Here is a 72,089-nt window from a genome sequence, read left to right as displayed (position 1 = left end):
GCATTTGTCAGTGTCTATTAAATTTTTTTTTTCATTTGGGTGCTCTATCACACAGCAATTCCACTTCCCTTCAAAAATGTTCGTGGAAGTACATGAGGAATTCTGTCTAAGGATCTTCACTGAAGCATAGAGATCATGGGTTACAACTTTAATATTCACCAACCAGGGAATGGCCAGAAACAGGGAACCAGAGCACATTCATGGTGTGAAGTGTGGAGCCGTGGTGTAAAGCAAGAAACTGCTTAGAGGCATGAGAAGAGGATCTGGATAGATTGTGATGGGAAACTTATGTCAAGAGAGCATCCATATCTGTGATTCCGTTTATCGCAGAAAGCAGGAGAGGCCCATGTTCCCCACGTATAGGTACATGTGTGTTAAAGTGGAGAGGGAGAAATTGATAAGGGCCAATAATCTCAGTTACTGGCAGGGTGGGTCAAAGCAGTAGGAAGTAGCAATTGTTCCTCGGGGGCTTTGCGGTCTTTTCTGAGTACCATCTTTTAAAAACAATAATGTATTTATGCATTCCTTTTGTGGTTGTGGTGAATATAAAATAAAGCCATTGGGGATGGAGAGGTGTCAGTGGTTAAGTGCATTGGCTGCTTTCCCAGAGGACCCAGGTCAGATTCCCAGCATCCACACTGGGGTTCACAACTGTCTGTCACTTCAGTCCCAGGGGATCTGAAATCCCTTTTCTGGTTTCCAGGAACACTGCATGTATTTATTTTATTGGTGCACAGTCATACATGCAAACAAAAGACTCACATACATAAAAATAATAAATAATTAAAATAATCAAAACTATTTTAAAATGAAGTCCTTTTAGTTCTTTCCAATTGGAAAATGGTAGCACACAGTAGCCAAGGAAGCAGTGCAGACTCAGGTCACTCTTGGTTCTCATCCCAACATGGTCACTGAATGGCTTATGGCCTTAAGTGATTGTTATAGAGCTTGTGCATGTCTCTTGACCTTCACCCATCAAATTAAGTTACTCAAGTAATAAAACCTCTGAAAATATGAAATGATGGATAAAGCCCTATACCCCTTGCTCAGAACACATTGATCAATAATTATTGGCATCACTGATTCCTTAAGTCCTTTGAGGAAGTGTGCTTTGAAATCCAGCGTGGCAGAAAGCTGTTGGGGAGGGTGGAGCATCAGCACAGCTCTGAGAGTTCTAACAGAAGGATAATGAGAGATTATGCCCATAGCACCAAAGACAAGTGCACAATGTGTCTACACACACACACACACACACACACACACACACACACACACATGCTCATACACTCATTCCACAAGAGATGACACAGATGGTCAGATGTTTGCCAGGCAATTTGAGTAGGAGATAAGGCTATACACTTGGTTTTTGAGATCGGAGGACACATGGGTCAGGAAGCTAGGTTTCACAGCAGACTATCTAGTTCTGCCCTAGTTTGGCAGAATGCAGGAGTCCTCTTAGCCCTGAAATCAGGAGAGCCACTTCCTGGGAGAACAGATCCCTAGAAAGAATCATTTGGAGGGAGACGGGAGAAAATTTCCATGAAGCCTTCACTTGGTTGACTCTGGGCACCAGCAGGGTAGAGTAGGTAGGTAGAACATTGGGAACAATAAGAAGGACCAGGAAGGTCAAGTTGGAAAGTAAGGACTAAACTTTCCAGCCATGCTCCCTCTTATCCAAGCACAGATACAAATATCCAACATGCTATTAAAGACACAGGGCCCTGGAGTATTGTACAGCCCGATACATCCATCGAAATCCCCATCACTGACTCTGAGAAGGCAGATACCAAATCTTTCCCCTAAAGCTTATGCCAGGGACTTTCCTTGGCTCCCAACAAGAGCCTGCAAACTCAAGTCCTAAGTGTAGCTTTGAGAGCTGAATCCTATGTATCCTGATTAAATATTGACAGTAGCTCTCCAAGCATCATATAGAGTCAATGAAAACCCAGTCCCCAAAAAGCTTCATGAATAAAATTTATCCCCATATCACAACCATCGATGCTGTCACAGGCAAACTTAGCATATACTGCTCTGAGACCTATAAGATCTAAATCCACACTCCTCAACAAAATCACCTTACATCTGAGGTATACGGTGAAAAGATAATATCACCTGTGGAACTTAATCCATTACTCAGGTTGTTAACTTGTGGGTTAGGGAGAGAGCTTGGGAAGGCTCCTTGGTGCCTGAATCCTCCAACAATTACATGCCTTCTGGACCAGAGGTCATAGGGCCTGCACACGTGCAAGGACGACCAAGAGTCCCAGACCTCAGAGAAAGAATGAGTCTAAAGTGACATTTCAACACCAAAGAGCTCATGCCTTTCAGGCTCTTCTGTGTCCTTATAGACTCCAGCCTCTTCATGTCTTTTTCCAGGAAACACAATAGGCCCTTGATCAAGATTCCAGTCCATCTTCATTTCCACCAAAGAAACAGGTTTGAAATGTTTTCTTCTCCCTGCAGATGGGGAAGAGATGGCTACTGTCCTAGGTAGCCAGAGAGGGATAATATTGGGCATAAAAAAGATTAAATGGGAGGCAAGGGGACTGAAGAGACAAAGGGGTGTGGGTTAACCAAAATGAAGGGTGTTTGAAAAGTCATATGGAAATCCACTCTTATAACCCAGTTAAAGTACATGAGAGATATTGAAATGGCATAGTCTACATGACTAAATAATGCTACTCTTACAAGCAATGGGTCACTAAACAAAACTCCCAGAGCCAGGAATGCCAGATATGGGATGCCTTCTGTAGGAATTGTGATCAGAAAGGTCCCTCAAACAATACAGACTAATCAGTCTTCTTCATTATACACCCAAACAAGAGAATATGGCCCTAAGGCTGAAGACATCACACATCTCTGAGAAAACAATTTGGAACTGGCCTGTAGACTTTTACTCCAATTCTTTAAAGTTCTGGGAGGATCTATGCAGGTTTCTAGAGGATCAAGAAGCATCAATGGTCTTATCTAGCTGTGAACCTTGTGAACTATGAAATCAACGAGCTAGGCAAGATGTGCCCACCTGAGTAACACTTGTACAGCTGTTATAGGGACAACCAAATGCTCTCTGTTTGGACTAAGAACTGTTCCATAGGGTAGAATCCATGCCTGTACTGTAAACCAGTTAATAATCCCTGTCTGGACAGGTCAAAGCCCAACATGGAACTTCTTACTGCTGTTTAGCTAAACTGAAAAGGAATTGATGTGCCATCTTACTGTCCTCTTCTACCCATAAACAGAAGCTACTCCCAGCCTTAGAGAAGTCTCTATTTGCAGTGAATGGAGAGACTCATAGTTGCTCAAGATGCCAAGATGAATGACAGGCGAGGGTTCAGCCCTATACAAGGCATTTCTACCACACCCTCTGAGGTTCAGGGAACATTGCAGAGAAGAAAATGAGGGGAATATAAAAGCTGGAAGACAAGTAGAGAGGCAGAGACATGTCAGCCTCTGAGAAAAGCATAGGTATTGCAATCATAAATTCACAATGGCCGCGGATACTGGGTCTTCGGAAGACTGTTCCTGTCAATAATCAGTCATGGATCCATGAAAGAATTGTAGGGTCCAACAATTTACTGATGAAATATTGGTTGAGGAGTCTGGGAGAGGGTCCTCCAACAAGACCACATCTTCTGACAGTGCCACTCCCTGGACCTCATAGGGCCCATTTTCATTCAAACCACCAAGAGTGCTAAGTTTCATGTACTGACTGAGTTCACTGAGATGCTGGATTTAGAAGTGAGGTTGGTTCCTTCCCCATTTCAGACCCAAGTATGCTCCTGTCACAGTGTTCCCTAAGGACCCTTGTCTTGGGATGGGCTGTCTACTGCTAACTCTGACAGGGAAGAGAATACCAAATCACCACAAGAGTAAAGACTCTGTGCCCTTGTGCTAGAAAGTAAACCACTTCCAACAGGGGGATAACTATTTATCCCCTGCTATAACAATGCCCATGGAGACTTTTTCAAACTTCCCTAGTCAGTTTCTGTTTCATACTGTGAGCACCCAATCTGATGATGTAAGTTCTTCCTGCTGCTATTTCTGCCTTATTTGGAAGCCTCATCCAAGGAGACACCTGCTCTCTTAGAGACTCTCGTAGCTTGGAACTCCACCTTGCTGTCTTCACAGTGTTTCCCCAGTTAGTTTCTGCTGTTTATTTGTAACCCTCCATGTCTTTGGTTGGCTTTCTGCTGTTAGCTATTCTTTTGGTTGGAATTCTCACTCGCAGGAAAACTGCTTTGCCAAGGATCCTTCTCTCTATTAAGAAATCTAACTGTCTCTCTATGACTTCCTCTGTCAATTTCTGCTGGATATTTAGAGCATCACTTAATCTACATACCTATTTTTCTGTCTACTTACCTATCTTCCTATTTATTTATTTATTTTTTACTTTGGCTTTCATTATACTTAATAAACTCACTCATTCAAAATCACCGAATGTGTGATTCGGTGATTTTGGCCGGTTTTGTGTGTCATCTTGACACAGGCTGGAGTTATCACCGAGAAAGGAGTTTCAGTTGGGGAAATGCCTCCATAAAATCCAGCTGTAGGGCATTTTCTCAATTAGTGATCAAGGGGGAAAGGCCCCTTGTGAGTGGGACCATCTCTGGGCTGGTAGTCTGGGGTTCTATAAGAGAGCAGGCTGAGCAAGCCAGGGGAAGCAAGCCAGTAAGGAACATCCCTCTGTGAACAGGGTGTGTTACAGGATCTACTGAGATGACCACTCCATGGTATGGCTTAGGGGAAGGCTTTTACAGTAGATAAGAGAGACAAACTAGCAAGTCCACCAAATGGTACAAAACAAGGTGTGACTTGCTCTCTCTATGACTGTGTAGCTCATGGTCATGGCCAGTTTAGGCCAGAGATGGGGTTTTGAGGATGCGTCGGGGTGAAATAGCTCATATCTGTTGAATGTTTACAGCAGAGCTTCACCCATAGTAACCACTATACAAGGGTTTATTAAATAATGAGATGCTTTCTGAGATCATGGAAGATGGCCTTGTATATTTATGCTGTTAGGAACCTCAAAAAAAGCAATAAAATGAAGTGAGTCTGAAGAGTACCTTAGACTTTTATAGATCACTCAACTCCTGACTCAACTCCTGATACCGTCTGCTAAGAAAAAATAGGAGTCATCTCCAAGATGAGATTCATGGTAGATAAAATAACTGTAAGGACTTTGGGGGCCTTTGGGGAAGAAAGAAAAAGGTATTCTCCTAAAAGACGCCTGGGACATACCTCAGCTGTTAATACAGCTAGAGTTGATTTCCATTTGGATTTCAGGAACTGTACCCTCCAGGAGGTAGGTATGCAAATTATTTGTTCCCAGACTTCAGAAACTACCAAGCCAGGCAAGTTGGAAATTGCTGAACTATTTAACTTTTTCTATCTATCTACAAAACAAAAGTTGATATTGCAGGGTCATACAGAGATTTCCTACAGCCTGAAAGCCAGTGAGAAGAAAGGGGGAATTGAGGGATCCGCTGGTTGTCCCTGCCCTGAAGGCTTTAGAAGCTAATGTCTACCCTATGTTCTGAAGGGGTTGGTGAATTTCATATAGTTCATTCTTAGGGCTCTCAAGAAAGGGAGTGACCTGTTCCGAGAACCTTGGGAGTTCATTCATTTACTCTGATTGACCAAATGGTTGAGGAGTGTTTTGGGAAGGTCGTCTTTGAACTGGGCATTGGAGATGAATAACCATGGAGCAAGGCTATGTCAAAAATGCAGGGGCAGGAAGTTATTTTAAAGAACACCAAGTAGTTGAAGTAAAGATCAGAAGGTTGAGCTCAGTGACAACCAAAGGCACCATACAGTTTTGTTAGAAAGAAAATAAGGTAACAAAAAATAGGACTATTTAATAAAATCACAAGTTCACGTCTAGGCATCATAAAACTCAGCATCTAGACAAGAAAACAGAAAATAAACAAGAACTACTTTTCAGTTCCTCACTAAATCCCCTTTCTGGTGGACACTGAACATTTAAGAGCAAGAGATGAGATTTAGACAAATAAAAATGCAATTGCTAATTCATAAAAATCAGCAGCTTTCCTATATGATAAATGACAGACTGGGAAAGACATCAGGGGAACAGCATCTTTCACAATAGCCTCAAATCAAATAATATAGAATATCTTGGGGTGACTCTAACCAATCCAATGAAAGACTTGTACACCAAAAACTCTAAGTCTTTGAAGAAAGAAATTAAATAAGATATCAAAAGATGTATTGATATGGTGAAAATGGCTATCCTACTGTAATGGCTATTCCTGATTGTCAACTTGACTATATCTGGAATGAATTACAATCCAAAAATGGAGGGTACACCTGTGATCCAGATGTTGAGGCTAGAAGACACAGGCTTCTGACCCAGATCTTGACATGGAGATATTGGGGAATAGTGGCTATGAAAAGCTTAGGCCCAGGCAAGGTAGAGCATGCCTTTAATCCCAGGAAACTAAGGCTAGCAGATCTCTGAGTTCAAGGACAGCCTGGGACAAAGCAAGCTCCAGATCCAGGCGCTGTAGTACACACCTTTAATCTGGGCTACACCTTCTGCTGGAGGCCTACATAAGGACATTGGAAGAAGGAAGGCTCACTCTTCTTCCTCTGCTAGCAATTACTTGTCATCACATCTGTTGGAACCTACTTCTTTAGGATTCCAGTTTATACGAAAGGCCAGCTGAAACAACTAGTCTCATGGGACTGAGCAACTACTATATTCTTAGATTTCCCATTCACAGCTGCCCATTATTGGGTTAGTCAGATTACAGACTGTAAGTCATTACAATAAATCTCCTTAATATATAAAGACATTCCATAAGTTCTGTGATTCTAGAGAACCCTGACTAATACACCTACCAAAAGCAATCTACAGATTTAATGCAATCCCCAGCAAAATTCCAACATAATTCTTTATAGAAATTGAAAGAACAATTTTCAGCTTAATGTGGAAGCATAAAAAAATCCAGGATAGCTCAATCAGTTCTAAATAGTAAAAGAAGATTCTCAAGACACCACCACCCCAATCTCAAATGGTATTACAATACTACTATTTAGTAGTAGTAGTAGTAGTAGTAGTAGTAGTAGTAATAGTAGTACCATAGTAATAGAAGTACCATGATATTGGTCCCAAACCAACATGTTGGTCAATGGAATTGAACTGAAGTCCCAGTCATTAAGTCCACACACATATGTACACCTGATTTTTAATAAAGTAGCCAGAAACACAAACTGGAAAAAAAAGACAGCATCTTTAGCAAATGGTATGGTTCAAAACTCTGGTCCACTTATATCAAAGACTTCAACATAAGACAAGATGCACTGAATCTAATAGAATAGAAAGTAGGAAACAGTCTTGAATTCATTCACACTTTCTGAATAGAAGACCAACAACACAGGAACTAAGAACAACAATTAATCAGACCTTGGGAAACTGAAAGCAAAGGGAACCATCATTTAGACAAAACAGTGAGCTGTAAGATGGGGAAATATTTTAGCATCTGATAGAGGGCTAATATCTAATATATATAAAGAATTCAAGAACCTTGACATCAAGAGAACAAACAACCTAATTAAAGAATGGTATATGGATCTAAATAGAGAATTCTCAAAGAGGAAATACAAATGGCTGAGGAATACTTAAAGAAATGTTCAACATCCTTAGTAATCAGGGAAATGCAAATCAAAACTACTTTGAGATTTTATCTTACACCGGTCTAAATAGCCAAGATCAATAAAACAAATGACAGTTCATGCTGGAGAGGATGCAGAGAAAGGAGAACATTCATCCATTGCTGGTAGGGGTGCCAACTTGTATAGCCTCTATGAAAATCAGTGTAGCAGTTCCTCAGGACACTGGGAATAGATCTACCTCAAGGTCCAGCTGTACCACTCTTGAGCATATATACTCAAAAGATGCTTCAGCCTACTACAGAGACACTTGTTCAACCATGTTCATTGCTGTTCTATTCTTAAGTAGCCAGAAATTAGAAACAGACTAAATGCCCAGAAGTGGGTGAGTAGATAAAGAAAATGTGGTACATTTACACAATAGAGTATTACTCATCTGTTAAAAAGTGAAATCATGGAATTCACAGGTAAATGGACAAAGCAAGGAAAATTCATCCTGAGTGAAGTAACCCAGACCCAGAAAGACAAATATGGTGTGTATTTGCTTAAATGTGGATGTTAAATCTTCAATAAGCAAGCTAAAATGTATGTAATGATAGAGGCTAGTTATAAAGTAAGGGGTGAGTAGGACAGGATGAATCTGCCTGGGAAGAGTGGAAATAAAATATTTAATTATGTATGGTTGGGGTGCAGAAAAAAGAGGATCAAACGAAGATGTGGAAGAAAGAGGGGTAAGGTGTGTAGCCCTAAATTACTGATGCTAACTCTCTGTGGTTAATTGTCCTGCTTCTTGGAAGCCTCACCAAAGAGACTCCAATGCTGTGAGTGTACAGCTGGGTTTTGTGCTGAGTCCCCCTGCAGCATAGCTCAGGGCTCCTACCCCATCCCTGGCCGCTCCAAGGGAACCCAGCCTGGTATTAGAATGACACTGCCCATAAAACCCCACTTAATGAAAACACCCCAAAGAGCCAGATCATAAAAGACACTCTTTATTTTTTTTTTTGCTATATTTTTATTTATTTATTTATTTATTTATTTATTTATTTATTTATTATTATTTTCTTTATTTACATTTCAAATGCTATCCCGAAAGTTTCCCATACCCCTCCCCCCACCTCTGTTCCCCTACCCACCCACTCCCACTACTTGGCCCAGGCCTTGCCTTGTGCTAGGTCATATNGAGTTTGGAAGACCAAGGAGCCTCTATTCCCACTGATGGCCGATTAGGTCATCTTCTGCTACAAATGCAGCTAGAAACACAAACCCAGGGGGTACTGGTTAGTTCCTGTTGTTGTTCCACCTACAGGGTTGCAGCCCCCTTCAGGTACTTGGGTACTTTCTCTAGTTCCTCCATTGGGGACCCTGTGTTCCATCCAGTAGCTGGCTGTGATCATCCATTTCGGTGTTTACCAGGCACTGGCATAGCCTCACAAGAGGCCACAATATCAGGGTCCCTTCAGCAGTATCTTGCCGGCATGAGCATTAGTATCTAGGCTTGGTGGCCGATGATGGGATGGACTCCCGAATGGGGTCCTCTCTGGATAGTCCATCCTTTCATCTTAGCTCCAAACTTTGTCGCTGTACCTATAATTTTTCATGGGGGTTATGTTCCTTATTCTAAGGAGGAATGAAGTATCCACAAATGTTCATCCTTCTTGATTTTCTTCTGTTTTCCATAATGTGTCTTGGATATTCCAAGTTTCTGGGCTAATATCTGCTTATCAGTGAGTACATATCTAGTGACTTCTTTTGTGATTGGGTTACCTCACTAAGGATGATATCCTCCAAATACATCCATTTGCCCAAGAATTTCATAAATTCATTGTTTTTTATGGCTGAGTAGTACTCCATTGTGTAAATGTACCACAGTTTCTGTATCCATTCCTCTATTGAGGGACATCTGGGTTCTTTCCAGCTTCTGGCTATTATAAATAAGGCTGCTATAAACATAGTGGAGCATGTGTCCTTATTACCAGTTGGAAGATCTTCTGGGTATATGCCCAGAAGAGGTATAGCAGGATCCTCCGGTAGTACTATGTCTAATTTTCTGAGGAACCGCCAGACTGATTTCCAGAGTGGTTGAACAAGCTTGCAATCCCACCAGCAATGGAGGAGTGTTCCTATTTCTCCACAACCTCGCCAGCATCTGTTGTCACCTGAATCTTTAATCTTGGCCATTCTGACTGGTGTGAGATGGAATCTCAGGGTTGTTTTGATTTGCATTTCCCTGATGGCTAAGGATGTTGAACATTTTTTCAGGTGTTTCTCAACCATTCGATATTCCTCAGTTGAGAGTTCTTTATTTAGCTCTGTACCCCATTTTTTAATGGGATTTTTTGAGTTTTTGGAGTCCAGTTTCTTGAGCTCTTTGTATATATTGGATATAAGACCTCTATCAGATTTAGGATTGGTAAAAATCCTTTCCCAATCTGTTGGTGGCCTTTGTGTCTTGTTGACAGTGAAAAGACACTCTTTAATCCCCCTCCCAACTTCAGTCCCGTCCCGCCAAATGGCATCGTATTTGAGTTACAATGCCCCCATTCTTCTCATTTATATTTTTTAGAGAACTTTTAAATGAATACTGGATTTTTATCATTTACCCCTTTCTGTCCTTCTGCCAACTCCTCAGAATTCATGGCCTCATCTTCAATTATTATTACACACACACACACACACACACACACACACACACACACACACACGCTCTTCTGAGACACCAAGACCATTCAGTGTTGCTCTTGAGGGCTGATGACTGTGTATTAGATAAACACCTGTAGAGATGGTCCCTGGAGAAGACTGGTCCTCCCTATTTCTGCAACCATTAATTGCTGGTAGCTCATCTAGGAAAGGGTATGCCAACATATTGGATAACTTAAAAGAAACTGTCAAATGTCTATGTGCGTGTGCCTGTGCGTGCATGTGCATGCGTGTATGTGTGTGTGTGTGTACTGTTTTTTCAGGACAGAGTTTCTTCTTTATAGTCTTGGCTGTCCTGCAACTCACTCTGTAGATCAGGCTGGCCTCAAACTCAGAGATCTGCCTGCCTTTGCCTCCTGAGTGCAGATCAAAGGCATGTGTTACCACAGCCCAGCAGAAAAAATCTGTTTTTAACTTTCCAGGGGATAAAAAGGGAAGTTGTGGTGTTTTGAATGGGAATTTCCCTACCACCTCCTGTAGGCTCATAAATCGGAGTACTTGGTCCTCACCTGGTGGGATTGTTTGGGAAGGATTAGGAGGTGTGGCCGTGATGGAGGAGGTTTGGCACTGGGGCCAAGCTTTGAGGTTTCAAAAGACTTATGCCATCCCCAGTTACAAACATGGATACACTGCACACATGTGTACACAGACTGAAAAAGGATGTTTGGATGTAAAATCTACAAGTCTTCAAGACTAGTGGACACTAGCAAAAATAGAAACTTACCCACCAATTTCAAAATAAAGTATTTGCATGGAACTGAGGGAAAGGATTTTTTTAATGTTGTTTTCCTTAGTTACCTAGCATAGCCAATGATGCACTGTTTTTATTTGGATATTAATATCATCCTATAGCATCATTTACAGTTATAGCATCAACTGAGCTCTATTTCATAACAACACTGTGTATACCATCAATACATATAATGATAAATGGTTAAATTATGATACATTTAAAGGGATTGAATGAAAGAATAAAACTTCTCCCACAGTACCCAAAGTTGAAGAACTGACAAACAGGTTTAAGGACACCGGCTAATGAATGCTTCTCTCCAAACATGCAGAGAAATCATTTGGGCAGTATCATGTGTCTGTGTTTCACTGAGAAAGATGCCAGAGCAATCTGTTTACAAGCATCCACATCAGTGTTTAGAAACAGCTGACAGAGAACCTCCCAAATTAACCCCAGTTCAACAGGGATTCACTGAGATCCTTGCAGATTAAGTAAATAATGTTTGTTTGTTTGTTGTTTGTTTGTTTGTTTTAAAGCTAGGTTTTCTGGTGTCAAAAATCTCATGTTTGGTAACAGAGGTTGAGGAGATGACTCGTCAGCCAGCACTTCCTGTGCAAGGCTGAGAACCCCAGTTCAGATCCCCAGCACCCTCAGAAAAAGCCAAGTCAAGCCTCATGCATCTATAATCCTAGCACTGAAGAGGCAGAGATAAGAGGACAGCTTTCCCCACCTAGAGCAGCAGATCAGTTTGCAAGATCAGTCCTACTGCAAGCTTCTTCCTCTAAAGACTCCCTACTGCGAGATAAGCGGGATTCATAGATGAGAAATAAAACACTTCGGCCCAGGAAAGTCATCTAATAAATCTTTATTGAAAACGTTGCATATGAGAAAAAAGGCTGGGGAGGAAATCTGATTGGACGCCTGCAGCCAAGACTTGAGGTCTCAAGATAAGAAAAGAAAAAGACACCAATTCAATCCCAGCCACCGGCTTTCTTTGCTGTTCTGTTTTCCCAGTGTTAACTCCTCTGTGATTGCCACCTCTGCATCTCAAACTCCCAAGGAGCTGGGACATCTTCCATAGTGTTTTTAAATGCAACAAGGTCTTAATTAAATAGGCTGAGGCTTCCCTCTCCCTCTCTTGTTCCTGGTAACCACCAACAGAAGTGTAAACCTATCATTCAGATCTAGCATTTAATCTAATTATTAAAGAGGAATAAGAAATTCAAGATGAGTATACTGGGATTTCAGGTAGATAATGAGACGTCTGAATCAAAATAAACACAAAGCAGAAAAAAAAAAGACAATTAGCTCTAAGTTTTCATTGAAAACGGAAAGAAAGGGGGTGGGATATCAAAGAAACTGTCATTTTCTAGAACATCTATTGGTTCTACATGGATTCTACAGCCTAAAGCTTGTGTGTATGTAAGGATGGTATCATTAGTAAACAGTGGGCCAGTTCCCAAAGACACATCCACTTCAGGAGCAGAGAGCACTCCCAATACAGCAAAACACTCAACAGCAAATGTTATGCTAATCAAGCAAAAACTGCAATAAAACTGAAAATGAAGGCTAGTGGGCCTGCTGACCAGGACTTCAGAACCCCAGAGACAGACGGTGAGTGTGCACAAGAATCCATGGCAACGTGTCAGGATGGCCCTGGGTGAGTCACAACAGGAAGTAAAAGCCCTAAGGAAGGACTAAGTTCGAGCCTCCTCGCTGATAGGCTTCACTTGTTTCTTTTCCTGTTGCTATGGCAATACGCTGACAAAAGTATTTTAAGTGCTGGCATCATGTTAGCGGGCCTGCAGAGAGGCAGAAATAAGCAGACTCGTCATTTATCCTCCGTACCATATCCAGCTTTCCTCCTAATCGCTGACAAGAAGAACAGCTAAACCACATTAAAGTGGTACTTTTTTTTCAAACCTGTTAGGTCACTCCTCCGCCTCCCCCTCCTCACTCCCTCTCTAACCACAGACACACATGTGTGTCCTGCTGCTCCTCAGCCCCATCTCCCAACACTCACTCACTGTCCCTACCCACCCTGATGGTCCTGTCCCATCCCCCTGTAACCAGACCAGAAACATCCACTTAGATAGTACATCTGGCCAAGGCTGAGAACAGCACACAAAACAAAACTGGGGTACATTTCAGAATGGCAGGACGGATGGATCATAGAGTAGATCTGTAAAGCTACTGCTACCAGGAAACAGGGGGCACCTGAGAGAAGGGTGCTTCCCTAATGATGTGCCACCAAAGGAAAACCCCGAGCTGCAGACTTGGTGACATTCCGTATAAAGCGGTGTTCATCGCATCGCTATCATTTGCCGCTTCAGAGGAAGAAAACTGGAAGGAGAAATAAGAAAGAAGCAAGATGGTAGTGGGGAGAGGAAGGAAGCGGAGGGAAGGAAGAGGGGAGAAAAGAAGTGATACAATTTAGCTTTAGGAAGAAAGGGAGCCTATGAGTTAGCTACTTCAAACAGATAGAAGTCTGGGCTCTATTGAGCACTTTTTAAATCTCAGTTTCAGGTGAAACGGCTGTTAGATGATGCAAGCCAGCCCTAAAAGCCCTCCACAGAGAGGGTGTGGTTGAGCTCGTATGTGTTGCTTTCCTCTTCCTCCAGAAGTAGCTTGTCAATGGTCAGGGAGCTGATGGCCCTCCTGGGGTCATCCATGTCCTGAAGGACTGGCTCTGGGATAGAGATGGGGAGCTGGACAAACTGGGGCCCAGACAGGGTTGGGGCAGGAGGTTGATACTGCAGACTGGAGGTGGGCAGTGTGGAAAGGGGCTGAGGCCACGGGAAATAGGTGAGGGGCGCCTGGTGCTCGGGGCCCTCCAGCTGGGGCCCCACCGCGGGTGCAGCCGTGCTTCGTGGCTGTGATGAAAAACACAGAAACAATGGTTAGAAGAACTGGGGTGCCCACCTGCATCCTTGCCCCCATCATGACCAATTATACCCCACCTTCCCTTACTGGTGTTATACTTAATGGGGCTCCACCTCCTCCTGCTCAGTCTCCTAGAAGAGAAAGCCTGACACATTTCAGCTGTGTCCCCCCTCCCCCCTTCTAACTGTATGCTTCAGCTACTTCCCAACTTGGAAGCTTCACTTTTTCATGAAAGAGGATACAGAAAATAATGTCATACCCCTGAATAAACTAAAGGCCTTATAGGTTTCACTGAATATAAAATATATTACAATTGCAAAAAAACAAAAAAACAAAAAGAAAAAACCTTAAACTATGCAAAATATATGCTTGATATATAGTGAGCCTGTCTCATAGCCTTGTAGCTGTTTCTTGAAGGTGACTACTATCAAGTCCAGACAGAAAGGTGACACAGACCCCTGTGGTGGTTTGAATAGGCATAGTCCCACAGACTCATGTGTTTGAATGCTTGGCCCATAGGGTGTAGCACTATTAGGAAATGCGACCTTGTTGTAGTATATATTGGAGGAAGTGTATAACCATGGGGGTGGACTTTGAGGTCTCCTTATGCTCAAACTATACCCAGTGGGGTACACAGTCCCCTTCTGTAGAACTTTTCAGCTCCTTCTCCAGCACATCTGCCTACATGCCACCATGCTTCCCATCAAGATGATAATGGACTAAACCTCTGAAACTGTATGCTCTCCCCAATTAAATATTTTCCTTTTTAAGAGTTTGCCACACTCATGGTGCCTCTTCACAGCAGTGAAATCCTAACTAAGACAGAAGTAGTTACCAGGGACTGAGGTATTGGTCTAATAGACCTGGCCATATTTTTGTTTGGAAGGATGTGGATTCTTGGACTCTAGATTAGAGAAGCAGTTAGATGCTTTAAGGGGCACTTAATGGGCCATACTAGTAAGAACATGAAGGACAGGGGTGCTGAGGGTTATGAGAACTGTGGGAGGCTGGCTTAAGAGGTTTCAGAGGAGAAGAATTTTAATGTTTTGCCTAGACTCCTTCTTGTGATATTTTGGTGAGGAATGTGGCTGCTTGTTGCCCTTGTCTGAAGAGTCTGCCCGAGGCTAAAGTGAAGAGCGTTAGATTAATTGCACTGGAAAAGAAAATCTCAAAACAATATAGTATAGACTCTGTGTGGTTCACTCTTATGAAGAATGTTTTGATGAAAAGGAGCAAGCTAAGCGAGAAAAAAATACAAAATGTATGTGTCAAGGATAAAGAGGGCACCAGGAAGTGAGATGGAGCTAAACCCTCTGTTGACAGAAATAAACAGATTCAAGATGTTAAATGGAATTGAGGGAGTGCTGACCTCAGGGCAAGGTCCCACATAGCTAAGCTTCTATCTTGTGAAAAGAAATTACAGTTTAGGTCCAGGTGTGATGGTGGCTCATGCCTTTAATCCTGGAACTCGGGAAATAGAGATGTGCACATCTCTAAGTTCTACAGTGCAGGTTCCATGACAGCCAAGCTTAGGCAGTAAAGGAAATCATCACTGGAAACAGAAAACTGGTGAAGATGTAATTGAACAAGGGGCCCATGTTCCAACCCCAGCAAGTAGCAGAACTTGGCATCTGTAGTTCTGGCTTTAGAGTTAAGAATAGATAAAAGAGGTTATAGAATCCCCATCTGAGACTAAGAAAAGTTGCTAAGGCCAGGTGTGTGACTGGGGCATCCCTGCATGGAAGCCTAGAAAGGCCATGTATGAAGCTATGAAGGTGAAGCCTGTTCTGCCTTGGAGACCTCAAGATATTAGAGATGCAAGAGCTGTGGGAAACTTGCTGAGGAAAACTGCTAACAGGAAATGGAACCAGCCCAAGATAAAGATGTGTGTTGCAGTCAACAAAGCTGAAAGGAGTTGGAGATCTGCAGAATGCTTTGATGTCAGACATGGAGATTGTAGAGTTTGGAGTTTGCCCAGTTATTTTTTTGGTCTTAATTTGGTCCAGGATTTCTTCACTATGCTCCCTTTTGCAATAGTAGTATATATCCTGTGTATATGTTGGAAGTATGTGATCTGTTTTTTTTTTAATTCATCTTTTATTTTATAGGGGATTATAGTTAAGAGATTGCGTGAATCTCAGAAGACATTTTGAACTGAACTTTTAGAAATGGTTGAGACTGTGATAGATTATGAGGATTTGTAAAGTTATACTAAGTGCATTTTGCATTATAGCTACAAACCTATGGGGGCTAGAGAGTGGAATGTGGAGATTTAAATAGGTATGACATCCATAGATTCATGTGTTTGAATGCTTGGCACACAGGGTTTGCACTATTAGGAGGTGTGGCCTTGCTGGAGTAAGTATGACCTTGTTGGAGAAAGTGTGTCACTGTGGGGGTGGGCTTTGAGGTCTCCAATGCTCACGTTATACCCAGTATGGTTCACAGTCTCCTTCTGCTGGCTATGAATCAAAATGTAGACATTCTTGGATCCTTCAGTACCATGTCTACCTGCATGCTGACATGCTTCATACCATGACGATGACGATAACAAACTGAACCTCTGAAACTGTAAGCCAGCTCCGATTGAATGTTTTCTTTTATAACAGTTGCCATGCTCATAGTGTCTCTTCACAGCAACGAGATGCTAATTAAAACAATTCCCAAGCAGTTTTGGCATCGTTAGGTCCCCATGGGTTAATATAGCTCCCTCAGCTCTTGCCTTTCTAGTACTGACCCGTCCAGGAAGCCCAGCATTCCTGTGGCATAGGAGTACTGTTGTATGTGCAATTGTGGCCTTATTCTGATCTTGTTTGGTATCTGACCCTGTTCAACCCTCTCTGTCTCTGAGCCACTCCCTGTGGTAGAGGGCTATTCTCTCAAGTACTCTACAAACCATACATTGCATTCAAATATCAGCTACTCAAACAAACCTCAAGCCAGCGAGGCAGGGCCTATGTTCTTATTATCTTTCCACAGCAAGCCAATGGAAAAGGAAGTTCTTTGCATGGGCAGAAGAAAGACAGCTCCAAACCCCACTTTCCATCCCCATCCTCCCCTGTCATCTCCACAGCTGCCACTGCATCTTAAGAATAAGCCACTAGAGTCATTTAGAGAAGAATTTTCATCAGCCTCCTGGAGAGTTTGTCACAACATGAATCCCCATCCCAGAGATTTGGAGTAGGGCCTGGGATTCGGCAAGTGCAGTCAGACCTCTGAGGATGCTAACATGGCTGGTATGGGGATCACAGTTTGAGAAGCAAGGCTTCCTGAAGTTTCTCTATTTGAACAATGTAGCTGGGGACTCCCAACATGCAGGCTGGTTTCCTACTGCATAAATGGTTTCTTCTCTTTCGGGGTGAGCCTCTGCTCCCCAGCATGGCTTCCTGAAAGCAGACAGGACCTGGTAGAACCTTACTATCATTATTTTAAAAATCCACCTTTGACTTGACTCCTCTACCTACACAGGTCAACGGCAACGGCTGGTTCCTTGCCAAGGGATAGAATTGCAGATCTTATCTTTGCTGCTCAGAAGTGCTGAGCCAGTAGCTTTGATGAGTTAATTTACAAAATGACAAAACAAATCATTTCTTAATAAATACAGTTTGTTGGATACACAGAACCTTTCAGAGTGGAAGGTGCAGATGATAGAAGAGGGTAAATAATGAACAGAATCTTCAGTAGTAAGAATGCTGTGAACCACCACATCCTCCACCCCAGGTCCCCCACTATGGAAATGAGTTGCCTAGGGAAGGTGTTCAATTAACTCCTTCCTACTCACTGGCATCAAGGTCCACCCCCCAAATCACTTTGTTGGGTATCCAGGTGGGCATGACAGGAGGCTTTGCCAGGAAAATGCTTTGAAGCAGAGAACTAGAGTGACACTGGACCTTGATGGTAAACAGAGGGGACATGGGGATCTCAGGCAAGGGTTCTGAGACCACTAGGGAGGTCCCAGCTGTACTGCCCAGAACCCCAGAGTGGCACTGGTCATCATGCTTCCTGGGCCTCCTCTCCTCACAAGCACTTCAGGTATTCCCATTCTTTTGGAGCCATAGCTACCCAGCATACAAAACTATAACTCCTTTCCTCTACTCATCAAGGATGGGGGGCCTCCCAGCCTACCTGACACTTGAAGGTAGTCATTTGTTGCCACTGCTGGCAGACTATGGCCATGAGGCTAATAACTAACATTTAAGGAGTGCTGTCTCTGTGCTAAACACAGTCCTATATGTATCAGCTCATCTGATCCCAGTAGCAAACATCTTGTTAGTCTCTCCCATCTTATAGATGAGGGCTCTGGGTTCAGAGAGGTCAAAGTACTAAGCACAGAGCTATTAAGAAAAAGGGAAAAAGTGATAAATACAGGTAACTTGATGTTACAGCAAGAAATGAAAAAAAATGACACCAAAGTAGTTTCCTTGATGACTAGTATTAACATTTGCTCAGTCTGGAAGTATTACAGTACTACAGTATTCCCATTGCTAAATGTACAACTACTCCCTAGGTTATCAGAACTGACAAGAACCCAGACCCTGCACAGATTTCACCTAATACTTCGTCTGCTAAAAATTTCACTCACTGAGACCCACTGCTTCCAGAGTAGCTGGAAAGGTTTGGGCTAGAAGCAACAGATCTCCCCAGCCCACCAAAGTAAAGGATGTGACAACTCAAGCATACAGTGTCTTTGTGGAGGATAGATAGTTTCAGCCAATAGGAATAGGAACAAGTCACCCTGGAGGATGCAGTGAACTTAGTTGACCCAGTAACCATGGAAATAGATAGACAAGAAGACCAAGAGTCTTCTCAGAGGGTGTATCAGTATTAGTAGATAGATCTCTACTTTTGTGTGACATACCGTGACATTAGTGATGAGTGGTGGAGAAGCATAGGTCAACACTGAGGAGGGTCCCACCACTGTGTAGCTGGGGCACACAGGCTGCACGTACATGTCAGTGGAGTAGGGGCAGCTGACAGCTTCATGGGACACATACTCCGTGTAGGGTGTCCATGGAGCCAATGGCTGAAGAGTGGCCGGGGCAGGTTGGGAGAGCCAGCCAGTACATAATGTTCCCTCCTCTGTCACTGTGGAAGCAGAAACCTCCATGTCAAGGCAGGAAGGACCTGTGGGAAAAAGGAAATTACAGAAGTGCAGGTTCTCCCAGAAGGGGGCCCCCAAAGACACCAAACTGTGTAGGAGAGCTCTTACCCACAGTGCTGTAGGTGGCCAGGGGCTGGTGGGGCAGTACCACCTAGAATGGGGACAAGAAGACCAGAATGGGTGTTTATCTCTCTGCAGCAATCCCTCTCAGGGACTCTCTGGGTCCCAGGATAGGAGAACCATGAGGGAAGAACCTCCCATCTCACACCTCAATCATCACCACCTGCATTTTTGAGGGATTTGTATTTCGGTTTAGCAAGAAGGGAGAAACTTTATGAACTCCCAACTCACACTAGGGTGTGCACAACTGGCTCCCTGAAGCTTCACCAGTAGATTTTTTTCTTATGGATAAAAGCAAGAAGCTCCTCTATTCCCCTGACCACCCAACAAACCACCAGCTTATTGGATCCAAGTCCACCTTCTCCGTGTAATCCTCTGCCTTCATGCCCCACAGACGGTCCATGAGTCAGGGAAGGCCACTCTTGCCTTATCCCTCTGACCACCCTGACAAGTCCAATGGCACACACACACACACACACACACACACACACACACGCACACACACACTGCAGTCACACTGCTCACAGTAGCTCCTCACCGCAGTCGGTGGCCCAGCTGCCCCAACGCTGGTATGGCCGCGCTTTCTTCTCAGTAGCTCCTTCACTGGCTCCTTGACCCGAACACCCTGGTACGGCCGTGGCGGGGCAGGAGCTTGCTCCGGAGCTGTGGCTATGAAGGGGAATGTCACTTGAACTTGTGGCCCTTCTCAGATACCCCCAACCACAAAATGCCCACTTCCTCTACTGTCTAAGTTGCATTTGAACTTGAATCTCTGTGAGGCCTCCTAGAGTATTTCTCCCAAGACTCCTTCTGTCCCCAACCATTCCGTGGCCCTACTAAATTCAAATAATTAAGCCCTCTGTCCTTTGAGGCTATATAAACTGGATCTAGCAAGAAGGCCTGGTTACACCCTTGTGTGTACCACCTCTATACCTTTGTTGCTGTTCCTTATAGTCAGAATTCTGATCTGGGGGCAACTTCTCTGACCTCTGCAAGCCATGGAATTCCTACATCTCCTTCTCCAACACACCTAGATCTGACTAGCTTTCACATAAGTGGCAGTAAGAGATGCCAATCAGCCCGAGAACTCTGGAGCCAGGTATAAGGGGATTCCAATCCCCTCTCAGTCACAATCTAGCTATGGTGTCCTGTGAAGTCCTCAAATTTCTCTGAGCCTCTCGATCTGTACTTCCTGATCAGATGGGAATTGGTGCAATTTATTTTCTTGTCTCCTTGTTTCGTTGGTGCTGTGGATATAGCTCAGAGCTTCAGACATGCTAGACAAGTTTCTACCACTGAGCTACACCCTCTGCCCCACAAATTCAATAAATCTATAGCCTGCTAGGTAATGATTAGTTATCCTTGGTGAGGTGAATTTAAAATGATTTCAACTAGATTATAAACCTTTCAAGATATGTTGTTTCTGCCCCCTGGAGTGGCAGACCTGTCTAGGCTCTCTGTAAGTTTAGTCATGGCAGTTCATTAACTGATCAAGTGAGTAGTGCTTTCAAATGTCCTTTCTTTTGTCTTCTCTCACTTCTCCTGGATCTTTAAGGTTAATGAACTGAGGGGAAAAAAAAAACTTGGCTGCCAGATCCTTGGTTATCTTCAGTACATGAGACAAACATCCAACGCTGACTCACACGTCCTAGAACTGGAGTATCCACCTTGTGGAGGCTGGGACAATGTTTCCTTTCCCTTTTCTCAAGAAATCCAAAAAAGCATCAATTAAATCCAAGTCATGGCATAGGGCTTGTCATTGCCTGGGAGATCAGAGACAACCTACCCTCTCAGATGGAAAGGCCCATGGCAGGTAGGCCAAGATCAAGGTCATCCAAAATCAAGAAGCAATGGTCTCTGCAACTCACACAAGGAGCCCATTATCCTCCGCTGATAAGAGCCCAAGGACACAGGCTTTGTATCAAAGGCCAGGAAGCCAGGGTATCTGTTCAACCCGGATCCACACGCCTGCCTTGACTGAACTTTGTTCAGTAAACACCCAGCTGATATTGATAACAACAGTGCCCCAGTCTGCGCAAGACCTCTTGCAGGATCCCTGGGCTCTCAGCACCAGCATGGTCTGGTCTTGAAAGCTGAAAGGCAAAGAAGCCATGCATGGCCAGCAAGTGGAGGGAGAATGAGCCCCAGAGGCAGACAGTGAGAGTCAGGACCTAGCACCTCAATCTAGGATTCTATATATGCTATGGTCTCTTCCCTGACCGTGGATCAGAACCAGCTAGAAACTGATGCAAAATACAGATACCCAGGGTCTTGTTCTCATGGAGTATGATTTGGAGGATCCACTTAAGCCAAGGAGTCTGTCTGTATAAAAGTACTTGCAGTGTTTCTGAAGATGACTGGGGTTAGAGCTCTGATACTTCATCCCCAACCCAACACTAGAACCACTCTATAGCATTCCAGCAGGAGATGATCCTCATGTTAGTATTCACTGTCATAAAAGGGAACCTCTCTCCCCTACTCATTCTTCCAGAATGTTTCTGGACACATGTGAATGTGGCCCCTACTCACATGGATTGTAAGTATTCCAGAAAACATAAGCAATAAAATCCCTACCAATGAGATGAATATAACAAATGAGTTTGGACTGGCATAAGAGTGTACATGAGAAAGAGCCAGCATAGTAACTGTGCCCTGAGACCATCTTCATCTTTGCTCAAAGCAGCAATGACAACAGACATAAGAGCCAGAAATACCCACATTCAAAAATGACCTATCACTTATTAGTAGAAAATTCCCAGATTTATATACTGACTCTAGACCTCATTTTCCTTATCTGTGAAAATGGAGGCAGGTTTAAATTTCTTAGTGGCATGTTTCTAGCCCCTAATCATCCTTCTGAGTGTGTCAGTACTGCACAAGAGCTGTTTCCGTGGCTCGTCTATGTGTGCAAGAATGATGTGTATTGTGCAAGGATGATATCTGGTGCTGCCCACAGACCCAATATGTATAGACTGGCATGAGAGACAGTAAGAGAATCCCTGTCCCCACTTCATTCTCGTACAGCTTCGAAACTCGCACTGCTCCCATAGCCATCTGACAGGGAGCCTTGTAACTGAGTGGGGATGCTTTTGACCGTGCCTCTTCAAAAGTGCTGGCAAAATATCAGAATCCAAAGCACCGAGACATCTCCCTCAGAAGCTCAATAGAAAAGAATATTTGCAAGTTGACAACTTGTTGTTGGGGCCTTTCACACTCATCTATGGAAAGCGAGAGTCAGTAAACACCGTGACCTCAACTGTGACCTGCACCAACACTATGGAAATTTGGAAGAAGAAAAGAAGTTGTCCAAAGCCACGATTACCTTGGCTTGGGGCTGCTGAATCCTTGAACTGAACTAAGTTTCCAATGACTGCACTACAGCATTTTGGGACTTTTTAGACAAGATATTAAAATAATTTAAGATAGCAATTTTAAAATGGTATATGAAGAAAATAAAATAGAAAGTTGAAATAATACTCTACTGACAAAGAAGAAAGCCTGGAGTGCTGATAACTAGAGAATTTAATAATTCCCCAGTCAAACTGCAGCTCTGGACAGCATCCTGGCAAAGGCTTGAAACTTTCTGACCATTCCTCTTGTTAGTCTGAGGACCCTTGTAGCTTCTGTAGGCTTGAAGAATCCATCACAATAGAAAATCGGTCGACCTGAACATGAACCTCTGTGAATATCTTTGGACAGGTGTTCACCTTGCTGCTTTTCTTTACTATTGAACATTAGTGTCCAGTGGTATTCAAGGACAAAAAAGCTTTTAAGAAGCCTAATTGATAGCAAAACCGATACATTTGGTCACAGGGAGAGCTTCCCCTTTTCCAAATGAGCCATGAATGGTCTGGAGTTAAAATAGTCAAGAAAGGGCATTTCAGTTCCCCCACCACACACCTAGATATGCTGTACATCACAGAAAGAAGAGGCCAGAGGCTGCCATCCACCCAAAGGTGCACAGTGCAACAGGTTGAAGCCAATAGGTCACACATTCCACAGCCCCTGTATGCACATTGGCATCTATGCTTACTGTCCACCAACCTGAGAGATACAGGATTCTACTGAGTTAAATAAGCATTGTACTCTGGGTTTCTCAATAAAGTACAATAAAACCTCACTAAGGAGTTAGCATAACCACAATACCTGTTTATTTAGCAACCCCATGCAAACCCCAGCACGCATGCTACTCAGCTACAGAACCAGTAGCCGGCCCTAAGCATCTGTAACCTGTCTTTCAGCTTAGCTTTAAAAGAGCCTATGTCCAATAGGTGTTTTCTGAGAGAAGACCCTTGCCTCAGCCATTGTTCTCTTGAGATTTCCCATGGGTCATCAGGTCAATCAACAGACAGGACAACAATTAAGAGCTCTGCCCCCCCAAAAAAAAACCAAAACAAAACAAAACAAAAAACTATGTAATGTATAGTTAAGCATGGATTTGCATCACCAGGGAACGAGAGAACAAGAGACCTCCCATCTATAGGAGCCCTTCCATCTCAACTCAACAGATGGCTCAAGCTTCAATTCACAACTAGTAGAGACTCACAGCTCAGCCACATGGGCTACTTTGAAAGATTAAAAATCACCTAGATGAGAAGGTCACATGACATGCTACCATGTAAGACACCCTCTGAATCACTCCAGATTACCGCTGTGGGATATTTCCTTTCACTGCTGGTGTTCAATATTATCAAAAAGAAAATAGAACTCATTAAGAAGAAAGACCACTAATACTCTCTTTACTTGTAGCAAAACCAAAACAAATATTCAAACAATAGGGCATCCCAAGCCTGGGGCTAACAAACTTGTCCTAGCTCTACTGAAAACAAAATCTGAAAAGTTGCTGGCACTTTAATGTGAAGAATTGTGTTTGTGTTGCCGGCCTGAGACAGCTGAGCTCTTCTGGGAAACATGAGTTCAGGGAGGCCACAGGCTTGTTCACATTCTTTATGAAAACGCTACTGCAGGTGCTCTTCTTAGCGTGAAGTTCTCAGTCAGAGTTTTCAATTTTATTCTTTTCATTTATGGACAATGGCTGATTTTTTTTTCAAACAGGAAGACTTTATTCTTTGGCCAGAAGGACTTGACATACTACAGAAAGACTTTCACACCCAATTTACAATAATTCTTCTTCTTCTTCTTCTTCTTCTTTCTTCTTCTTCTTCTTCTTCTTCTTCTTCTTCTTCTTCTTCTTCTTCTTCTTCTTCTTCTTCTTCTTCTTCTTCTTCTTCTTNTCTTCTTCTTCTTCTTCTTCTTCTTCTTCTTCTTCTTCTTCTTCTTCTTCTTCTTTTTCTTCTTCTTCTTCTTCTTTTTCTTCTTCTTCTCTTCTTCCTCCTCCTCCTCCTCCTCCTCCTCCTCCTCCTCCTTCTAATATAAGCTGACAAAAAGATCCTAGGTATATGTGTATGTGTGCTTTCTATCACTAATGCTTGAACCAGGAGACACCCCGAAGGGAGAAATAAACATGTCATCTATACATTCTAGCAAGCTAGATAATGCTCAAGGCAGAGAAGAAACAGAGATGGGGAAGGGGCAAGGGAAGGGAGCATGGCCGCACAAAAGCTGCTCAGAAGATCTGAGAGAAAATGGACTGCACTTGGATTCGAGGAGTGGCAGAGAGGAAACAGTGAGGTCCTGGTGAGTGACCTGAGAGGTCTCTATTAAAAGGTGCCAAAATGGTGGTTGAAGCTGGCTTAGTCAGACAAGAGGAAACCACTGGCGATTTTCTTTCCCCTCCCCAAGTCCTCCAAAAAGGCATGTTCCTCCCTCAACAGTCCTACAGTGTTCAACATCAGCCACAGGTAAGCCCGTTGGGAAAAGCTTAAGGAGGGCTACTGTCACTAGGAAAGTCCTCAAACTTTGACATGGTAAGAGGACCCCTAGAAACAAGATGGGCAGTGGTGAGGAACCTGAGCCAGTTCTGATGCTGTCTGGGGATGACTGCACTTTTAGAATCCCAAACCTCAGATCAAAGTTATTTAAGCATGATGCTGTCTCGTGAAAACCCATGGAGATCAGAGAATCAACAGCCAGGGTCATGCCAACAGGCATTCCTCTCAAGAAAGCTCATTTATACATGACTCATCCTGACTTACCCAACTTCTGCCTGTGGTGTTTCCTTGTGGAAGCCTTGAATTATAGCTGTCCTTCACCATGGCCTCAAGCAAAGCTAGCCACAGGTTGGTGGTGTGGGAGCTTTCTGTGTGGCAATGTTCCTTAATACACAAACCCCATTGCCCAAGATTTCTTTCCCAACTGTACTATGCATGCCACTTGTCCACTCTTTTTCCAATCTACTGAAGACTAGCAGGGTACAGGAAGCTGCTGCAGATACCTCTTCTGTATGTACACCAATTTATTGTTGAATTGCTGAGTGGTAATAGCCCATGTGCTTCCAGAACATAATTGTAGCTCCCAGAAACTCTGAAATCCTCACCTACATTTTCATGAAGTTCCGTGGTTGTGGTTCTCAGGGCCTCTGACATAAAGGATATCATGGGGGGGGAGGGGGGACGCAGATGTGCTGCACTACAACCTCTGAAACAGACAAGGGATCTAGTCTACTCTCAGGGGGGATGCTGATGTGCTGCACTACAACCTCTGAAACAGACAAGGGATCTAGTCGACTCTCCATTCCTTCTTTTAGTGATGATGAAGGTGATACTTAAGAGTATTTAGTGAACTTTCCAAGGACTGCACTCATCAGTAGTGGTGTCATTGACCAAATTTAGGACCTCTGACTCCAACACTGCACATTTTTTTTTTTTTTTTGCTTCACCACATACCTTCTTCTTGCCTCTATATGTCTCTTTTTTTTTCCTCTATGTATCATTGAAAGGCAGCCATCTAAAGGTCCCTGGGCCGATCCTAACCATCCTTCCTTCAGTTGGAATACTGGCTTGGACCATGTGATCCTGTCTCTCTTGATGGCTAATTCTCCAAAAAAGAAAATGCTGTTTTCGAGGTCAGAGAGTCCTCCACAAAAAAATTTGCCAAAAGTCTACTCACATGAGGAGTGACAAGAACCGAGAGACTCGATTCCTGGCAAGGTTTTATTTTGGGTATTTTTCTACTGAAATGACAGCAGATAGGTCCACCTGAGAAGCCAGCTGCATCTGCTTGCCTTTTATAGAAACTAGGGTCACCAGAGCAGAAAGGGTTCCCATCTCAAATACACCACATCTCCAATTCAGGGTCCAGACCAAGAATCATCTAATAGACCATTTATCTACCAAATACTTGTTGAACAGATCAGACTAGGTTCCTGCCATTGGGGACTTTCAGTCCACTCAGGTGGCATATGCAGACTTTAATGAAATCATCACACAAGCAAATGAATTGTAATGAAGCTGTAGCTGCTTCAGAACTGAAGAGTTTTGACTTCCGCCTCTACCTGACTCATTGATGCTTGAATAAGCAGCAAGCTGTCTCCAGAGATATATAAAGAGAGAGGTTAGAAGCAAGGCAGATGGTTCTCTCTCCAGTGGAGAGAATGACCTGGGGTCAGTGGCTCAGTCCATACCATGAGTATGAGAGTATGAGTCTCTGCCAAGATACTCAAAGCGACAGACCCTCTGTGACTCCTCAGGAAGTTTCACCAACTGCTCTCTGCCCTTGGCTGATCAGCTTATCAGAAGAACAGCCCCAAGGAGTCATTATAAGATGAACAACGTCTAGATTCAGAATCTCTTCTCGGTCTCAAGTATTAATGTCTTTTAATTCTTTTCTTGTATGTGCATGTCTGTGAAAGACACAGGGAGCAAGTGTGTGTGTGTGTGTGTGTGTGTGTGTATACATGTAAACCGATATGCCATCTACCTTATTTGTTTTGTTTTCTTCTTGAGGTAGGGTCTCTCACTGGCCTAGAACTTGCTGATTCAGCTAGGCTGACAAACTAGAGGATCACCAGGGATCTGTCTTATTTCAACCTTCCTTGGACTAGGATTATATGTACATGATACCATGCCAGTTCTGGGGACCAAACTCAGCACTCATACTAGCTTGGGAAGAGCTTTACCGACTGAGCTCTATCCATTCAGTATCTCTAATACTCAAATTTGCAGTGATGCTTGAGTCAGTGTAGAGTCAGCCTTGATGAACTCACAGCCCATATCCATCTAGAGTGGACCTATTTCAATTGAAAGTGGAAGGAAAATCCAGTGCCATTCAAGATTCCTTTGCGCTAAGATATGGTGTGGTGCAGGGCTAGGACCAGGCAGACCTAGCTTGGAAAGCTTGCTACATTGCTTATCACCTGTGTTACCCTCAACAAGTAACTTATTTGTGCAAGCCTCAGTTTCTCTACCTGTAAAATGAGAATAATATTGTCTGTCTCGAGGAGATATTATAAAGATTGTGTATTAACTAACACATGTGGCATACAATAGGTACCAACTAAAAAGTCACTATAGCTCAGCACATCTTGTTACATACTGAGACTAAATATCTGGGCATATCCAGGACTCTGCTACCTACAAAGCCTGTCTCCTTTTGTCTTTATTATGCTCCTGAAAGTCAGCTTCAAGTCCATGTGCCTAAAGTCCCCAAGGAAAGCCTATTTAGGCCTAGTCATCAATGACCAGGGATTGGCCAAAGACTTCACTTAAAGACAGCAACCCTAAACAGGAAACCAAAGCCTTGGCTTTTGTAAAATTTGTATGAGCAGAGCATAGTTCTATCTTCAGAAGCCACCAGATAAATGGGGGTTTACGGTATATTTAAGGGTTTTTTAAAAGTTGTACCTAAGAGTAAATACCTTGGAAACTTTTGAGTGCTAGCGGTTAGATAGGAGACAGAGTACAACGGCTTATTCTTGCCCTGACTGTTAACCAACCCTTAAGGAATCTGTAGGTGTCTCTAAAAAGACATGGACATAGCCACAACCGAGGCTGGGTTGTAGATATCAATGAGTCGGGATGAAGTAAATATGTGGCTATATACACAATGGAATACACTTCTAGAATGTAGTGTTTGGGGGCTGTAGGTGTATCACCTGTTAGAGCAAGGCAGACTCCTGGTTCACACCCTGGACACCTCAGCTTCACAGAGAGCAGCAGCCTCAAGGGGGTTAAATGGCCTTGAGAACTATGGGCATCAGTCCCACATTTCACCTAACCATCCTACTGCAAACCTAAATTCTACAGGAAATCAACTCCACATCGCTTCTCGGCCTTTTGGCTAAGAACAAGTGTAGGAAATCAACTCCACAAGGAGGGATGGAGCACAGGAACGGAATACATCTTTTTTTACTAAACAAAGACCTGAATCTAGAACTATTGGCTCTATCTGATATAGGTCAGGAAGAAACTGTTGTTAGGCAGCTTGAAGAGGCAGATGGATACTCAGTTTCTTGACTTAAGCAACACATTGTTTAGACTTTCAAGGCTAAAGACAGTCTTACAAAAGTAATATTTTTTCCTGAGATCCTTGAATTAGGACTACTCTCTTCAAGGATGTTTAGATACAACAGGGGTTGTATTTAAGGGTCAGGTCCAACTACCCAAAGCTTATGACTAGCATAGGGTTTTGGTCTACATGTAAAGTTAGTCCTGGTGACTGACTCATGAAGAAAAACATAACTTGTAGACAAGATGAGCTTTTGGGACAATTCTCAGGTTTACTAACCAGTGGCTCTCATGATATGGGAGACTACCTCATGAGGGACACTAGAAGAGTGGTTATTAGAATATCAAGTCTGATAAATGTCACTAAGTCATTTTTTAGGAAATTTCCTACTCCCTAATTCACAAGAAACTCACATGACTGAAGACACTGCAACACTTCATAAAAATCGAGACAACGTGCTTCACAATGACTCACTCTGTAAGCCAAGAACCTGTGACTAGCTACCAGGGCTCTTAGCCAAAGAAGTGAAGGGCTGGTTAGAACCCTAGGACATAATTATGATGCCAGCAAGTGCCTACAGAGGCAAGAAAATCGGGACATTAACAAACAAGCCAAGCTCTAAGCATCCTTATCCCAGACATCCTTCATCTTGACTGATGTTAGACTCCTGCAAGAGAATTGATTTGAAGAGAGTGGTGGATCTTAACCAGTGCATTGCTTCCCCCTTAAAGTCACGTATCAGCTATCCTGCATATCAGATATTTACGTTACAATTCATAAAAGTATCAAAATTACAATTCTGAAGTAGAGCAATGAAATAATTTTATGGTTTGGAGTCACCACAGCATGAAAAATTGTATTAAAGGGTTATAGCATTAAGAAGGTACAGAAGGAATTACATTTATGTGCATCGACCTAGACATCCTTAGATTTCTATTCGAAAGCTCACATGCCAGTATATCTCCCGGAATCTAAGTAATGAACCTGATTACCATCATGTGTCCTCCATATCCTACAAGTACTCCATACCATCATCACTGGTTCTATCTTCCCCTTTGCTGAAGACATTTTATTCCATTGCTTCATTACTCTAGGAGTTCCAACACTAGACTGGACGCCTATATGAGTACACACAAGCACAGCATAATGAAAAGATGAGTTGACTTTCTTTCTACTCTCTTCTCTCCGGAGCTGACAAAGCTTTCATCCAATATTAGAATTTGCAATTGTCTACTCTTTTTCTCGTTCTTTTCTTTTTCAGCTCCTCAACATTTGTCATTCCTTTATTATTTATATTTATTATCTTATCTCTATTATTATCTCCCCTCCCAGTAAAAGCTTGACTCTAATAGATTAAAAGGTAATTGAGCTTTCTTGAAGGATGGGAGACTCCTTTTGGGCACTAGCACCTTGTCTGAAAATGATTCTGGCTTATAATTCTTTAGCTTCCAGCTTTCCCCAGAAAGCAGTACTAATGAAGCCCTGACTAAGAACCTGAGGCAACACATTGGTGTTTCGGTTCTCAGTATCATTAGTGCTAGTTCTTGACTATTTTAAGTATTGTTTTCCTCACACCCAATTTATGAATACCTTGGTCCAAATTTGTGAATTAAAAACAAATACAAGTTTGCCAGTCACAAGCCTCATGCTACCTGATGAGGGTGGTAAGGGAGTCATGAACAAGTGGGTTTCAAATGGACCACCTTAGCCATCAGCATTAACCTTGATCCCAGGTCTTATTATTAATTACAGGGCCATGTATATGCACCCTACCACTTCACTATTAATGACTCACAAGTTGTAATCTATAATTAACCTGCATAACCTCTGTCCTCAATGAGAGAATACAATAATAGTAACAAGAACTTATTGGGTGTTTACTTACTGTCAAGCATGGTCATAAACACCCACCACAACCCATGAAGGAGGAACCACATCCTTGGTGTATGCAGAAAGAGCAGGGACTTACCAGCATCACAACCAGTAAAATATAGATAGGTCTAGGTCTCAAATTCATATCTGCTTGACCCTGACACTGGCCATCAAACTCCTCAAAGCAAACTAAGAGCAGCAATGTCCCTTTGTGGCTCTAAATAAAAACCCTACTCACTATAGCTTTCTCTCCAGTAAGTAAACACATCACAAATGCATTCTGAGCATCTGCTATATTTCATCTCACCGTTGGCCTTTATCTAACATGGAAAGCCTTGCCTTTCACCAAACACATCTGGCAGGAGACCGGGCAGCTTGGCAAGTTGGTATTTTGGGTCTGCTTTAGATGAATTTTATCCTATAGGTAAGTTACTAATATAATATTTAAGCTTCAGTTTTCTCATCAATGGGGAGGTTCTTGTAACAGGACCCAGGTCATGGCTAATGTAGAGGTTATGAGAAATAGATTAAATAGTACAAAGTATAGCAAAGACTGGCTGTTGTCAGTCTCATCTTCTCCTTTGTAGCTGGAGTGGCTTTAATATGTCAGAAGAGATTGTCTGTTAGGAGAAGGTATAGTTATTAAAGATAGATAGATAGATAGATAGATAGATAGATAGATAGATAGATAGATAGATAGATCTTTTTCCTGTTCTTATTTCAAGATTTGAGGATCACCAATGCAGTGGGTCAAGTTACAGTGACAATCAGGAAATTTTGAGAGCAAACATCATATGACAAAGACGTAAGAACGAAAGACAAAATAAATCCAAATACTGTTGGCAGTACAGAGACCATAGGATTCTGGGAAGCCTACTATGGACTTCTATGTAGTAAAAGGTACAGTCTACAATCTTACTTAAACTCCTGTTATGTCACATCTCTGTATTAGCAACCAAATATCACTCAAAGAGCACCCCAAAAAATGATTTCATGTTCTGAGCGGCACCAAGTAAGTGCACATACCCCACAACTGCCATCTAACACTATCAGAAGAACTGAGCACTTTCTGTTAATACTAGAACAAAGAGCCAAGTTTCAGCTATGGGCACTAGTAAATCACCCAGGAAGAGGAGGAGGAAGAGGTTCGCTCCTAGTGCTTTAATTTCTAGCAGCTACCCTATTGGATGGGAGATACAGAGTAAACAAGTATATGCTAGCAAGGCATAATGAAAAGATGACTGAAACCTGCTCCTATTTCTACCTCTCTTGCCTCTCTTTTCTATCTCAACATTTCCCAGGCCTAGAAAGCTTAAATAATCTTTATTCTCATGTCCTTTTCTAATCCAAGTTGCATTGGAAATTGGGTGTTACCTCCTGCCAAGCACAGTAGTGAACACTTACCATAACCCACGAAGAAAAGCTTCATCTCAATGTATACTTAATTCCTGTTCCTGGGCAACTTAATTAGAAGCTCTGGGGTGGGACCGAGTTATTGATATTCCTTAAATCTCCTCCCAGACATCTTAGTATTTAGCCAATGTTGAAAAGAACACTCTGGATACATATAAGACTCCTTTCTATTAACTTACAAATCCTTGTTTTGAAATATATACATTGTTAAATAGGGACATAAGAAAACTCAGCAAGTAGAGATTGAGTTCAATCTATCTAATATTAGCTAGGAAAAGACTAGTCCCATGGTGGTTGGGTAGTGGCTGAGAAGTCCCAAGCCTGTTTAGCTGTAGACTGGGAAGTATAATCACAAATGCAATGATAATGTGTCTGTTCACAGCCTCTTACAACCAAGGTACTGGGGAGAAGGTGCTTTCATCCAAGGTAGTCCCACTCTGATCAAGAGGTTCTTCCTAACACTGACAAAACTAGGGGAGTTAGTAAGGATGCTGTAAAGGGAAAGTTATACTAATAACTTTTATAATCAATTACCCACCTTGGTTTGGAGAGCAAGAGAAATTATCCAACACCTTCACGTAAATGGAAACTAACCTACTGTAGGAAAGTCAGGGTGAGGGGACCTGATACACCTATTTTCTATTGGGAAAGCTAAAAAGCAAACATTTAACTTCTTAATAAATACAACATCCAGATGTTTAGTGAAAAAGTGTAGACAACTTTAATTCTTTATTCTTCATAAAAAAAAAAAAACAGATTTGCAGATCTGAACCAAAGGGCCATTTTCAATACTTCTGAGATGGTAAATATTGAGAATTAGGAATACATATTTGACATCTCTAGTAAATATAGGAAGACAAGGAAAATGTCCACCATGAATACCATTTGCTCTTTTACCAATTAAACTTCATTTTTGTGTTGTGGAAAAGTGTTCTCTAGGCAATAACACCACCGGGCAGTGGTGGCAGCACACGCCTTTAATCCCAGAACTTGGGAGGCAGAGGCAGGTGGATTTCTGAGTTCGAGGTCAGCCTGATCTACAGAGTGAGTTCCAGGACAGCCAGGGCTATACAGAGAAACCCTGTCTCAAAAAAACAAACAGCAAAAAAGTGACCATTCTGGTCAATAACACAGCTGATCCCACTTTAATCAGAGAACCTGTGATTGTCCATGAGACCCCTACAAGACTGAGCCTGTTCACGTTCTATCATAGAAGGAGAGGGTAGGAAAGATCATTAGACCCTCACCTAACTCCTGACCCCTACCCTCCAGCTGTATGTAATTCTTTCCCAATGAGAATTCATCTCAGGAGGTGCTTGACAGAGCTTATAAGAAGTAAAGGATTAGAGGGGCCTCCACTGTTCAGATTTAGGGAGGTCATTACTCTTGCTAGGGTAGAAATTGTTAGTGATACAGATTTGGGGGTGACCCATGCTCCTATAAATGAATCAAATAAACTCATAATATCTCCATCCTCGTGTAGAATTGTGAATCTTGTTCTTTCGTTGGCTTGCTAGACATTTGTTCTTGTCTTCCCAGGTAAAGGGACTGCGACAGCCTCAGAGACTTGTATCTTCCCCAGTCTACCCCCATTTCACCTGCATGAGGAACCTGTGACTCCCTACATCTCTCCTTTGGTCTCTACTTATTGTTAGCATTAAGAACCAATGACTCCTCATAAACTCAGTAAGGAAGGTCTTTACTAAGCTAATTGAGCAAAGGCTGTATCATAGAATAGAAAAAAGTTAGAGGTTTCCACATAGTTTAAATTACTTCCTGTTATAAATATAATTGAGTTTATGCATACGATTTCAAGGTTTCAATAGTTACATCATATGTATAACCCTGAGTCTTTTTAACTACCCTTAAAACTATATTTCCTAGCTAGTGGAACCTTAGGTTAAATCCTAAAGGTTCACTATTTGTGAGAATTGTAAGTTCCGAATTTATCTGTTAAACCTCTGATATGCTCCAGTTGTCTGACAAAGGCACATGAGCATAATGATTTGGTAATAACTAGTTCCTGTTCCTAAGGTGTCCCTAACTTACTACAGTTAAAACATAGCATGGCCAACTCCAGGGGACATGAGGCAGTCAATGCAAAGAAAAATTAGTTAACCCCACCTCTCACTATCACACAGATCTTTCCCTAATACAAGAAGCAATGATTAAAATCTCATCTTCCAGTTCACAATACTTCCCAACAAGTGATATTGAATTTATTTTACATTATTCCATCATTTCTAAGAAAGATTTTTAATTAGACTCATGTGATTAACAAAATATTGAATTAACTGTCTGCGTGCTTTATCTAACATTGATGCTGACACTATACAAGTCCAAGAGAAACCCAGAGAAATGAATGTCTCAAGTATCAACCAGGTATCTAAGTCCAGAAGTGAACAAACTTCTATAAAGGGCAAGATAGGACCATACAAGTAACATCACAGATACAGAACTCTGCTGCTATAGCAAAAACAGCCCTGTAAAATATGCAAGCCAATAAGCATAGCTGTGTTCCAATAAAACTTAAATTGCAAAAATAGACAATAAGCCTGATTTGGCACATAGGCCCTATAGGCACACCTATGTTGTAGACCTTTGAAAATGTTGTTAGCTTCTATCACCGAAGAGTTTTTGGACTGGAAGTCTTTAAAATATAGGAAACGATGTGCAGGAAGGAAGTTGGCATATCCTGATGGGACATTGAGAGGAAGGAAAGCATTGACTGGTCACTCTGGCTTGCTTATTTGGGGACTTGAGTTTCACTTCATCTACATTCATTTTTCCCCCTAATTTCATCCTTTCAAAAAAATTACATCTAGATAAAATAATCTTCATATTTTTGAAACCTTAATAAGAGTTTAAAATATGACCTTGAACTGAAAAAAATATTTTTTTTCACACAAGTAATATGGGTCAATTCTGTTTGAAGATGTGTGATTCGAATTTAGAAGTTAGTGTTTCACATGTAAGCAGGTTAGTGCTTTGCTGGACTCTAGAACAAAGACTAAGTGTGTGCTGGGCAGCACAATGTGATTTTACGCCATTTTCTTGTTTGGGGCTTTTTTGTTTTGGTTTTGTTTGGTTTGGTTGTTTTTTGTCACTTTAAGCAAACCTACAGCTCTGAAAAGTTGTCAGATAGCTGGCATGTTAACTCATGTGAAATTTAATTGCTACAGTGTTCTCTCTATCTTAAAATTTTAATGGAAACCATTGTAAGAATTGTGTCCACATCAGTTTAGCAAAGGAAGGGGCATATGGGTGGGGACAGAAGAAGACAAAGTATGGTGACACATATGTAGGAAGATGCCATGATGAAACACATGGCTTTGTATATGAACTTATCTTTCTAATTAGCAGAGGAAGAACAAACTTTATGGAGACTGCTTGCATGCAGAATATAGTGGAATATAACCAGCAGTTAACATAGAACCCAATCTGGCATCCCAGTATGTCAGACAATATGGGCTCAGAGGCAGTTACATTCCTCACTTAGATTGTCACAAACACTTTGAGAGGCACATGTTCAAATCTCCACATTAAGAGTGAAGAAGAGATGACATTACTCAGCTGCAGAGTACACATGCAACCCTGTGTACACTAGTTCTCATCTACATGAGACAGAGATGTCTCTCGTGGGAGAGGCCAAATCTTTCAAATTCAGACCCCGTTTTAGAAACCTAAAGTTTGAACTCAGGTAAACTAACAGGCCGGTACTTAGCATTCGTTTCCAAGTTGCCCCCCAACAGAACCAGAACCTAGCTCCAGTCTCCAGGCTAATCCCCAAGAAGACCAGCATCTCCAGGTTATTCCCCCGCAACAAACTTGTACCCCCAGGTAACAAGTCTGCCATCTGCCTAAAGACCACCAATGCAGAGGGAAGCAGAAGGTAAGTTTATGATATGACTCCCAGCAGCAACCAATTATGTTAAAGGCCACAGGAGCTTTCCAATTAGATGCTTACTATAAAGCCTTGCCCCATGATGGTGGTGTACAGGGAGGTGGGTTGGTCAAGCTAGCTGGAATAGAATAAAGACCCTGCTGTGAGTTGCATCAGATGGGCTCCTGTCTTGGGGGTTAGGGGGTGAAGGGGGATCAAACACTTCCTTGGCACTACAAATGCAGAACCTAAGGAGAAAGTCTAAAGATGGACCAACATCTTTATCTGGCTGACAGTCGAGAGGAACTCACACCCAGGTCTGGGACCTCCAGGTTTCCACATCTCAATGTCAACAGTTCTGAGCTTTGTCACACTGTTCTCCCATCTTAAGCCTGTGTTCCCCCATGAGTCCACTAACAGGAGTCAGTGGCCAAGCAAGCAGGAGGCAACAGGGGCAATATGATTGTTTTCTTAACTCTTTCCAATGCCCTGGGTACAGTCATTTTAGCTCAAGCCTGAAGGGTGTTTTCTGAAAAAAAGAAAGTGCCTTTTCAGCACTCCCAGTGTCTGATTTCAAACCCTGCCCTCCCCGCCTGCGCTGGCACTGCCCTGACTTCACTGGCTTCCCACAAGTCTTAGTCAGCCATATGACCAGGGTAAAGGGATAGGTCTGTTGCACAAGGCCTGTTCTTGTTTTCCTTGAAGCCCCCAAAAAACAGTTTAAGAGTGTATGTGCAAGAAGCAAGACCTCTAACAACTCTCAAAAAGAAAATCTGTTCATCCCTTAAGAGGCACTGGAGGAAAGAAAATGCATTATGCAACAATGGGACGCTATGGAGGGTTTTTCATACAGGCAAACAGCCCATACTTCAGGGCTAACGCCAGGGCAGAGCATCTGGCAGTATTCTAAATATGCAAACTCTAAGAGTTTAAAAACTAAAAGCAGCTCACACAAAACCCAAATGATTTCACTTGCATAAAGAGGGCATATTGGCACTTTGAAGGACATTAAAAACCCATGTGCCCACAATCTCATAGTATTTACAATGGTGTTGGCTGCCACTCCGCTTCCAGAAAGATAAGGTTTTGCTCTGGTCACCTTTTTGGATGAGTCCCAAGCTACCCAAACTAGAATCTGTGGTCAGAAATCTCAAATCCAAATCAAAGTTCATTTATTTTTATTTAAACAAAAAAAGTCTTGCCCATATCAACATTGGGATTAGTAAACTGAGGCACGCTGGGATTGCTTCTCTGAGTCACAGGCGAGAAAAGTCAATTTCAGAGAATTTGGGAATAGGTGGGCGATAAGGGGACTATGTCACACTGTAATCAATGGAACAATATTGTCAGATTACTTTTTATAAATAAAACCATGATTTCCTTTTCTTTTAATCTGGATTATCACCTAAATTTGATTGAGGAATGGTATGGCTAAACCAATAAAAGATGTTTTAAGGAATTAATCATCTTACAAAGAAAGATAGGGAAATTATAGTTCTTTACTTAAGGAAGTACAGTCCTGAGACTTAATAAGGTTCCACTTTTTCGAGACTCTTGAGTTGACTTTGTTTGCCTCATGAATGGAATGTTGTAGAGAATGTCTGTATAGCCTCCATTATCGATAACACAAGATTCTTTTCAATCCACAGAATGGAAAATACAGTTCAAGGTTGTTCCATTCAAGTCCAGGGATTAAAAATCAAGGTCAACGATACACCCACAGGTTTTTTGCAGTGGAACACAAAACTAACCATTGCCACAGAATAAGGAAGAGAGTGAAAAGAGGCTGGAGAGAGAGAGAGAGAGAGAGAGAGAGAGAGAGAGAGAGAGAGAGAGAGAGGAGAATGCTTCACAAGACTGAGTTTCCACCCCATCCCAACACATCCACGGGAGTGAACCAACTCTGGCAGAATTCAGCTAGAAGTGGACCAACCGAACTAAATAACAAGCTGAAGAACAGGGGTCCATGAAAGGAGAGGTCCTCACGTGAAGAACGGCTCCTAGTCTGTATCATATGTGGTTTCCGTCTCATGAATCATAATCTGCCCTTCTGTCACCTCAGTGATTCATGCACAGAATCGGAGATGCAATGAGCTGTCCCCACCTTGGGACACTGGCTCATTCCCCCAGGTTGGAAAATGAGCATCATCTCTAACAGGCTCCATCTCACCCACCTCAGCCCTCCATGCCCCCGAGGCCCTGACGAGACTGGGTGCTCCCATCACCAATAGTAGCTCTCTATTCCTGGACCCTGCCTCTGCTTCCTCGGCTCTGACAGCCACAAGCAAAGCACTTACATTTTTGCCAGAGCATGGCTTGTGACAGGATGTTGCCTTTTCTCTTTGAAGCAGACAGTTTGGCTTCTTTAATGTGACTGGGCGTGCTTTCCTGCCGTGGAACCACCGTTTACTCTGAGGCTGTTTCTTCAGCTTTTTAAAGGCCCGAGTTCCCGCTGAGAGGGGCCACGTCATCACATCCTCCCACCTCAGGCAGAGCTGTACTTTTTTCCTTCAGCAACACCCGCCTGTCGCCTGTCACCCCACTGTGTGCACCCCAAAGGCCCCCCACTGGCTGGAAAGTGCTTGAGACACAGGGCCAGCCAGTTGGGACCAACCACCATAAGGCACAGGAGGCCACGGCCATTTGCACACAGCCACGGTGTCAGGCCACATAGGAGGAGTGAGAGTCTGTATGAACACAAAGGGTGGACCATGAGGTCAAGGATCAGCGCTCCTTGCGCAATGAGGGGTCCAAAGGATAATAGAGACAGCACCGAGCTTTCTCTGGCGCTGACATACAGTCCCACATTATCAGGCCATTTACAGGACTGACCTCACCATCGGTCCCAGCTCGACGGGAAATGCGATTCCCAGGGGTCACTATTCTCACCATGGGAGGAAACACCTGCCCCTCTCTTCAAGCCTCACTAACCAGCCTCCTCGTTCTCTCGGTGTTGCTTTTCTGTTTATTCCACTTTCAAATGTAACGGCTCCTCCCCTGGCCCCAGTCCACGGCAAAATGGCGGCATGTAATATTGTTGAAATATAGGGGGTCCCTGTTTCAGATGGTTGGTTATGTACACAGAAAGGGGGGACCAATTCACTCAAAGAAGAAACAGAGACACTCGGGCTTCATACCTGAAGCTGGGGCTGATTTCCCAAAGGTGACGTAATGGATTTAGGAGTACCAGCTTATCTCCTAGGACCCGACGGAAAGCTTCTCAAAGGAGTAATGGATTCCCCATCGGCAGTAGATACAGTATGGGGCTACACTCTGCCACTGTGTATCTGAAACAGGCTCATAGGCTCCATCCCAGTGACCCAGTTACTCTCCGGTTACCATCCTATGGTTATACCCCCGGGGTAGTCCAGAGGCCTTGCTGGTTTGCCTTCCAGAGTTTGCCTCAGAGTGATCTAATGCATTCCGGGTCTGATCCTGCCGTTCTCCAGTGTTAAAAGCCTTGCCCTAAAGGACTATAGCTCAGTGATGTAGCACTTGACTGGCATGTGTGAGCCTGGGGTTCACGCTCCAGTACCACCAGAAAGAGCCTCTTTTTAACTTACAGGCTTCACCTGCCGGTGCTCTCTCCCCCTGCTGGTGTTCCCTCCCTGTCTTCCCCATCTGAAGAGAAACTGCCCACCTTCTTTCATCAAGGTCCCACCAATAGCACCATGGCAGGCAAAACAATTTTGTGACTCACCCCCTGACCCTGAACCTCCTGGCCTAGAAATTATCAGTCCCCTTCTCTCTGTTCCTAGGACACTATGCCCGTTGTTTATACCGTGTTAAACTGCCACATGACACTGTAGGCACCTCATGGTACCTTATGTAAGACGGAGAGCATGCTAAACCCCCAGTAAAACTGCACCTAATCAAGTTATAAATTACACTTCTAATGGACGGTCTGCTTGAGAGCAGGTCTAACCACTGGTCACACAATACAATAATTCAACAGAGAAGACTCGCTCCTAGATAGATTATCAGCCCTCACTCCAAACCATCCTAGATCACCATGATGAAGGAAGGGACCTGCTGACCTGCTGCAGGGACTACATACCACAACCTGGCCTAGCAGAGCAGGTGGCAGTGTCACAGAGCCTTGGACTTTACTGGGAAGTGTCCTCCCACCGGGCCTGGCTTGCCTACAGGGGATGTGAGTTCCCACCAATGCTCTACCACTCACTGGCTGTGTTCCCTTAAATAGGCCGTGCAACTACGCTCATCTCGGTTTCTGTGTTTATGAAATGAACTGGTTCTCCAGATGTCGCAGAGTCCTCGGGAGGAACAGAAGGTCCTTCCTAGAGTGTCACTCACACTTTGGTTGTCTTATTCTAACACCATGAATTAAGAATTTTCTTTTTGTCTCGCCACAGACCTAGCATAATGAGCTCCACAAAGCAATCAAAATTGTGACTTGCTGTGGCAGTGTCCTGCCTCACAGTGAAATTATAGATTCAGACAGTGAGGAAATATTTGTAAAATATTAACATGAACCCGTCATGTATTAAGGAAACACAGCCAGTGAGCAGCCCTGAACCTGTCTCTTTAAAGCAAGCCCAACTGTCATTCAAATGTTGTAGCATAACAAAAATATCACAGGGCCTCAAAGCCCCACATGGACATTGCTCTTAGAGGAAGTATTTGACAAAAAATGTTCCCTGGGAGGATATTGCAAAAAATGCTAGAGCTTTGAAAAGGCTGTCTGTCACACACAGGGATCAAGTTTATTACAGGGATTTTTCTTAAACCTGGGAAAAGAAAATTCCTCCAGAACAAACTATTGGCACACTTGCACAAGTTCAAAGAATATAATTTATATTAATCATACTTTGTATGTAATAACATTTTGTGTGGTCCTAGGGGAATTCAAGAGGGCACTTAATTGTTGCTACTATTGTACAAAGAGGAACACAGAGATCCAGCCAATCTTCTCTAAGATGTGTGGGACCAAAAGCATTGTAAATCTCAGATTCTTTTCAGATCTTAGAACACTGGCATATATAACAAACTATCTTGATAATGAAATCCAGGTTCCCTTATGCATGTTCTACATCTTACACATACCCTGAAGGCAATTTTAGGCGATATTTTTAGTGTATCTGTACTGGTACTAAGTCTGTCACTTGAGCTCAGGAATGACATCTCCCACTTGAGGTACAATCAACATTCAAAAATTCTGTGATTTGTGGATATTTTCGTTTGGGGATTTTGATATGAAGAATGGTCAACTCAAAGAAGATAGATAAATTTAATAACCCAGTACAGAAAAGAAACCTCAATATAACCTTAAAGTGGGCCACCACCTTCATTCTTAATATGAAAACAGAAATAGATATTTTATCTCTAAGCCAGATAAATTTGGACATCTCAATGGAAAATAAGAAAATAATGTTTTTAAAATATAGAAAACAGAAATGGTACATGCTAATAGTACAGAAACTGTAATGAATGTGAAAATACTAAGTTCACTAATTAGAAAAATTTATAGATTAACTTGAATATTTATAAGACCTAATAATATAACACCATAGTCAGGAGCAAAGAAGACTGACAGGAAGTTTTCAAATAAAAATTAATATAAACTGGATTCTATTAGATGTTATCAGTTTAAGAAGACTATAAGACATTCTAAGCATAGTTTCAAAAATCCTAAGTATTATTTTGCATGATTCTATAGTGTATTTAGAAATAATAATAAATCATGATAGAATGAGGGTCATATATCACAATATATGTGATTTATCCCTTTACCTAAGGGATGCAAAAACAGTTTCCTCTTAGACAGTTTACCATAGTAACTCACCACACTGATGAATTATAAAAGAAAAATCATAAAATTATCTTAATGTATAAAGTAAAATTTATAAGGTCTAATATAGTCTTACAATTTTAAAAATAATTTTTAGGAAGTTGAACTAGAGGCAAACTACCTTAACTTAATAAGAGATGGAATAATGTTATATATAATGGAGAAATACAAATTCTGTCCAATAACAATTTGTTCTGTTGTATGAGATTCATTTCCAAACTTTATCTATAATTTTCTGAAACAAATATTGAGCATAAGAACTATATAAACTATACCACATAATCACACCTTAGAAATATAACGATAAGCAAAACAGAAATTATCAATATCATATAACCAGGAAATTATTGCTGGATAGACAGAAAATTCAAATGACTTTTTAATACAAGATTTGTACCAATGTAAATATTAGCAGACTAAAGATTATGTATGTGGCTGGAAATTTGTCAAAATCAGATTTAAAGAAAAAGATTTGTTGGCCTTGGAGGTGGGTGCAGAGGTAGGTAGACCAGGATAATTTTAAAGAGAGTCCATGAATTTCTCATAGAAAATGCTAGCTGCTGTATGTTTTCTTGGGAGATACACAATAGAGTTTCTGAGAATCCATAGATAATAACCACTGCTTATTTAAGAGAAGTACTATAATATCACATTTTAAAATATGTGACATTACCTAAGTCCTAGCTAGGATAATGGACTCCAAGACAAAAAATGGGTAAATCCACAAATAAAATACTAAGCTTCGCCACTGTCTCTGAGGGATCCCCTCCATTCCCTTCCACACCGAGAGGGCTAACTAAAGCCACTTCTCCACTGAGTGAGTGCTATTTCATCCTGCACTGTGTAATTTCCCAATAGGGCAGGCTGCAGAGTATGGCGAAATACTACCATAGAGGTAGAGGGCCTGGTTTGCCATCTGGCTGCCCCTGAAAAGATTCAAGAGCAGGGTGAGTTGTTTAAACTCTCTTAGTTGTGGTTTCTCCTTCCAAATGGAAACAAAGTAACCATAACAAATGTCTGCAACAACATAGTGTAGAATCTTCCAGTCCCAAAATTTGTATCATCACATTCCAATCAAGAGACTATTTCAATGGATTTTCTTTTACATTTTTATTCCCCAAATTCATGCAGAGCAGGGAGCCCTTCAAGCTTTGCCAATTTCTACTTTCCCTAGGAGGATGTGGGGGGAAATAGGCCCTGCTGTGCTTATCAAAACAGCAGCTAAATCCAGACCATATCTCATCTCTCCAATTTCCCAACCATCATCTACAAATATGGCTGACAGCTGCATGGCGGGTCCTTATCTAAAAATGGATTTAGTGGCTGAGATTTCCTGTATAGTCACACCTCAAATAATTGGACATTACAAGCAGGCACTATGGAAAAGAAATCACCTACCCCTAACCAAATGGTGAATCAACGACATGGTCTGGACTGGTTCCAGTGCTCAGAAGCAAGGGCTTTATTGTGCACCACAGCCTGGCCTCTGTGCCAAGCTGGAGAGTGCCCAACTCTCTTTATGGCTGTGCTTGAATGACCGCTGAACCAGACAGATGGCCTCTAGCCACAGTGACAATTTTCCATTGACACGGACATCTGGTAAGTGTCCATGTTCCAATTTTCAGATGAGAAAATCAAGGGCCATGTGATTTTGATTGTTATCTACAGTCTAGGTGTGCCATAAATAATCATGGCGACAGTCAACACAGCCCGGTGGCTCTTCTCTTTGATGCACTTTTTTGTTACTGGGGTGCCATTGCCAAACAGAAAGACTCCAGGCTATTCTGTCCACTATGTGGCCCTTTCAGTCCAAAAAGACACTGTTTTAGCATGGCCTTTTACTACTCAGTACTGAGTAATGAACTTTATTTACTTAATATTTTTGCCATATGGCCAATAGTACCTTCTTCCAACTCTATACAATCAATGGCTAACTTTGAGATGCATCTTTCAGGATATTTCTGTAATATCCTTGGTTGGAACAACGCAAGCTGTGTTGAAATTTGTGCTGGATACTGGGGTTGCTAAGATAAGTAAAATGCAGTTCCCATGTTCAAGTTAGTGTGAAAACTGTAGTTTTACTTCTTATGAGCTGAAGATGTGGCTCGGTGGCTAAAAGAGCCTGCTGCTCTTCCAGAGGAAGTGTCTCACAGCCATCTGTAGCTACAAATCCAAGAGATTTGACATCCTTTTCTGGCCTCTGAGGAACCAAGGCATACACACTGCCCACGCATAATACACATCCATACATGTAAAGGAAACATACACATAATATAAATGTAAAAATCGTCTTTAAAAAATGGTTCCCCAAAGCCCTGATAAATAGGTCATGGATTCTAGGGGACAACATACTACTCTTATCTTGCTAAATGAATATAGCAATAAAACAACTGCTGATGGTATACTGTTATATCTTTAGATCTACACACCACTCAACACTTACCAAAGAAGTTGCTTCTTCGTATCAATGGTATTTGACACACAATGTGCAGAGGGTAGGTGACTAATCTTAACTATCAACTTGACCGTATTTGGAAGTAACTAAAACCCAAACAGCTGTGTGCACTGAGAAAGATTTTCTTGGTTGGATCATCTGAGGTGGGAGAGTCACCCTAAATCATCTGGATCATTTGAGGTCAGAAGGGCCACTCTAATTCTGGGCCCCTGTCATCTGGTGGAAGCCCATATGAGAGCACAAGGGATAAGGAAGCCCCTGTTCTCTGTCAGCTTGCCCTCACTTCACGGAGCCATTTGTTCATTAGTGTTAGAAAACTGTCGGCTTTGTAAGATTTCCCTAGGACTCCAGTACCAGATTGGGATTGTTGAAACATACTGTCTTGTGAACTAAACAATTCCAGTATCACTGGCCTTTCCACCAGGAGACAGCCATTGCTGGACCTCTTGCACCACATGTAAACCACTCAAATAAATCCGATATGGTGTGTGTGTGTGTGTGTGTGTGTGTGTGTGTGTGTGTGTGTGTGTGACACACATCATACTATCAGTTCAGTTCCTTAGCGAATCCTGACTAATATAGTGAATGACTTTGGACTACTCATCCCTAAATGGGATCTCTATCACAAGCCTCCCTCAAGGCGAAGGGGTCAATCCAGAAGAGGAGGCAAAAAGATTATGAGCCACAGGTAGTAAACAACTTCAAATAAACAGAGTTTTCCAGATACAATGGGGTTGATACATATATGAACTCACAGACCTTGTGTCAGCACGCACTCGATCTATACAAGTTCAGACCAGACAAAAATCCCAGCACAGAACTAGGCACAAAGTCCCTCCCCTAACCAAAAAGCTATCTGAAATTGACAGCTGATAGGAGAGGGACACACCAAATTGTTTTCAATGGAGCGACACTGGGTAACATCAACCACACTCCAGGCCTGGCCCCATGTTCAGGAATAGCTAGCCAACACAAATCAGATCCAAGCTTTTTAATGGGGATGACAGTTTGTTGTTGTGGTGGTGGTGGCGGTGGTGGTGGTGGTGGTGGTGGTGGTTTCTAGGAGAGAGAAAAAATATGAATTTGGGTGAGTAGGGGGGTGAAGGAGGACCTGGGAGAGGTTTGGGAAGTAGGAAAATTATATATTATATGAAATTCTAAAACAACAAAGGATAACAGAGGTAAAAAAAAAAAAAAAAAAAAAAAAAACCTTCCTCTTAAGCTCAGCATGAAATAGTCCTTAGTCTAGATAACACATCACTACCATTTCCCACGCATAGAAGAACACCAGGCCTCATAAATGTTCTGCTCCCAGAAACCATCTCATTCCTACAGTGTCTGAATGCATGCTGATCTGGTGACCCACCCCCTGCAAGGCTCAGATCTCCCAGCCTCAGGGCTTCTCTGGAGAGTATTAAAAGAAGAGAATTTCCCCCGGACCTTTGGCCTGACCAGCCTAGTGCTCTGTTGTCTGTGGGCCGAAAGCTGTGGGGAACGAAGTGAAGGTAGCTTGTCGGATGATTGCAGTAATGCTTGTCAATCACGCAGCCATTTAAAGATGTACAAAGGAAGCTCCTCTTCTTCCCGGAATGCCAAGCCCTCCAGTGACTCAGATTTTCACCAGGTATATTTTGTAATTTGTGCCCAAATACTATGAAAATGGGGGTTACAATAAAGGCAAAGTCCATTTCCTTGTGAACAAAGGGACGGTTTACTACCAAAAGGCAAAGGTTCCAACATGCGAGGACAAGTAGATTTGCATATGAGCCAAGCTCCTGAGAGGCTTTCAGACAGGTGCAGCTGGAGAGCTCCAAGCTATATGCTTTGTCTTAATCTAAGAGGACAGCAATCTGAATCAGTGGATGGATGGATGGATGGATGGATGGATGGATGGATGGATGGATGGATAAAAAGGACAGAAATAGAACGGTAAGAAGACAGAGAAGAAAAGCATGAGATGATGAGAAAAGAGAAGAAACTCAAAATTGTAGGTGTTGTTAAATTCCAAAGGGAAAATAAATGTGCCTCCTAAAACAAAGCAATTAATTCAGTTAAGCAGATATGCTGCATGGGTACCTATTGGCCATGCTGACACCAATATGATATCAGTGAATGAAGTAAGTCAAGCCTGGCCTCTGTAAGCCCAGAAACAAAGCCAGATCTTAATATCATTCACTACCTGGATATAAGATCTTCTGCCTCAGGCCACTAAAGTTAATAATACCTATCACACAGAAAAGGCTCTATAAATGAGTCCCATTACTATTGTTACTGTTTTCATTAATAATGAATGTGAAAGCTTTTAACTTGAGCCATGTGCCTTCTATTATGAATGAGCAAAGAGTCATTGAAAGTGATAAATATACACACATCAGTTAATTGAATAAGCACTTTTTTTCCCTAAAACTAAAATAAATCACCCATAGTATATATCCCACAAACAAACACAGGCATGCTATGAGACAGGGTTTGTAAAGTGGGAGGATGGGTAGCCGTACTCAAACAACTCTGAGAATTCCATGTTTTAGCTCCCAAAGCCAGCACAGAGAAGGATTCTGGAGCATACAGAAGGAATTCTTGTGCTCTGCACATACTAGTTCATGTAATTTTCTTAATAATCTTTCAAGCATGAGCCTCATCTCACATAACTAGAAGCAGACATAATGAGGTTAAGAAACTTGGCTAATGTACATTTTTTTATAGAGAGGAGAGCCAAGGATCTAATGTAAGCTGACTGCACAGCTGTCAAACATCACGTCACACGACTTCCTTACGAGAGAAGTGCGCCCCAGATAGCAGATGGTTTACCCATCTATCTAGCCGTCCATGCATTCTCTCCTGCATCTATCATTCCATTCACTCATCATCGGCAAGTGTTCAAAGCCATTCTTTTGTCACCTGTCTGCATTTGGTATTGAGTATATAGCGCTGCATAATAATGCAATCGCAACTCTATAGAATCTACATTCATTCAACAAGAAAAGCAGTAGAGGGAGGTGAGATGGCTCAGTGGGTAAAAGCACTGACTGCTCTTCCGAAGGTCCTGAGTTCAAATCCCAGCAACCACATGGTGGCTCACAACCACCCGTAATGAGATCTGATGACCTCTTCTGGCACATCTGAAGACAGCTACAGTGTACTTATGTATAATAATAAATGAATCTTTTAAAGAGAGAGAGAGAGAGAGAAAATATACTCTCAAACTCACATCTTAGCACAATTTTAGAACAATACTTTTAAAAAAAAAAAATCCCGTTAAGAGATACTGATACAAGAAATCAATGACATTAAGCCACAATACTCCATGTTCAACAGAATCAACAAACATCACTTGAATGTCCTCGCAATAAAAAAGTAGAAACCTAGCTCAGAGAGAACCAGGTTCTTAGAGACTGAGAAAGAGATGATAAGCTTTTCACTCTTTCAGAGATCTCTGGAGGGTGGTGCTGGAGTTTGAGGGCCACGAAGCTAAATGTACAATAGGACTCCTGTTTATCTCTGCTCTCCCTCTTTCTCCAAAGACACCAGAACACACCTGAGCAACACCAAGTGCAGCTTAGACAACCAATTTTCTTTAAATAATGAAAAAGAGAACATTTGTGGTTATCTAAAAGCAAGCAGAAATGGGCCCAGAACTTACCCTCTCTTTGGTTCTGTTTCCCAGTGATTTCTGATTCTTATCATGCAGCAGAGTCATTTCTGTTGGAATTTCTGACTTGGCAAGTGGAGACAGGGCCAGACAGTTGGTATTTTAAAAAGTTCTAAATGACTACTTGGGTTCCTAGTCCTGAGATCACATCTGAGAACCATTACCTTATTTAACTCCTTCAGAGCACACTTATCTGTCTTTTTCAGAAAGCAAAGCCTGCGTAGACTCAGCCTTCACCACTGGGCTCTGAGCCTTGGGAAAACAGACACTCCAGTGTAAGCTGTGGCCACAGATCTTGGTAGTTAAGAACTTGGACCTGTGAACCAAATGCCTCCATCAATCTTATCTCCTCTGGATGCCTATATTGTCAAATTTTATTAAAGGTCTGGATGACTTAACAATCATCTGCTTGTACCAAGCAGAAGAACAGTGCTGACAAAGTAAGCATATTATTATTATTATTATTATTATTATCATTATCATTATTATTATTATTTTCTAATCCCATGAATGGGTTTGAGCCTGGTTCTTGAGGACAATCCTACCTGGACCACTGAAAGATAGAATGTACAGCAAAATGATAATGGATGATGTCACACAGTCACAGAGATGCACAGGTATATGTATCAACATTAAGTACAGAGCTCTGTAGGTGAGATATAACTGTGGGTTGATATTTTCTAGGTATCCCAGTGCCTATCCCCTATTATCATGGAACTCTCCTATGGTTCTTCAGGGTCAAGACACCAAGTTAGTAACTTATGGTTTTCAAATATCAGTGAAATGCATAATCTAACCCAGACAGCCATATGTCCCCACTTGCCAGAGATGAGGCTGTCTGCTCCAACTGATCTTCTACTACCCAGGCCTCCCAACACCCTTGAGCAGCAACATTAGTTGACTGAAGGAAACAGTGTCCCGTGGATGCCATGAGGTACGTATTAAACCAGGTGACCACGAAGTATGGGTCCTGGGATGTGGCCATCCAGAGAAATAAACACTGTCAGCTCTCTATATACATGGGCTCACTATCTGTGGATTCAGCCAAGTAGAATGAAAACATTTTAAAAAAATAAAAAATAAACAAGATGCCTATAATGAGCATATATAGACTTTTCTTGTTATTATGACAGATAAAATTCATAGAGCGTCTAGTATTCTAAATATATACTGATGATTTAAAGTATATGGAAAATGTGTATAGACTATATATGAATATTATATCCTTCTCTAAAAAGGCTCAAGCGTTAATGAATTTTAGTACCCAGAAAGATTCTGTAACCTATCATCATTGTCACTGAAGAACAATAGTGTTTGGAGATTTTCTACTCTAGTCTTACATGTGGATGCACCATCAGATTCTGAAAACAATTTCATTAACCACTGACAGCCTTGGAGACAGCTGGGAAGAGACTGCACAGAGAAACCATGAAGGAAGGCTTCCCAGTTACTAATGCAAAACTGGTGTCTGAGGTCAAGCATGGAGAGTGCCTGCCCTCGAGTGCCACATTATGCTGGGAGCTCTGTGACCTTGTATAAAGCTTCATCCACACCTGATACCTGCCTCTTCCTTTGAGCAACTCTCAACATAGTTGACATTGGCTGGTACTGTCTAAAAGATTCCATAACAGCAAAGTAGTTAAGAGTATGATATGTGGAATCAGATAGGTTTGGGTTCAAAATTCCAACTTTAGAAAGTAAAACAGAACCTTGAGAAAGTACTCAACATTACGTGCTGCAACCATCGCATCTGCAAAGCCGAGATAAGACAGTTCCTCAGTGGGCTGGTATGATGCCTCGGGTCAATGCTGCATAAAATAAAAAGAGTGTGACCAATCAATGATTGATTGCCATTCTATCACTAAAAGCTAGCCTAGGAAGCTTATTCCAAGAACATGCCCAAGAACACCAGGCACTGGGAAGAAGTCGTGGCAACAAAGTCCTATGAGCTGCAGTTTCCATCTTTTCCACGTGTGGAATTATAATTGATGTTGAATTTCTGGCCCACTTCTCCGACTCCTCATTTGTACTGTTTATCTCCACATGGATTTATCCTGACATTCTTCTCAAACATTTGTGCATATCCCTGTGTCCTCAAATGATTGACAGCCAAGATGATGACTCTCCAAAAGATGCAATTCTAACTCTGGTATCCTGACAGTGTGGTCACAGTGGAAGAATATGGTGACGTACTCAGAATCACTCATTTCATTCTTATCAGTGAAGAGCCCACATGTATCCTATCTATCAGCTCTCTCTCTCTCTCTCTCTCTCTCTCTCTCTCTCTCTCTCTCTCTCTCTCTCCCACTCTTTCCCTCTCCTTCTTCCTCTCCCCTCCTCCCTATCCTGCCAATTCACCAGGATTTAGTGTCTCTGGCTCCCAGACAGTGAGTTCATGAAGTACCTAAGAGTTCCAAGTGGCTTGAACATAGAAGTGACTTTTCCTGAAGCCAGGAAATGTTCTCAATCCCAACCAGGAAACAGAATAAACTGAACACTAAAAGGGATGGGGATGGGGTACTCATGCACAACTCCTGCCTCCCTTAATGTGTCCAGAGGATCCGCTGCAGGTGTGGTTAGAACAGATGCCAGAGTATGTTGGCTTGGGGTCCCACATGGCTTCCTGCCTAGACAAACATGTCTCCACAGTTCCAGTGGACTGTCACCTCCACGGGCCTCTCAGGCAGCATGCACACTAGCTCATTGTTCTTCTTCCTGCTAGCAGCTCTCTGACTAGTGCTCACTACTCAGCAGGATTTGACTGATCTGTGCACACTGTGCAGGTTTTGGGACCCAGTGCCACAATGCTGTAGACATACTGGAAGCAAGGACCAAAGAAGATGCTGCGTGCAAAAAGGCCATTCAAATGACAAAGTTGTTCAGCTAGTTTCTATCATTGGAAGTTTGGTACTATTTTAAAAGTTTTACTGAACAAACTCACAATACAAAAAAAAAAAAAAAAGAAAGAAAGAAAAGCCTCAAGGGAAGAGAAGGTATGTAGCTCAGTTAATTGAATGCTTTCCCAGAATTCCTAAGTCCCTGGGTTTGATCCCTAGAATTACATATGGCATAGTCACACATACATTTAGTTCTAGGAGTTGGGAGATGGAGAGATTTCCATGGAGATGGAGAGAAGATGGATTTCAGGGCCATCCTTGGCTACATAGTAGATTTGAAGCTAGCCTGAGATGCATGAAATCCTCCCTCAAAAAGAAGAAATCCAACTCCTGTGACAATGGAGTTGGTGGGGTCCCTTAGCTATGGGACATCTCTACATCTTTGGCTGCCCCAAACCCATAAGCATTTACAAAGAAACTTCAAAGTTGGAAATGTTCTACCATATACCATACCCCTTTGGGCTTAACCTAACCGTGTCTTCAGGAAGGAGAAGCAGGCATGCTCTCTGTATTACCTTGATATTCTTACGCAGTCTCTGCACCCTAACCCACAGCGTCTCCCAGAAGCCACCCCACTGGTGTCACCTGTCTTATCTCAGGGCTGGTCCAGATCACATGATCTGGAGCAGGACCGTTTCAACACTGTGCCCTCGGCCTCCTCATCAGCTTCTCCTCAGGCTGGTAACAAGTGGCTGTCACGAAGGAACATGAACTTGAGACTTGAAGGTAACTCAGAGCCAAAGGTTCCCTTCAAGGCTAGTTCTCTCCTGCACAAGAGAGTCTAGGGATGGGATTTTACAATGACACACTTCTGATACACGTATGTGAACTACAGTGCCTGAGTTACAGGGGGATCATTAAAAGTTAGAGAAGCCACTACACGCCCCACTCTGAGAAATAATCCACTTACCACTATCCTGCCTGTGCAACAAATCCACCTGCATGCCCCATGCTGTGGCAATTTACCAGGTGCAGCAGAACATGGTCACTCGTTAAGAAGAAGACACATGCTGGTGCCCCATTCTTTGACAAAAAAAAAAGACACTAATATGCTTTCCCATATCAATAAGGATCAATCTACTTTCTCTGAAAGTCAAAAATTAAACTATAATGTGTCTGCAACCACAAAGTCTGCAGGTCACATCACTCCTGAAACAGTGTGTTCCCAGAGCAGCTGGTGTGCTAAACTCCCAGGATCCCTCAGAACTCTACTCAAGACCTGCCTGTTGCACAGAATGAAGTCTAACCCCCCTTGTAGAAAGTTTATAACCCCACTCTTATTTTTGACAATTAGCCACATACACACTAAATCGTCAGTGTACATCTATGAAGCTTTGTTTATTCCTATTCCTTAGATACTAGTATCTAGTGTTCAAAGACCAAGCCTTCCAAGAATTGATCAGAGTATCCAGCAAAGCATTGTGTTACATGTCTGTGTGTTTACGTGTGTGTGTGTGTGTGTGTGTGTGTGTGTGTGTGTGTGTGTGTGTGTGTGTGTGTGTGTGTGTGTGTGTGTGTGTGTGTGTGTGTGTGTGTGTATACATACCATCAAATGCATGTGAATGTAAGAGGATAACTTGCAGGAACTGGTTCTTTCCTTCTGCCACATGGGTCCTGGAGATCAATCTCAGGTTTTTAGACTTGGCAGCAAGCCCCTTCACCTACTAAGCCAGCTTGCAGGCCCTGGCACTGTATTTTATATTGTGATTGGCACATAGGTAGTGTTCAGTTACTACCTGTTGATTGATTCATGCCCCTGGCTAGGTCTCCAGAGCTGTCAGAAACCTATTTCATCCAAAGGAACAAAACTAAAGCTGAAAAAGAGCACACGATTAACTACACGGCTTAATCTAGTTTTTAGTTCACTCCATTTTTTTTCCCCTAAGCAAACATTTGTAAATTTAATCTGCATGACAGACATCTCCTGCCCCCAAATACCCACAGTTTTTCCTCCAATTCGCTTCCAAGATACAGCCAAGAGATTTATGTTTCATGCAAATCCATTGTTTTCTTCCACTGTGTTAAACCTCCCGATGGCTTCCAATTGTCCCTGGGTCCTGGTGCAAATCCTCCATCTAACTTCCTAGGCTCTCTGGTCCATGCTGAATACCCTCCTTAGCCCTTCTCCTACCACATTCCACCATGCTTTCTAGGGTCCAGCACACTCAGCTTACAGCTAATAAAACTTCCATCCCAGCCTCTCTCTCTGTTACAAGCTCTCACTTGTGCTCCTCCCTCGCTCTAGAATGTTCTTCTCGTCACATTCTCCTTCTCTCCCCCTCACCCTTTCATCTGACTGGTTGCTATATTTAACCTTCAGTTTTCAGATAAGGAATCCTTATTCAGCAAGGTCTTACTTGCATCCCAACATAGCATACAGCCAGTTGCTAACTGGTCGTGCAGCATCTTAGGTCTCCTCACCATCAGCTGTCTTGTTTCCCTGCCAGACTCCACGGCTATTGATGGTGCCTCTCTGCTCATCATGTATCTTCAATGCAGAGAGTGTACTAGTTAAAGAGAACTGAAATGTAAATGCATTTTATGTAGAAGCTTGGGAAATCTTTCCTGTTCACAATCCTTTCAGGTCTTAAAGTCACTACCGTCTGATGTTTGGGGAGACTACTGCTTTAAGATTAAAACTTACAAATAAAATGTTCACAGATTGATAGAGTGGGTAAAATTTGACACACATACAGAGAGAGAGAGAGAGAGAGAGAGAGAGAGAGAGAGAGAGAGAGAGAGAGAGAGAGAGAAACCAGAGTTTGAATCACCAGAACTCACAAAAATGTAATTCCAGTGTGTAGAAGGGAGAGACGTGGGATCCTCAGAGCAAGCTTTCTGGCTAGACTAGCTGAATTGATGAGCTCTGGGTTGAAGTGAGGGTCTCTGCCTCACTATAAAAAGTCAAGGGGATGAAGACCAATACCAGCCTCTAGATCCACCACATTTGTGGGCATACATTTACACATGCCCTCAAAAAACGCCATGCCACGGAGCTCCTTAACCTATAACTCCACACAGCTTAGCTTACCAAATGAAATAATTTACATCCCCTGCCATGACATTATCCTCAGCACTTCCCAGAACCCTCATTTGTGGTCTGTGGCTTGTGGGACACGAGAGGGAAAGAGGGTGTAGTTAATGCCACTGTCAGAATTAACTACCTCCCATTAGTACTATTAACAAACCTGTGTTTGCCACATTTGGTAATTCATCCCTCTCCTCCCTACTTCCTGAACTCTAAGACTGATGCTTATGTGTAAATCTGAGACAGTTTCACAGGTTTAGATCACAGATGGCCTTGTATGTACATGGACTAGCCAGCCACGTTTGGAAAATAGCTTCATACTAACCTCAATCTTGGCTGAAGAGTCCCAGATACAACTTAGTTCTCGGGTTTAAAGCAGTGGCCCTCAGACCTCAGAACTAAGCTCACCAGAGCCATGAGAAAGACTATAATACACAGATTGCTAGCTCTCAACCCCAGGACTTTGCAATATGCATGCAGATTGCTTGCCTCCACACCTGAGTTTCTGATTCAGTGGGTTTGAAATTCTGCATTTCTAAGTTCCCAAGTGGCACTGACACTGTATTTACTCAGGAGTCACACAGTGAGAATATGATACGTAAGAATGCTTTATGACCTGTCAGGAGCCATCTAGGACAGGATAAAGGTTAACGGATGACTTTCCTGGAGATGGCCCACTGTTTTGTTGATGGTCTGCGATGGGTGAGCTCTGAGAGACATCATCCCAGGATTGCTTCTTGCTATTGAGATGCTTCTCCTATCACTATTACGTAGTCGAACAATTCCTGGACATCAGGCCACCTTATTGGGCAAACTTCCTGCAGATCAACAGCCAGGATCGAGAACCATCTACAAGCAAATGTTTATATCTGACTAAAGACAATGGTCTCACAGACCTTGTGAAAATGCCCATCACTCTCTCTCTAACACCCAACTCAGAGTATGCAACCAGAAAATAACAGCAGACTAAAATTACATATTTTTAGAGGGTTGGGGGATGGCTCAGTCAGTAAACTGATTGTCACACAAGCCTCGATACCTAATTTCAATGCAATGCCTCAGTGTTTTTGAGGGGACTACCCTCCCCTCAAAAACATCAAAACAACTTCTTTGGTAGACATTGGATAATTTTAATTCTGGCCCTAATGAGGTAGAAACAGGAAGTTTAGCTATCCTAGCTTCCACATGCATACACATAGCATGAAAGGTATTACTATTCTGGGTTCTAAACAAAGATAATTGGATGAACCTCAGTCTGACTTCTTGGAACACACAATCAAAGAAGATATAGCTGTATAATTGTATCTATATAGTCTTCATAAGAAAATAACTCAGATTTTATTATACCTTACTCATCCAAATCTGAAGACTGCAAGGCATACATAAAGCCAGAGTTCCATTAAAACATTTATATGGAACAAACATACACAAAAACATCGGGAAGAGCAGGGCATAGTCAGTCTCAGGAAGCGTTGTCAGTAGGAATCACTGCTCCCCTTTTTGTTCCTGTTAAATGCTCAGCATCTAGAATAGGTTTGGCACTAAGAGAGACTCAACAAATATTTATTCAATGGATGAATGGACTGAGCCTCATATAGCAGCCAAGAGATATGCCTTCCAGATCTTTCCAGGGATAGGATGTAGGAAGAGTGGCGTTACTGCAGAGAAACCCTCAGCCTCCCCAGCCTTGAGGCGAGATGGCACGAGCTGTGTTTGTGCTCAGAGTTCCCCTGAGATGCCTGCAAGCTTCTCCCACACCACCTTCAATGGCCTCTCAGAATCCAGGCTGTGCACAAAGGTCTGACTGTGCTTTTAGCCAAAGGAAAAAAAAAAAAAAAAGGTGAAATACCACATCGGAAATGTCACCACAAAATCATTTCCAAGCTGCAATTGTGTTGATTTGGTGAAGAAATTCAACGGAATCGAATACTTCTTCACACACGGGGACTTTAAATGAGAACTCCCTAGCAAAAAGTGCAGATCAGGTCTGTTGGCTTCTTCTGAATTAACACTCCAAGATCTTCCCAGGGAAGGCCTTCTGTGAGAGGCTTTGAGGTGCATAGCTGCTCACCTGACATTTATATGTCCGCCATCCTCGGAACTCTTAAGTAAGCATGTCTCTGGCCACATCATTGGAATTTCTCTATTTCAGAGACCCTCACAGGATAGCTGCAGGTTACAGAGACGGGTAACAGTTGGGTACATGACATCTACCCGAGATGCCAAAGGTGAGTCTTGTGCTTCTGAATTCCCAACCTCAAACACCCCTGGGTGCTTCTCCGAGGATTCCTATTGGGTAATCTAAAGTTGAGATCAAGAGTCTTCCCTACACCATGATGAGACTAGGGAAAGGAAACTGTGGTCTGCTTTACCTAGACTGTGGGAAAATAGAGAGCCCTCCATTGTCACCTGTTTATCATGGGCAGATCCAGGAGCTACAGAGGAGTCAAGCTGGGAAGGATTCATAAATCCATCCTGAAACTAAAACCTACTCCCTTCTCTCCCACCACCAGCCCTATAACTATCCTGTCATCATTTCCACTTTTATGCATCCATTTTACAGATGGGAAAACTAAAGCTCAAAGAGATTAAGCAATGCAAAAGTCAACCAACTAGGAGAGAAAGGGCTGGAATCTACCAAAGAAGTAAAATGGCGGCCAAACCAAGCCTTAGTTAGCAATTTCAGTGATATTGGTTGGTGTTCATAATAATGGTGGTGGTAGCAGCTCAAGTAATGCTAAATGACAGGAAAACTCATTTTTAAAAAATATGTGCTATTTACATTGCCACCCTAGGAAGGAGGAGTGTGCCACAAGAGCCACAGAGGGCAGGGGTGGTGGCTCCTCCTTGTGAACCTGAAAGAATTCGAAATAATTTAGACAGTAGCCCTGTGTTGTCTGAGATGGGGAGATCTAGCCTGAATGTGGGTGGCACCAACCAATGGATGGGGGTTCAAGACTAAATTTATAAAAGAAAAACCTGGACATTTGTAACAAGACAGTATTTTGTTTTGTTTATTAAAAAGGACATGAGTGGAAGTGGGTAGGAGAGAGAATGGATTGCAGGGAGGACTAGGAGTGATTATGATCGAAATACATTGTATAAAGTTCTCAAAAATTGAAGTATTTTATTATTTTTACAAAAAGAACAAAGGTGAGCACAGCACCTGCCTTCATCATTCTCTGCTTCCTGATTGCAGATGCAATGTGACCAGCTGCCTCAAGCTCCTCCCCCTGCTTCCTGATTGCAATACAATGTGACCAGCTGCCTCATGGTCCTGCCTGCACAGCGAGAGCTGCCCATTCTTTCCCAGGATAGACTAAACCTTCCAACTGTCAACGAACATAAACTCTCTCTATGTTGCTTTTGTTCATTCTTTTGGCATGGCCATGAGAGAAGTAACTAGTTCATCAGGGAACCTTCTGCCCTAGCAACTGGCCTCCTGTGAACTATCTCACTATAATAGTTCCTCAAGAGGCAGCAGACTACGAATTCTCTCCTAACTGATGATGGCAAACATAGGAAGAAACTAAGATATCTTGATGGATACAGCAGGAACTACCAGATGGAGAATGTTATTCAGCTTGGAATCATTTCCTTGAAAAGAACAAGCAGGTCATCCATGCTCGCTGGCAATGATGTCCCTGCAAACACTGATAGCTGTGCACAAGAGCAGATGACTGAGGTGCAGTTGGCAGCATGACCCACTCATCTCTCATAGTTCCCATCACTGATACTTAACAATTCCATGTGTTAGCACATAATCATATAACGTGGCCACCCTGTTATTCTATCATTTTACTATATGATCTTACTAACTGGATTTCTAACTCAGTGGTGCATTTACCATTATCTTCCTCTGTTATATGTTATTCTCCAGACCCTGCTGTATGCTGTGATGGTACCCATACTTAATGGATATTTGTGGTATGATTTACTGAGTAAAATCCACTTCGGTCAGGTTCATCTATCATGGAGACTCTGTACATTCAGAAATTGGAACCATGAACCCAGAGAGTTTGTCTGTGGTCCAGTTGAAAACCAAGTTGACTTTCCTGACTCGACATAATAGTGCTGGTCTATAATTCAAGTGCCTGCGAGATAGGAGCGGGAAGGTCACCAGTTTGAGGCAAGGCTACATAGTGAGATCCTATGTTATGGATAATATGACATGGGTACACATCACAATTCAGCTACAAAGTACTGTGCAAGTTACTTACCCTCTGTGAACATTAGTTTGCTCAGACAAATTGTGGCAAATATTACCTACTCCTGATATTTGGCAAGGCTTATATTAAACAATGTTTATAAAAAGCTTTGGAACCATCAACAAACAATGAATATTTGCTATTGTGACTATTCTGTTTTATAACTATATCTTTACCCTACCTCATCATAAATAGTCACTCTTTTCTTGGTGTTACCACAGAATATTATAAACACATACCATCATTTAAATAATGATATATGTGTAATGACATATAATACACATATATCTTGGTATATATATATATAATTGTCATATACTGATACTAATCGTGATAACCTTAATTACATGCTTAAACTGTGCTAGGCTTTGTTCTACAGCTATGTTTGTGTTGATTCTCCAACTCCTCACCAGGCAGAAGTGAAACAGCTCACCCTGAGCTATGAAGGAAGGGACAGACTAGCATCTGAGATGAGGCAAGCTTACCCACAATGCAACTGGCTATACATGGGCTAAGCCAGTCACCTTGGGCTGTGAGTTTTACAATCATGCTCCCCTGGTTTAGCTAACCCTTAACACCTCTCCAGCACTTGGCTCCATGCTTATGGCTGTCTATGAAAGGCCTGAACAAAGGAGATGCCATCAGCCAGACACACTAAGACTTCAAGAGAGAAGAGGCCAGCTTTCCAGTGTTCAAGTGCCTGGGACCCAAAACCCTGACCCCCTGCACATTTTTGCCTCAATGTAATAGGATATAGCTGAGCTTGATGGCTGACAGATTTTCATCCCTTGAGGAAAATTAATCACTAGAATTTTTTTGTTTGTTTCTTTGTTTTGTTTTGTTTTGTGTGTTTTTCAAGACAGGGTTTCTCTGTATAGCCCTGGCTGTCCTGGAACTCACTCTGTAGACCAGGCTGGCCTTGAACTCAGAAATCCACCTGCCTCTGCCTCCCAAGTGCTGGGATTAAAGGCATGTGCCATCACCGCTCTGCTTAATCACTAGGATTAATAGAGCCAAAGCCCCTGGTGGATCATTGTGCAGTGGGAACATTGTATCTGAGGAATGAGCAGAGACACAGTCGTGGAAGTAAGCATGACCTAAATGTAGGGTGATCAGTGGATACAGACTGGGTCCTTGCAGTTTGATGCAGAAAACAACCTGTGTGGATGACCTGGCCTTTCTTTTCAAGGAAACATTTCCAAGTTAAAGGATTTTCTTGAGTCATCAAAGTCCATTACTATGAACATTCTCTAAACTAGGTACAAGGTTAAATTCCTTCCTTCTAACCAGAGAGGCTTTGTAAGAAAGCAGATCTTAGAAGGTGTCAGGATTCATGCTATCACAGAGGAGCCGGGAATGATGTGAAAAGGCAGAAAGGGCAGCTGATAGAAGATGGCTGAGGGAAGGATGCAGTGACCTCTGAGAAGAGCAAGTGGGATGTTGGATGTGTAGGCACACGTGTGAATGGGCGTGCATTACATGTATGTACATGCAGTCGAGTCTAGAGGTTAACCTCAGGGGTTAAATATTAAGGTTTTGTCTTTTACTGTTTATTGTAGTGCTAAGCGCTGGCCTCCAAGTTTTGGAGTCTGAAGGTAGCCTGAGGGAGCCTGACTCCAGTTCATTCTGATTGATAAATAAAGATGCCATCAGCCAATAGCTGGGGAGAAGAGACATAGGCACATAGGCAGGGTTTAGGTTTCCCGGGCTAGAGACCACGAGGAAGAGGCTGAGGAGAAGGAGACTCGCCATGGGATAGAGAAGATGGAAGACTGTGGACTCTGGGCCAAGAGAACATGGCCCAGAGGGCTGCCTGGTTGGAGCTGAGAGCAGCCCAGATGAAACAAAGTAAGTAGTAACTTGGGGTTCTGGGCAGGAAAATGGATCCTAACGGCATGGAGGTTGGACGGTTGCTCAGCTAGTGTGCTGCTTAGGGCATGCTAAAATATAAACGCTGTGTGTGTCACTCATCTGGGGACATAAATGGTCAAAGGCAGGAAGGAAACCCGCAACGGGAGGCGGGATTTTTGGGTTTTGGTTTTTTTGTTTGTTTGTTTGTTTTATTTTGTTTTTTGTTTTGTTTTGTTTTGTTTTGTTTTTGAGACAGGGTTTCTCTGTGTAGCCCTGGCTGTCCTGGAGCTCACTCTGTAGACCAGGCTGGCCTCCATCTCAGAAATCTGCCTGCCTCTGCCTCCCAAGTGCTGGGATTAAAGGTGTGCGCCACCACGCCCGGCTGAGGCGGGATTTTTTTAAAAAATATTTTTACTACAGTTGCGCTCAGATGTTGTCCACTGGCCAGAGACCCCCGGAGATCCTCCGGCCTCCGAGTTTCCATCACGAGGATTATCGCACCTGGCTGTGTTTCCCTCCATCAGCCTTGGACTCCGGGGATCCAGTGCAGGTCCTCATGCTTGCCAAGCAACTACTATGCCGATTGGGCTTTCTCTCCAGCCCTGAAGTCCTTTCTCCATTCCAGTTTACACTGAGCCTCTGCCAGTGTCCTAGGACAAATTTGCACAGTTGCCAACTTTGTCACCTAAGAGGTCAGCAGATATGACTAGAGATTCTAAAATGGCCGCACAGATAAACCCATGAGCCCTCTGACCCAAGACGGAAGTCTTGGCAGAAAACATCAGAGCTGGGTTTATTTATAGTTCCATATATCCATAGGCTGGGGGAAATCCCCTAAATAAACAATTCACCTCAATTATTCACTTACTTAGAATTCATCCTTACAGGTGTCATATGGTGAGAATGACAGAACCTAACCTCTATGGCCAATGATATGGTCGAAGCTCCTCACTTCATGCAGATTCGGTTTATCAGCTGTGAAATTAGCTAATCAGAAGAAGTGACTGAAGTCAATCCTACTTCAACTGTTTCCCAAAACTCTGAACATCCTCTGACTGTATCACTAATCTTCCCCTTAATGTGTCTAAAACACATTAAGTTATTGAGGTGGCTCCATGGATAATGGTGCTTGCTACCAGGTCTGACAAGTTGAGTTTGATCCCCACAACTCAAACAGTAGAAGGAGAGAACTGACTCCTGCAAATTGTCCTCTGACCTCCACACAAGCACTATGGTGCGTGTGTCCACATGCACAAACACATAAATACAAATAAGTAAATGTTTGAAAATATACATGTTGATTGAGCCTGGCACACACCCATCATCCCAGCACTCAGGAGGCAGAAGCAAACGGGTCTTTAGAAGTAACTGGGGCTACAAAGAGTAGGAGCCTGTCACAAAACAAAACAGGTTAAGAGTCTTTTCTCCATGAAACAAGCTCCTCCTGCAGATGTCAACGGGGAATCTTAGCCTCTCTGCTGTAAACCTTAGAGCCATCCTTGATTCTCTTTTATCTGCACCCAATCGATCAGAAAATTCTATTGCTCTACTTCAAATTATGTACACAACTCCATTGCCTCCTAGCCTTTCTCTACCACACCAAGCCGAGATATCACCACCTCCCCCATATTGGCATGACTCCTTCCTCCCTGGTCTAGCCTCCACTCTTGTTCTGCCACAGACAGTAGCTAGAGGGGGTTCTAAGGCCTAAGTGTACCCTGTGGTTTCCCATCTGGCTGTGTCATACTCTCTACTGCCAGGCATCCTCCTGCCTCTGCTCCTTCCGTCCTCTCTCCACACCACTCCAGCCACAATAATCTTGTGCTATCTCTTGCCCAGGCCACTTATGTTCCAGTTTAGGGATTTCTGTGCTTGTCGCCTCCTCAAGTTGGCATGCTCTTCTCTCTTCTGGTCACTAAGATGCTAACTTGCCAAATCGGCCTTTCTGTCCATGGCACATGAGATAGCCACTTAGACATCTGCCTTTCCTGTCATGGCATGAACAGTCTTGTACAAACAGCGTGTCTCAAATGGTAATGCACACACAAATCACCTGCAGGTCTTGTTCACATACAGATTCTAATTTTGTAAGGTGGCACTCTGCATGTGGCCCAGCCACGGGTTACATGTGGGGAGTGTGGACTTGATGTCACTATGCACACCCACCTGCTTACTGCCTGTCTAGCCCAGCTAGAATGAAGCTTGTATGAAAACCAGAGCTTTTAATGGCTCTTACGTCTCCTATCATTTCCTTTAGGGTCTTATAAACGAGACACCATAAATGTCACAGGATGGATGTATTGGGAATCGTGACAGGACAGAGCAGGTACAGAAGAACCCTAGAAAGGCATCAAGTAAGTCCTAGGAGCTAGGTAGAGTCACACATGGTGATTTCTTGGAACTGATGTAAATGTGGTAAGTTGGAGGATGAATCAGTGCCAAGTCAGCTGAAAATCAGCCACTGGAATAAAAACAAAATTAGTTAATACAGTAATGACAGAGGGAGCCCAAAGGTCTAGGGCTAGATGGACCAGAAAACAACAGAGATGACATGGGAAAAAACAAGGCTCAAGAGAATAGCTTTAGTTGAGACTATACTGCCCATTATCATTATTTTGGTGTGGATATTATAGGCCCATAAATACACTGCTGTGATCTACAGATACGAAGATGGGAAGAACTGATTCTATTTTATTTCAACCACCCAATTGGACTGTAAGAGACATGTCCTCCGAAGTTTACTATTCCCTCTATTTAACTAGTCCTCCGTCCACTTCTTTCTAACTTCAAGGATGTATTCTAATGAATATGAAGGCTTGCTAGCATATCATATACTAACGTTGCTGCTGCTGACATCGATGATGATGATATCGATGATGATCATGATCACAAAATAATCTCATGTTTCAAAAGGATTTGAAAATTTGAAACAGTGATCACATCTATAGAGGCTTGCCAGGTATCAAACACTATTCCAAAGACTCATTTAATCCTGCCAACAACCTTATGAGATAGGAACCATTATGGTGATTACTGTATAGAAAGGGACAGAGGGGGAATTGCAAAATACAATCAAATACAAAATAAAGCATGTAAGAGCCAAGTCTTTAAAAGGATGGTGAATGAGAACAGGCTAATTTTATCAGAAAACTTGGTGGGGGCCGGGGGTAGGGCGGGATTGCTATAACCCAACTCAAAAATTAGCTATGAAGTTTCCAGAGGGCCAGAGAAAAAGGAAAACTTGAGAGGTTTTAACCAAGGGTAACCTATGAGACAAAGCCAGGAACTTTAAAGAGGCACAGTCAGGGTGAGCAAGGATGGAGTCATAGAGGAAAGCAGCCCCGAGTGATGAAAAGACCAACAGTAACAAGAGTGGGGTGAAGCCAAGGTTAGAGGAGGGAGGTAGGAGGTTCCACCTGCTGAGAAAACAACAGTCTGGTTGAAGCCATCAAGGCTGAAGAAGGCCAGCCCTGGGGTCTTGCAGTACCTTTTTACCCCTGGGGCAGTGACCTCTAGACCAGTTGGGAAACTTAATAGAAATATGGAAAATTCGGTTCCACCCAGGCCTACAAAGAATCTGCATTTTTAACAAGCTATCACCTTGGGTGATATGAATCTACGTGCAAGTTTGAAAAGGACGTCTGGCCCTTGGCGGTGTTCAGGTCTGATCTGTGTTCCAGGGCAACCCTTCCACCCACTCTCTGGCTCAGGACGCTGAGGCTTACCACTGCTAGAGAGAGGATAGTGAAACTGGATTTGTTCAAATTCAGCTCCTCGCTGAATTTGATTTTTAATCTGAATTTGAATTTAAGGATTCTGTGGGCATTCAATCCAGGGATGGGGGGTTGGGGAAGGGAAAGGGAAGACAATAGCAGACAAACTGTAGGTGGCATCTACCCTGAAAGCCAGAAGCTTGGCCTGTATCAGCTAGCAAATAACAGAAGCTCCAGGAAAGAAGAAAGAGGGGAAGCCGGAGGGAGCCTGTGTGACTGAGCCAGAGCACGGCCAAGCTAGGACTAAATCCAGTTCAAAAAGCAGACCTTTTTACATTGTAACAGAAGAAGAATACAGGTACCCATGGCCAAGAAGCTGCCTTCTCAGAGACGGGCCACCATACCCCCACCCCCACTTCAGCTACCTGCAGTGCTGTGACACCTTTCCGCCCTGTTCCATCCGTTTAGCAAAATGTCAGTGTGGGAGCAAACTGAGAATGAGCATGTCTTTCATTTGCCAATTAGTCATGTACCATTTGTAACGGCTCTTGTGTGTAATTTGCACGTGTGTCTGGTGTGTGTGTGTGTGTGTGTGTGTGTGTGTGTGTGTGTGTTGCATGTCATGTAAACTTTCTCTTTTCCTGTGGTTGGTTCTGTTATGTGGGTAAGGGCTGTCCTGTGTTCAGCTGGATTTCCGAGAGCCAAGGGAGGATACAACACATATACATCATAAACTTCAGGAGGCATAATGATCCCAAGTTCAAGGTCATCGTCACCTACGTGGTGAGCTCAAGGACAGTCTGGGCTACATTAGACCTTGTCTCAAAAACAAACAGGAGGAGGTGGGGGAAGAGGCAGGAGGAGAAGGAGTAGACATAGAATGTTGCTGGATTGGCTTCCCCTAAAAGAGCCGGTGGGACCTCTGGTGTTCTTCCAGGATGACCAGGCAGGGTCCATTGCCATGGGTTGTCCTCATGGCCCCTGCCTGCCCCACTGAGCTTCAGGGAATCCCTGCTACAGTCTCCTCTTTCATCTTCATGGGAAACGGCAATGTTACCACACGTGGGTGTGTGGTGTGAAGGCAGCAGCTGGTGTTCTCGTCTAGGCTGCCGCTTTGCTGTGCCATTTCCCTGCCCCTTCCTGAGACGATAAGATCTGGACAGGCTTGAGGTTCTCTTTCACCGGCCCTTTAAGGTGATGCTAGGCCAAGTTCCCATTTCACAGGCCCCCTCCTCATAATCACACCCTGTGTTTATAACGTGCTCAGGCTCCCTGGAAAACAGCATTGGGATATGCAGCTTCCCAAAGCATAGGACAAGATCAAGGCCTCTGGGTTTCCCTTTCTTCTCCTAAGATCCCCAAACAAAACCTATCCACATGCCTGACAGCTTGCACCTCCCAAGGGGAGATGCGGAAACCTGAGGTTGCTAGAGATGCTGCCACCTTCCCAGATGATGGGGCTGGGAGAATGAGTGCTTAAGGTTACAAAACACCTAAGACTTTAGGAAAAATCAGCCAGTTCTGTAAGACTAGCCGGCTAGTCCCTTTAACCAAAGAAGAAAGAAACCTTCAGTCACACCTCTTTCCTCTAAAGCTCCCCATCTCCTCCAGCCCTCTGCAAAGCCCTTGGCTGTGAACAGGCCATTGGTACAGTTCACCTTGATGCTCCTGTATCCTGAGACATCATTGGAGAGAGATTAAAACAGCTCTGTGTGTGGGACTCGCAAGGAAGGAGGGTAAAGGACAGAGGCGGGGGGGGGGGGTGTTCTTTACTGAGAAGCATCAAGGCTGCCTGGCCCAGGGCTCGGGGTTCAGGCTGAACAGAGAGAAAAGCAGAGGTGGGGTTTGGAGTCTGTGAGAGCAGGAGTCTGGTGAGGCTGTGTCCCGGTGTGACCTGAGGACAGCCTCTACTGGTGGTGAGTCCAGCAGCCTCTGTTACCTAAGCCAGAGAAGCAGGCTGCACACTACATCCAACCGAGCGTGAAGCCAGAAGCAGGGGGAGTGGCAGCTCTGGGGATGGAGGTGTGGACATCTACAGGAATAAGACAGCCTAAGTTTAGAAAACAGGAGGAGAAGGCCTTTGTCACTTCCTTTCCTGGTCCTTCATGCAATAAACTAAGTCACAGTCTCAGTGTCTCTTTGCCTGTGACTCTTTCTCTGTCACTATCTGTCCCTGACTCTCTCCTAGCCACCCATTTCCTGTCCACCCTCCCCTCTCCTCTTTTCTCCTTGCCTCTCCTCGGTCATATCCATGACAGTCAATCTTAAGTACGTATGACTCTCCCTTAGTGTCCCCCAAAATCCACTCACCCAGACTTCTGAGGAACCCGAAGTGACACCCTGAAGAACATGTCTGAGAATCAGTCACATGACAGAGTAGAATAAGACGGGATGCCTCACACAAGCCCAGAGCAGGATTTTATCCTGGCATTCATGACTCTTCCTAGCATAGCCTGACCCCCCACTCCAACCCCACCCTGAAAAAAAAAGGGCCCAGGTGTCTCCTCAGTGTAGTGCAGTGGGACCATTCGAGCACAGGCTCTGGCCCTAGCTCTCCTCAAGCTGTATTCTAGTTCCACTTTTTTTCTGTGACTTTGCAAAAAAAAAAAGTGGATTTCTCTACACCCCACTCTCTCATGTGTAGAAAGGGGACAGAAATGATCTTTTATAGGACTAAGGCAGACACTGCCTAGCATGGGCCTTGAACAGATCCAATGCTCAATCAGCAATAGTCATTCTTCTTATTTTTACTACCATAAAAGTCATTGTTAGAACCCCCAGCACTTCCTAGAGTCCCAATAAGCTACTATGGGCACTCACACCATTTGCCGTTAACCCAGTACAGCTGAGGAAGGGTCTTACATCTTGAAGAGCATCTGACGACTTCACTAATTCTGTCTTCCATCTTTGGTTGAAACCAGTTTTTTGGGTTTTGTTTGGTTATTTGTGGTAGACTGAGAGGTTTCCTTGTTAAAGTTGAATCAGATCTGACCGAAGGATTGAAGATGAGGTTAAGTTCCGATGGGGCTTCTGCCAGTCACGACTTCACATGGCTGCACCCGCTCTTCTTCCTCTTCCTCTCCCTCTTCCTGCCCTCTTTGCTGATCTGGACTCTGCCTGATATTCTTGTCATAAGGTCATTGCCCAGGTGAGCTCAGCTCAGCGTGAAGCAAAACAGCCCATCTGAAGGCACCACACAGCCCGTGCAGGGAGGGACCTCCTTTCCCCATCTGCTGTTTTCTTACCAAAAAAAAAAAAAAAAAGGACTTTTTACTTTTCTGCTCCATATTGCAAAAAGCCAGCCAGAAAGGATGGCTATCTAACCCTGAAATCCCTCAAATGAGGAGCAGTAAGCTGCTTCTAAGTCTTCAGATGCTGGGTACCCAGGCTGGTGGCCAGCAATCACTCCCTGGGGTCTCTGCTTGCCTTTAAATGGTGTCTGGACCCAATTTGTTCTCCAAAAGCTCACAATGTCTGACAGTTTTTGAAGTTCAGTTTTCTCTCTGTTCGGGTAGTCTCCAGGGCAGAGCACCCAGTCTTGATTGACACTGAATCTTTCTCTTATCCATACTTAAACCCTGCTCCCTGCTCCTGAACGTCTAGGATCCCTGCTGAACCAGCTGCAAGTTTGTGCACAAGAAGTGTTTTTTTTACATACTTGGGGCACAAGCTGTGTTTTATAAACACACAGTTTACACTGCCTGGGAACTTAGGGGCTTTCCTCTGGGCGGGAAACAGCTGTGAGGAGCTTGACCAACCTTCGTTTTTCGGAGAACAAGATGTTACCTTTGACCAGCCGTGTGACTATATTAAGAGCTAGGGGTTTTAAAGAGGCGTGGATATAACCAGCAGTCATGACCAGGTTCCTGTTGTTAGGCCTCAGGATCCTCCCAGAAATCTGAGCTAAGAAAGGAGGCTCGCTGTACACTGCCTCCCTAGTTTCCAGTTTGATTGCTCAGAAATGACTTTGCATACTGTGCTGCTCCACATCTGGGGTCTGCATGCTGCCTTCCTCCACTACCTTCGGCTGACTGCTCTGGGCTTCTTACATCACAGACTCATGGACTCAGAAGCATGGAAGGAACTTCAAGAGAGTCCTTCACTCACTTGGCACACTAGATGGTCACCCCTTCCTCTGTTCGAAGAACAGTGTAAGAGTACCCAAAGGTGAGGGAAGGCGAACAAGACCCAGTTCCTACCCTAAGTATTGACAGACATCAGGCCCATCTACCACCTCTCCAGTCTCCTCAAGCTGGCTCATGCCCTCCTGCTTTGTGTTCCCCTATCTCTGCAGACCCCTATCATGGTGCCTGCCACACTGCCTATAAAACACACGCTTTCAGAAGACACGACCTGCCATGCTGGTGATACTGATATTCTGTAGGTCCTTTGATGTGGTTTTCACAGAAAGAACTAAGACCAGACTAGATACACTACATTTATTGACCACTTCAAGTAACCCAAATGAGGTAAGGTTGATGGCTGCCTAGACAGAAAAGGACAAGGACATTTTCTTATTGGATTATGGACCACTCATGAGTGTGTCTTATTTTTATTACTTCTTTCCCCCAGGATAATCATAATCTGGCAGTTCTGGGAACTGGATCTTCAATGTGCAATTTGGGGAGAAAATGACACAATTTCCCATATGAAAAATCAACTCTGGTAGCCAGGTATGGTAGAGTGTACCTACAATCCTAGTGTGTAGGATATTATGGTAAGCTTGAGATGAATACGGGCCACACACCAAGATTGTAGAAGAAAATAGAAGAAGGGAGAGGTAAAGGAAGGGAATGTGGAGGGAAAGAAAAAGAGGAAGGAAAGAAGTCAGCAATGGCACTCGAGAAGTACTGGGGAGCTTTCGTTAAAGACAGAAACAATCAATGCCAGAGCCAAGATACTGAAAGAAAACTCCATTCATACCAGCGACCAAACTCAATTCTATTTTGCCAACACACTGCCTTGGTCACTCCCCTTTGCTTCGTAGTGGGGTTACCCGAATACCTCTGTTTAAGACAAGGGCAAGAGCAGTCAACAAACGGCTCTCCCTTGGGACTATGATTTAAAAAAAATTTATATGGATGGAGACTATCTCCAAAGAAAACTGCTAGTTTGTTTCTCAAAACTCATCAGCAGAGCACAGAAGAAAGTTCCAAATGCCTAGTGGACTGTCTCTGTGGAGAAGAGCCAGGCTACCAACAAGCAGTGCTGGTGGGTTTCAGAGTGCCAGCCAGAAATAGGGTGAGCAAGACAGAACCAACGTGGGGCATGAAGAGATCCAGCCAGTGGCATGACCTCCCCTTCCTGTGGTTCTTTCTGTTGGCTTGTACAGAGTCTTGAATCCTCAGCAGCCTCGGATGCTCTTTACCACTGCTTGCCAGCTGGCTGAGCATCATTTTGGAAAGGATTACAGGATGTGGGCTCCCTGATGAACTGATGCATTGTAATCGGACTTGGCGTAGCTTGATTTCACAATGCCAAGGCAACGGAGGGGGGGATGCTGCTGACTCAGTGCAAGAAAGCCCAAAGGCAAGCTGTTGGGGGAGTGACTGGGGATGAGGCAGGCCCACAGTGAACAACTAAAATGGCTTGTGATGCTCAGAGCCCAGCACCTAAGATACAGCCCCCAGTTCCTAGTCTTCTGAGCGGCACCTGAGTAGACCTCAAGGTGACAAGCCCTGGAGTGCTCACAGAAACCAGCTGCAGATTTCCCTGCCTGAGGTTGAAGCTTACCCCCAAACCATCTCAGGCGGGTTAGGTGCCACCTTCTGCAACCTCATCCTGAAATTGCACCAATGCCACATATGCCAAACTAAGATGCTAGATCTCCAGCTGCAAGCCAGAACATCAGCACCAACACATCTTCCTGAGCCAGATGATAATCTAGGATTTGCCTGGAAAAATCCACCTTTTTTTTTCCCCCTTTAGACAAATACTGTATCGATAGAAAGCAGGCAGTGAGCATAGTGGAGAAAGAATTGCCTCTATGTCAGTAGAGACTCTGGAACAGACAGGACAGGTGAGACCATGATCATCACTCAGAAGAGATGACTCTCAAAAGTCCCAGGCGATACACACAGAACTACATATGCTATCTACTGTCCTCCCCTTTGATTGATAAGAACATCATCTACACAACTTGAGGAATCTCTCTTCACAAGACCAGAAGAGTATTTAGCACTGGCCTTCCGGTGATCCCACTCATTCAGTCAGTCATTCATTCAACCAAAACATCTTGTCCAGTACGCAATTTGTGCTAGACATTATACTGGGTATAGGAAACGATAAACAATAAGTCTACATGCTCTTTCTCAGTGAAGTTTACGTTCTTTCAAAGGAGAGAGAAATAATCAATTGTACAGTTCCAAATATTTTTAAGCACAGCATGTGCTATCAAAAAGAGTTGAGAGTAATGGGGTGGAATCCAACCTAGAAGGTCAGGCTTCTGTGGAGAATGGACACCTAGGCTGGAGTCTGGAAGGTGAATGGCAAATATCTGAATTAAAAGATGAGCTCCAGAAAATGGGCATGTGTGAAGGCTTTAAGGTTGAAAGAGCGTAGCAAAATCAAGGGATCTAGGAGACATATGTCAGATGAACCAGAAGAGCATATCTCTCAGGGAGAGCACTATAAACTCTCTAGAGGGTGGTTGTTGTTGTTGTTGTTGTTGTTGTTGTTGTTGTTGTTGTTGTTGTTGTTTGAGCAAGGAATGTCCCTTGAAGGCTTTAGTGTTAAAGGGTTAGTTACTAGTTCATGGGTTTTTGGATCACAAAGCCTCATTGGTAAATTAAGTTCTTAATGGGTCTAGCTGGAGAGTGAGCGTCAGTGGGGATGTGCTCTAGAAGGACATACCCCAGCCATGGCCCCTCTTTATCTGCTTCCCAATTTCCATAAGTGAGTGCCTTTTCTTGCCATACCCTTCCACCACAATGCACAACAGACCAAGAAACATGGGGCCAAGTTTCCATGGCCTGAACCCTCTGACAACATGAATCACGACGAACCTTTCTTTCTTTGTGTTGGTTTTCCTTGGGTATTTTTGTCACAGCAATGAAAAACTGGCTGCCACAAAGATTCTTACTTTCATCTGAGAGCAATGTGAGCCATGGAAGTGTGTAAGGGAGAGGAAGCAGTGATGTAATGGGCTATGTTGGCCTGAATACTCATCTACCTACCTCATTTTACCTAGAATCAGAGAGTAAACCCAGCCTTTTGTCTGAGTCCATCAGGATCTGAAAACACCAAACTGGGAAATGTTAGAGGGTACTTTTTGCTTCTAGCAAGCGGAGATAGCCAAGTGCTTAACAGAGGTAACATTTAGCCTTGTGCTTTCAGAGAAGCAGGACATCACTATAGGCTTCCATCTGAGTCACACAAAACATGACATCTACGCTGTAAAGCACAAAAAGCACATCGCTTGCAAAGCCTCCCCTCTCATGGTGGCTGAGAGAAGCAAAGAGAGTGCTTGCCTCTATAACAAATGCCCCTCTCCTGAATAATCATTAAGCTTTGAATCCATCAATGGATTCTTCCATTCATGAGGTCGGAGCCCTCGTGATCCAGTAGCCTCTCAAAGGCCCACTTCAAAATACTGCCACACTGGGGACCACGCCTTCAGCACATGGCCTTTTAGGGGACACTTAAGAAACATACCACAACAGTGGATTTGCATTCTTTTCTAGCCAAGTCCCTGTACTGCTGACTCCTGATTTGTCCTCTTCAGTATACATCGGGGGTTGTTCTTGAAGAAGGTAAACCCCACTAACTACCCCTCAGGGAGCTTCTCTGACCTCTAACTGCACTCTGCACCCAGATTCTGCTAGGAGAGCCTCCATAAGTAATGGGGCTCCCCCTACTGACAGCTCATGTGGTGGGGGTACCCAGGGAGAGTGTGGGGATGGGACTCTTCCCCACTGGCTGTTTAGAAACATTAGTTTTCAGGAGTACCTCAAGCTCACCCACAATCTACTACTCTCAAATATACACAGCTTCATCCTGAAGATTAGAGGAGCCAAAGTCCTTTATGTAAGTGCTAGGGGTCCCCAGACAACTGAAAACTCAAAACAAAAGCCATGGTGATGCAGACCTGGGATCCAAACACCGAGGAGTCTGGGGCAAGAGACCAAATTTGGGCTATAAAGTAAGATCTTGGCTAAAATGGGGGGGGGGGAGAATTTAAATTATAAACTAGGACAGGCTCTTAATTCAGTGCTAGACCATACTGATGGGATGAGTTTGGGGGTCCAAAATATGTCAAGCTCAAAGAATCAAGTATGCTGAGCAACTCGTTTAAACAGCCAGGCTGACAGTCTTCCAGAGAGCTGACTTACCTTTCCCCAGAAGTGTTCCAAAACACTACTTGCAACTAACCACAAGCTGACAATGTCCAGGGACATGGCACAGAAGTAACTATATGAAATACAACTTACTCAAAGTACCCTGACATCCAGATAACCCTAAAAAAAAAAAAAAGCACCTCTATATGTCTGAACATATACATGAACAAGCTGAGGTGGACTGAGGGTGCACGTGGGTCCTTCTGCAAAATCCCACCTTTGGAAAGATGCATGAGCTGAGGTCAGAAGGAAAGGCCTTGGATCCAGAAGTCTCAGAGGCCTGAGCTCTTCCTCGAGTCCTGCCAGGCTAGGAACTCAGAGAGCCAGACATCCGTGTTTAGGTGCTGAGTCACCATGAAGACCCTTCACAGCTTCCCCAGTTTCAGAAACCACACACAAGAAGCCCAAAGTCTTGGGGAGAAGCATTAGTTTCTGCTACCCCAACCAACAATGTGAAACAGTCAGAAGTG

General features: G+C 43.2%; 1 protein-coding gene across 1 annotated transcript; it reads right to left on the bottom strand.

Moving 5' to 3' along the window:
* Positions 1-11,905: 11,905 nt before the first annotated feature.
* Pou2af1 (POU class 2 homeobox associating factor 1) lies at positions 11,906-38,077 on the bottom strand. Its single transcript, XM_021207695.1, has 5 exons — positions 37,971-38,077; positions 19,699-19,829; positions 19,149-19,191; positions 18,798-19,063; positions 11,906-13,929 (listed from the first exon to the last, which is right to left on the bottom strand). The coding sequence occupies exons 1-5, from the start codon at positions 37,984-37,986 to the stop codon at positions 13,615-13,617; spliced, it is 771 nt and encodes a 256-aa protein (XP_021063354.1). The 5' UTR covers positions 37,987-38,077; the 3' UTR covers positions 11,906-13,614.
* Between the last annotated feature and the right edge of the window lie 34,012 nt (positions 38,078-72,089).

Source organism: Mus pahari, chromosome 10 (genome assembly GCF_900095145.1).
Source record: "Mus pahari chromosome 10, PAHARI_EIJ_v1.1, whole genome shotgun sequence".
Lineage (NCBI taxonomy): Eukaryota > Metazoa > Chordata > Mammalia > Rodentia > Muridae > Mus > Mus pahari.
The sequence above is the reverse complement of the archived record's forward strand: the minus strand, read 5'-3'. Positions and strand labels throughout refer to the sequence as shown.

Excerpts from the sequence above, each read along its gene's own strand:
- Pou2af1 (XM_021207695.1), bottom strand. Across the intron at positions 19,192-19,698 it reads CAGCTGGGCCACCGACTGCG|GTGGTACTGCCCCACCAGCC; the intron begins GTGAGGAGCTAC and ends TCCCCATTCTAG. Across the intron at positions 13,930-18,797 it reads CACTCATCACTAATGTCACG|CCACGAAGCACGGCTGCACC; the intron begins GTATGTCACACA and ends TTTTCATCACAG.